General features: G+C 41.7%; 1 protein-coding gene across 5 annotated transcripts; it reads left to right on the top strand.

The window, feature by feature from the left end:
• The first annotated feature begins 10163 nt into the window (after nt 1-10163).
• LOC124288018 (tRNA (cytosine(72)-C(5))-methyltransferase NSUN6-like) lies at nt 10164-26693 on the top strand. Of its 5 annotated transcripts, XM_046724541.1 has the most exons (11): nt 10165-10376; nt 12077-12229; nt 12797-12901; nt 14434-14527; nt 14657-14813; nt 22711-22871; nt 23172-23212; nt 23916-24045; nt 24403-24560; nt 25460-25585; nt 26197-26691. In XM_046724541.1, exons 1-11 carry the CDS (start codon nt 10302-10304, stop codon nt 26356-26358), a joined length of 1362 nt encoding a protein of 453 aa, XP_046580497.1. In that variant the 5' UTR covers nt 10165-10301; the 3' UTR covers nt 26359-26691. The 5 variants fall into 5 exon arrangements, with proteins under 5 accessions (XP_046580500.1, XP_046580498.1, XP_046580497.1 ...); XM_046724544.1 differs by lacking the exon at nt 12077-12229 and having other exon boundaries at nt 10164-10376; nt 14434-14531; nt 26197-26693; XM_046724542.1 differs by lacking the exon at nt 12077-12229 and having other exon boundaries at nt 10164-10376; nt 26197-26692.
• The last annotated feature ends 34255 nt before the right edge of the window (nt 26694-60948 follow it).

Here is a 60948-nt window from a genome sequence, read left to right as displayed (position 1 = left end):
ACTCAAGGAAAAGGTTGACAAAATAGAAAAATTGAACAGAAAACTTGAACTTGAAGAGTTTGTAAATTCATGTATGATGATGAAAATTGATTGAGCATTTTACAGTATTCCATCATTTCAAACATTGGCACTGATTAGCTGGGACATTTTCATTTGTTGAATATCTTCCCAGGTTTTGTGAAGTACCTTGCCCAAACAGCACAAGAATTGACAGACATGAATGTAAATGAAATTGTTTCATGCTTTTGTGTTGTGTAAATGATGGATGAAAAAAGAGACAGCTGTAATACATACACATTGATGGATTTAACTGAATAATAGAAAGGTCTTTCATAATGGCATAGTTGTAGATGTAACTCATTTGCTGCTGTTTAATTAATAATTGATGAAAAAGAATGTATTTCATCCTGTTTGAAAAGAGTTAGTTGGGAACCAGAAAAACCAGGTAAGAGATTATGATAATGTGTAAGGGGAGAAAACTATGATAAATTATTAATTGATCCAGCTGTAATTGTTGCCATTCATGTCAGACTAATCTAAAAAGATATTTCTATCAACAAAAATGTTGCACCCAATATATTTTCAATTTGCATCCTCTGAAAATTTTATTGTTATTCATCAGTGTTACAGTTGGAAGCTATTGTGAATGTGTCTATTGTTATTGGACTTTTAAGACACCATTTCAGAATAAATTTGTATTAACTGCACTCCAGGAGTTCGTTATTTATTTAGGTTAATTGTTTGCTGTAGTGTGAATCCTGTTATGTTAACCTGATAATATGTTCTCCTTAAAATGGTCTTCAGTTACAGTGGTACAGAATAAATTCCACTAACCGATCTTAGCCCTACGCCAATCGTAAACCCCTAAAATCCCAATCTTAGCGTGACGTTACGATCGGCATACCGTTCCACTAACCAATCTTACCCAAGTCAATCGTAAAGTTAAGATTCAAAGTCTAAGTTGCTCATGACCAACTTAGGATAGCTAAAATCAATCGTAGAGAAACCAAAATGGTGGCTTTCCTATTCTATGTGAAAAATAAGAGCGAGCATTTCACCGTGAGCGTCCTCTAAAATCCCCCATATTTCTGTGATGTAAACAAACACTGCACTGAAGCCTTACAAATGTCAGTCTGACCACTGTCGTCATGGGAACACAACCGAGCGAGTCGGTGTAACACACTTGTACAACAATATTGCAACGTCATGCTTAACAATTAGGGACAGCCGTGAAGTGAATAATGTTCTGAAGCAAAAAAGATACAAATACGTTTGATTTAACTGCGCATATTTGGTGGGGGATTCTAAAGGCAGGCCGCGTGTTTTTCAAGACCACTGACAGATTCTACATACGTTATAGCCTCGTCACGCCTTGTTTATTCTGATTGAAAAGGTTCAGGCACATATTAAAAGCTCTCACACAATTGGCATTTTTAAAGTTCAGACTTAAAACCTGTTCTCAGTATATTACTTATAATCTCCTCGTGTAAATTATCTGTACATAGCGCTTTGAGCATGCCCCAGGATGTGGAATAGGCGCAGAGCGGTGTCGGGTATTACCGAACAGCTAACACCACATCCCGCCTAATTCCTACTGTGTTCTAACACCTACGAATAGTGAATGGAGACACGCATAATTATCGTGTTTTGTGTTTGTTTTGACGGTTCATAAACCACACGGATGAATTATTACCGTTTGTTTTATTATCAGCAAATAAGCGACGCCATAGGCATAGCGAAAATTGCTGAGGCCAATGACGCTTGTTCGGTAAAGGACGACAGGGCTACACAGTGAAGGGTTGGTGTTGATCGGACTGTACAGTCCGTACATGGCTAACAAAGCCGTACTTTATGGTTTGGAACTGCGTAATATACTGAAATAGAATGGGGTATTTTGACCAAGACTTGTTGGCTTAGCCATCTCATCGCCGGAATACGAACCACGTTTAAGAATGTAATTTCTGTTGCTTGTATTTTCGTCAATTTTCTTCTCTGTGTCTTTTGAAGTATATTTAAGGAGCAGACGATCGTTCTTCCGGAAGAGGAAGTTTCCCTTTCATAGCATGCGTATAAAACTTGCTGTCGCGATCGGCAACTTGAGAAAACAATGCGAAAATGGAATTTTGTTTTGTAATAGCCGCTTGTTCGGTAATACCCAACAACGCTCCACTATAAATATGCATTTATTATTATTATATTATGCCTGATACCCAGCGTTCACACGCACTTGCACCTGAAACCAAGGTGCTCACTACCCTAATATTTTGCTCTAGGTTTTTTCTCCACGTTTACACTTGGTTGGAAAAATACCCATGAAGGACCGGGTTAGAATATTGAACTTCAATAACCCATGCTTGTCGTAAGAGGCCACTAACGGGATCGGGTGGTCAGGCTCACTGACTTGGTTGACACATGTCATCTAGTCCAAGAGCCCGGGGGTGATTTTTGTACCGAGAGAGGCCAAAAGGTTTGAACATGTATTCTGATGTAAAATTGCCTCACGAATCCAAAAATTTCAGTCTTACAAATCAAAGCTGTGGTTTAGCCCACTAGGGGGCGTTGAAGCGATGACTCAGCATGTTTTTCAGGTAAACTGCTGCATCCTTATAAAAGCCATTTCCCAACTACAAATACTCAGTATTTCACCCAAACTGGTTGCAATGTAAAGGAGAAAGATAAATGTGTAATTTCACAAAATAAAATGTTTAACAGTGTGGTATGTATACGTTAGCACCCTCCTCAAGGGTGATATGGATTTCAACGCTCGAGCCGTCAGGCGAGAGCGTTGAATCCATGTCACCCGCAGAGGGGGGGTGCTAACCTACTTATACCACGTGGGCGCCGAATGGACTCGTACATTGCTTGTTGCACGTGCGTTTCCTGCACCGCCAAGGTTGTTATCCACATATCAACCTCTGCACGTGCAGATAGAAGGTTGATACACAGAAAATCAACCTGCCAGAACAATGGACATAACATACCCTAGTTGTATAAGTAGAGTAATGACATATTGCTTTTCTTCGTAGATTTACAATTTTTTTGTCATTTTACCACCTGAAGTTCAGTGTAATGAAACTTAAGTATAATATAATACAGTATTTAAGGCTTTTAATTATGTAAAATTGTGTAAGGAATTCAAATATATCAACAAAATGCAGGGTTAGTGTTTTATCTAAGATAAAGAGAGTAAGGGTAATTCTATAAAATCACTCAAGGGGAGATAACTCTGTAAAATGTGGTTTTCAGAAAGAGATATAACTTGCTTTTTAATCTATATACATGTAGTTGGACATATATTTAAAGAGTAATTAATCACCAACATTTCTTCATGTTACAAAACAGGTCATCATGCCAGTAAAACATGCATGCATGCACGCACACACGTGCACACACACACATATAATAGTTTTAAAATTATTAAGCTAATGCTGACAACTCACATTGAGATTTTGGTATTTCTGTCAAAATGCAAGGGCGACCTCATCACGGATCATACTCATCGTCAGTAGCAGAGTCACTGTCATCTTCTCCAGCCTCAACCTCATCTGATTCTTCGGGGTCTGGAAATGTGCTACTCATTTGTTTTGTGACACATGTAGGTACCTGTGGTCCTTCGTACCATACAAGTTGAACAGTTCCATCCTCCAACTTCCATCCATTTCCTTCTGGTTTGAACTTCAATGGATCACAGAGATGAGGTGAGGTGAGGTGAAATTGGATTTATGGTCGTGCTCGAGAATATTTCGCTCATATGACGACACAGGGATGAGCATTCTTCCACATACTTGAAACATAATTGGTTCTTTTGATTTTTTTAACTAACGATACTTGACAAGGAGGAAATACAGCAGCATCTGTTCCTTTGATTTTGTCTAAAGGACCACGGCCTGACGCTGGAGCGTATCTTTGTTTGAACAAACTATAGCGCACATTATCGACACTGGACAGGCTTGGTTTTGTATACAACGCACATACAAATTGTTCACATCCTGAAGCAACATGTGAAGGTACCTCCTGTGTTTCCTAGACATGTAAAGGCAGCCTGAAATGCAACAGAGGATTCCAGAAGTTGAAGTGGGCGCACTTTCCCCTTTCGAACGAAAGCTAAAGTATACAGATTGTCCACAAATCATTTCATACACTCACATGGCTTGAAAAACCTAATGAGCTGAAAATAACCGTCCGTTGTCTTTACATACTTGTCTTACACATAGTATACTGTGCAGTCCATGAAAAGAGGCATCACAAACATGACATTGCCACCACCTCGTCTCCAGCACAGACTACAGCCGTAGTATCCTGAAATTCACCAGGGTTTTAAGTTCCCAAACACTTTCAAGTGCTCAGGACCATGATTTGGGGAGTATTCATCTCATTGAACATGTCTGTCCTGTGTTGTCTGTCCCACTTAAAGGATGTAGTTCTAACCCGGATCTCAGTAAACCCACTGTGGACAAGATGGGAATTCGCATTGAAAGGAAAGACAGAAATATTAAACCAAATCCATTATTAAGATACATATATGAATAAAAAATGACACCTTATCGTTGAGGCCCCAAATGTCATCACTGATATGCGATTAAACAAACACAAAGGAATATGTTCCAGTATACCAAATAATTAACCATGGGCAAATAAAACCGAGCTTGATCCATATTGGTGTCAATTAATAACACATAACGACAGGCAGTGTTACTACAGCTCACAAGTTGTGCTCGTTTATTTGTTGATTTGTTTAACGTCGCACTCAGCAATATCCCAGCTAATTTACAGCGGTCTGTCATGAACCGAGTTTTGATCAACATCGTGACATGGACTGAAATACGATGACATGTGTCAAGCAAGTCAGCGAGCCTGATCACCCGATCCCGTTAGTCGCCTCTTACGACAAGCATTTTTCTCTTGTACCACCAAACGTGGTTATTTGAGAATAAACTGAACTTGAACTCGAACATGGCTTACTGAAGATGACTTCTAGCCGGACCTTCACGGGTAGTCAACTAAGTATGAAGTCGACAGTTGAAAATGCCCCCACAGTCTCTATTCTAAGCTTCCATCAGCAAACAATATTCTGTTTTATTTTATAAAAATATTATTAACAAAACATGGAGCGAGAAGTTAAATTACTCTATCATGCAACATTTGATGTTATCTGTAATATTGCTGTACGCAATAGTCATATAATAATAATAATAATAATAAATGGATATTTCTTATGCGCCATAGTCCATCCAGAGCATGCTCAAAGCGCTACATATAAAAAGAGTCACTAGAGTTCAAGAAGAAGATATGACAATTAGCCAAAAATAACCGTGAGAGTATTTTACAGTTATAGGTTGTAGACTTTTTTGAAGAGGAAGGTTTTGAGTCCCGATTTGAATGCTTCTAGGGATGAAGCATTTTTTATGGGAGTAGGAAGACTGTTCCATAGGGTTGGTGCTGCAAATTTGAATGACCTATGGCCAAAGTGTTTGAGACGAACTTGGGGAACTGAGAGAAGATGTTGATTCTGAGAGCGGAGAGAACGGGCAGGCATATATGTTGACAACATCTCAGAGAGGTATGGAGGAGCTAGGCCGTGTTTGCAGCGGAAAACAAGAGTGCAGATCTTGAAATGAATTCTTGCTTCAACCGGCAGCCAATGCAGACTCTGGAGGATTGGGGTTATGTGAGTCCATTTGTTCTATTTTTTATATCAATGTTTAACTCCAAGACTTATATTCCTATTGAGGAGACCTTTTCTTCTGATTGTGTATACTATTAACTATTGTGAAACACGGTCAGTTTTAATTACTGGATGGACATACATTAAAAACAAAACACAAAATCTTTCACAAAATCATCCAATCACCGCTGTCAGATGATGTAATCTGCACTGAAGACTCCCTACGAAAACTGATTGTTAAACGACTGATTCTGATTTGTTGTAGTATAGTGCCTGTAGAACATTTTGAAAGCGACTGCACTAGGCAAATCTGTAACTTATTTGCTGTGTACATATGAAGTTTCAAAATAGCGAAAGTTGGGTTGAACTTTAATACTTTTGAATTCATACTTAGAAATGTCCGCAAATCCGATCATAGCACACATGAAAGGTGCTTGTGCATATGTTTTAAAAGGTGCAGTTTCATATGATAAAAGCCCTCAAACTCAGAAAATGTCGGGAAATGTACGCAAATCCCGCCATAGCATATATTAGTAGTGTATTTACGCCTATCAAATGGTGTACTATCTGGCTTTTGGTTCCGTGACGGTTGCCCAGTCTTCACAAGCACCACAATTCGCCCTGCAGAGTTGCGTCCCGTAGTCGTTCCAGGATGCGCTGAACGTTGGTTTGAATCCGTGAATGTGATCTTGGGTTTAGCAGCCCCATACATGGGCTCGTTTTCATGAAAGTTGTAAATCTTATGTCTGTCTCACTCCGGGCTTTCCGTTCACAGGTCTGTGGTGTGCCTGGAATAGCGTTCCAAACAGTCAAGCCAACTAACTTATTGTGTTATAGCAACGGGAGGAAGGTCATACGTCGGTCGTACGTGTTTGCGTGCGTCTGTGTGTGCCAAGATAAAGTAACAAGATGGCTTTTTCTTGTAATAATTTATAAACATCAATAATATAAATAATCCGCCGGACTAACCTTTATGTGTGTTTTGCAACTGAGTTTTTTTGTTTCTCGAACCATGTCCACGTACTTTCAGCCAATATGATTGCGTATATGTCTTGAGACACAAATAGATTCAATCTGGAACAGAACCCACCAATGCTTTGTCACCATGGCAACTGTTAACATTATCTAAGGTGTTAACAGGTGTTTCAGTTTTGTCACCATGACAACTATGGTTGTGTAAGAAATGTCACTGTGACATTTGCAAGTTGTGGGATACAGGTTGTGTCGGAACCATAAAACCGTGACGACTATAGAAAGTCTTGGCGTCTCGGCGTTTTCACCATGACTGTGAACGGTTTACTCCCAAAAGTCAGACAAATCAATCAGGCGTGATTGTGATTACAACCTAGTCTTACCCACTCATATAATGAACCTGCCCCATACACTAACGAGATGGTTTTCACGTTTGTACAGAAATACTTTGATCAGAATATTAATGTTGACTGGGTTCTGCAAATGTGTTTTCACAATGTTCAGTTTTATCATAACAGGATTATATATTTTGCATACTTGTTTTCACAACCTTCCCTTTGATCAAAACAAGATTATATATTTTGCATGTTTGTTTTTACAATGTTCACTTTGATCAAAACATGATTATACATTTTTTTATGTTGTTGAGTTTCCATCAACCTAAAGGAGTTACTAGTACTTCCTTCCTAGCATTGTTGTTCCAGCATAAACAATATAAAATATAGAAAGAAGTACAGGGTGTAGGGTTAACATTCAATTATAACTGGCAAATAATAGGAAAACATTATCCACTCTACCAAATTCAACACTATCTACACAAAATCAACCTTCATCCAAACGGCAAATGTATCACTTGCCAAATTCCTGAAACAATAGCCCACACTATCTTTAACTGCTCAAAACATAATAAACAAAGAACCCCATTTACCAATGCTTTAAATCAGTACCTCAATAATGCCAACTCTTCTGATCTCAACATTCTAACAAACCCCAAATTAATTAAAACAATCATTAAATATCTTATTCATACAAAATTATATCAAACAATCTAGAAACAAAAACAATAATACAATAATGCCACTTGTTACCATTTTAAAATTGTTATAAATATGTATATATGTTCTTTTAACTTTAACTCATTTTTTAACCTTTTATTATGTTCATCATTATTCACTTAATAATTATGTTTTTAAACATAGGTTGGTTGTAAAGTAACATTGTCATTATCCAGCTTCTCTTTGTGTTTGGATTAGTATATTTGGAGTAGTCCATTAATAACAAAGGTAACAGTGTAGTGAACCTCGGTGCAATCAACCATAACCTTTGTTGTTTTAACGCGTCTAACTTTTGGGACGTCTAACTTTTGGGAGGTCACCCTGTGAACAGTCTGGCAGTCAGTTGTTCTGTGTTTCCCATCTCGCGCTCGCCTTGAATATTCATTCCGCCGAGAATGTATTAAAACGTTTTCTTCCCCAATTTTCCCCTGCCGCTGTAGATTTTACCATTCTGTTTTCTCATTTTGGCTTGGTTATATTTCTGTCTATTGAAACGTCCGTGAGATACGTATCACGACCAGTTCAGCCTGAGTGACGCGATTCCGCGCAGTGAACTGTACTGTGTGTTATGTACGTCTACATCGGAAGAGCAACAAGCACAGTTGTGAAGACGTATTGACTTCATTTCTTAATTAAATTAAGCCCATTTCTGGTGTCCCCCGCCGTGATATTGGTGGAATAATGCTAAATGCGGCGTAAAACTAAACTCAGTCAGTCAGTTTTAATTAAATTAAGTCAGTTAGCGATGAGAACAGGAGACATTGTTTCCTTTTAAGATATTTTACGGCCGCTTCAGTGACTATGGAGAGGGTGAGTATCGCTTTATGCCACTCGCAGCGCTATTCCGTCAGTATCACAACAAAATGAATTGCCATATGATTCTTCCACTAGATCCCAGCTAAGGGACCGTTCATAGGTTATGGCTAGGGGGTGATGATGATTTTTATGGAGAAGCTTGTACAATGTGAATGACCCCCCCTAAAATTTATCTACAAAACAAGTGACACCCCCCTGCATGTCATGTACAAAATCAATGACCCCCTTCCCCTACCATAATTTATGTACAAAATTGATGACCCCCTAGTACGTGTGTACAAAATTGATGACCCCCTAGCTCGCCAGAACAAAATGGGTGACACACACCCCCCCACCCCCAGCCCAGCTCGCCAGAACAAAATGGGACACACACCCACCCACCCCACCCCCAACCCACCAAAATCATCACCACCACCCCAGCCATAAATTATGAACGGTCCCTAATGGAGGAAGGATTCGGGGCCGCGTCTATTTAGCTGTCCAGTACAAGGCAGATGATCAGGTGTAGCTGGATACGAAGAGTAGGCAGATCGACTTCCCATTCTTCCTCTTCCTCAGGTGCAAGAATTCCGGCTGCAGGTATTTTATACGACACCTGAGGTGGCAAAGATACCAACGATTTGGACCGTTTATAATTTATGGCTTGGGGTGGGGTGTGTGTGTGGGTGGATGATGATGTTGCTTTTAAAAATGGTGTGTGGAGGGGAGGGGTGGTGGAGGGAGGGGCCTCATCAATTTTATACACATGTACTAGGGGGTGATTTTGTACATGACATGCGGGGTTGGGGGTGGGGAGGCATCTACTTTGTACATATTCTTTTCTTCTTCTCTTTTTTTTTTGGGGGCGGTTATTCAAACTGTACATGCTTCCCCATACAAATCATCATCATCCCCCCTAGCCATTAGTTATGAACGGTCCCTTACGTGATGAAGACATAGGCTGTGGGGTCAGTTTCCGACTGCCCCTTTGGAATCATCACCGCACAGTAGGACCTGGGTCAACAACGCTTTCTTACTAAAGTACAGATTCTAGTACTTTTGTTAGGTTGAGTCCCATCTGGGATTCGAACCGACACCCTGAGTCAGGCACCTTATCGCCAGCACCCAAAGCTGGACAACAGGTAGTCTACACTGCGGACTTTGTGTCCCCCTCTGATAAGTGTAAATTGGCTCCCCTGGCCGAAAGCTATGAATACACAATGCCATTTAGAAAGTGGTCAAATGTAACATGTTATATTTAGGTTTACACTTTCTTAGTCCCGCATGGGACTTAACCCAACAAAACTACTAGAATCTGTACTTTACTAAGAAAGTGTAATCCCAAATATAACATGTTACATTTGACCATTTTCTAAATGGCATTGTGTATTCATACAGATAATGGGTATCATTTATCAGTTCGGTGTTGGAACACAAATACCATCTGTCTATTGGGCAGACAAGTTTCCCCATCCAACTGTTTGGCTTATATAGTGAGAACAGTGATGAGAACTACCATCACTCACTCTGTTGGGATTCGTAAAGTTTGTGGTTGCATTGCCACGACAAATCTGGCGAACCTGATAAGTTGGACCCCGTCTCTATTATTGTTATATTTGCGCAAGTTGACAACGCGCAAAAGTGTCCGGCAACCAGTTTACAAGCCAGGCTCCTCGCAACGTTCTAAGAGTGACGTGTACAAGTCAGTTGAGCTTGAGGCGCTGTTGAGGAGCTTGCGTTTGTTGGAGCCGGAAGCACGTTGGTTGTTACGTGTATTTATTTACAAATAGTTGTTCTCGGCGAATGAAGTTGTGATGGAATTGCTGCCACTCAGACTCAACACGGACGTTGAAAATGTGGTCAAAGCAACGTTTGAAGTTTCCCTTAAGGTAAACTGTCAATTACAATGACGCATCACGTATTGCATCTTCCTTCGTTCTATTTTCGATCACTCAGATTTTGAGTGTGAAGGACTTGCATCGCTTCAGGAAAGGAATCATTGCCTTACCACTATCAGAAGTATGTGTTGAAACAGCGGAGGGGCCCAGCGGAGATACGATGGTATCGCTTTGTGGAGTAACTCTTTGAGACTGTTCTAAATAATGCTTTGAATGTAGGAAGGCGAGAATAGGAGACGGACCTATACCAGTTTATCAATATAAAAACGGGGATGATGATATCTTCATACTCACCCTAATGATAAATGTTACACTCATTTATCAGTGTATGAAATAGGACAAAAGCCCAGCCAGACATCAGGGCTGGTAACTTCAAAATGTTACCAGCCCAAAATGCATTTAAGCAGACCAGACACCAAGATATTGTGAATTTACTCAGATGTATGGAACATATTTTTTTTTACCAGACCATGGGACTGGCTAGCTGTAAATTTAGACCGTCCGTCAGAAATCTAGCCCATCTCGGTCGGTCTGACGGGCCTTATTTCATACACTGCATTTATGTAGATTGATGTTCTTGATGTCAATCACTCAATTTTCTGTGATCTCATCAAGTAGTAGTAGAGGGGGTGATTGCCGCAGATGGGGCTTAGAGGCTTATTTGTGGGAATTAAGCCTCCCAGCCCCCTTAAAAAATATCGAGAGGCATCCTTCGATGTGCCTCCAGCCTAGACTTGTTACCTTTATTTTAAAAGTATACTTGATGTATGTTTGCATGTAGGTAGGGAATTGGTTTTGACTGTGACTTGAATGTGTTGCCAAGTTAAACAAGATGGTGGCTTTAACCAAGCGACAGCAGCCCTGTGTGGCTTTTTTTTCTCGTCTTCGCTGATGCCAGCGGGTTTCCGAGTCTTGGTTCAAATCTCTTTTTTCATTCGGTGGTATTTTGCGATTTCCGACATCAGCAAACGAAACTCTTCCTCGGAGATTTTGCTATCGGTGATCGTGGTGGAAATATGATCGTCGTTAGTGTTAACTTGGCTTCGGCCAGAACCCTGATCTCGTCATGCTTCAGCGCTTTCCGTTGCAGACGACGTGAAATGAATTTAAGGGCTACTCCCGCCAGCCCCGATACCCTGACGGTTATTTCTAACCCGAGGACGACGGGTGCGGCCATGATGGTGGATAATAAGCCGACGCCTGCCACGCCTAATCCCATGCTAGCTGCTACGAGAGATGCGTCTACGCCATCGATGGCAGTGATGGCTCGATGGTATTTTTTGTATTGGCGTTTGATTTCGCCGATCTGTCGCAAGCGAAATCCATCCACGGTTTCAAGCGTTTGAGCAACTTCGTCCATGGCCGGATACAATCCAATCTCGAGTATCCAAACTCGTCACTGAATTATGAGTCCTACACTCTACCATCACAGCACGTGGATTCCCGATCAGTCAATATTCGAAACTTTGGGTCTAGGCTGGCGGCACATCGAAGGATGCCTCTCGCTAGACCATCGCCGTTTTTAAGGGGGGCTAGGGAACTTATTTCATAAAAATAAGCCTCTAAGCCACATCTGCGGCAAAATCCCCCCTCTACTACTACTCATCACTCTCATTCATTCACTCACTCACATACTCACACACTCACATGTTCACGCACTCACATGTTCACGCACTCACTCACTGTTTCAGGAGGGGAATGCCCCAGAAGGAAGTACAGACAGTCGACTCTCCAACCTGCTGAAGTGGCTGGGTCTCCCACCTGGATACACAACACTGAGGATAAACACATGCAGTCAACCCACAGAGAGTGTTCTGGAGGCCCTTCGGGACACTCTAGCAGAGGCACGGTTTCAGATTGGTTCATTTTCCTGGACTGATTGATTGTCATCCAAAATCTGCTGCAGATAGTTTTTGAATTTGCAATATATTATAGTTGTCAATTTATTCATCACAAGGTACAGTTTCTGAAGTGAGGGCCAGAAGATTTTAGCCATTAGCGTTGAAAGTATGTGGGTCCTAATGACAACCTATCTTTTCCAAAGTTTTCTTAGGCAGAATATAACCTTGTATAACAAATGAAAGCAAATATTTTCTGAGTTAACAAGTCAAGAATCAACACTTTAGCAGTAAAACCTTGTGTAGATTCCAACTAGGAATATTTCTCCAGCAGCCAGTGCTTGTTGAAACAGTTGACCTGATTGACAAGGTTGTCAGACTCACTAACATGATTGATTGTGGATCATTGTACCTTAAAGTCAAGGACACTTGCTGATAAAGTCATTCACCAGATGGTTTGGTCCAAACGTAGTTACATGCTGCTGTCATATGCTGGATTATTGCTGAGTGTGGGGTAAAGCAAAACATAACAGTGAAACGCAGTTCATTTCATATTTAAATTGTGTTTTTCAGCAATGCATCGTGAGAGATGTGGAACCTTTTGAAATGTCCCCTCATCCTGCAGTCAAGGACTGTATGGTCATCACAAACAGAGGACCCAAGTTGGATATCAAACTGGTGAGATTTGATCGTTAATAAATAAGGAAACAACATATGTTTCCCCCCACCCCACCTCACCCTACCCACCCAAATATGCTTAATGTTGACCACATAATACACATCTGAACTGTGGTAGCCTAGTGGTTAAAGCTTTGGCTCGTCATGCCGAAGACCCGGGTTCGATTCCTCACATGGGTACAATGTGTGAAGCCCATTTCTGATGTCCCCTGCCGTGATATTGCTGGAATATTGCTAATAGCGGCGTAAAATTAAACTCACTCACTCACTCAGAACTCAGAACACTGAAGACTAGCATCACTTGAGGCTTTCTTCTCTCCACGTCAATGTAACTGAAATACATGGTAGAGTCACCTGCTGTAATGAATGCTGGACTCATGCAGAATGGTTCAATCTGCTGGTCAAGTAATACCAAATGATGGTGCTAATTGTTACCTTGCCTGGCACTCAGATTTCATGAAACAAGTTGTCTGTAGGTCAGTACCACACGTAAGCATGTTCAACTGTGCCATGGTAACCAAGTCACACAGTATTATGTTCATCCCGCTGTTTTATAGTTTGACTATTGCTGAGTATTGACTTCCATGCATCCTCGATAATCTCCAGGCTATATGTTATGGTAACTCTCCACTATACCCTGGATGCATCCACGGCTTAGGGCGATGATTTTATTACCTCCCTTGGCTAGCTTTTTATCCAATCAGGTGCCTACGCTGGGAAGTTGACTGTACCAATCACTACTCACTTTCGCTTCTTAAATTATCTAACCGTTTAAACTGGGCAACACAATTGATGCAGAGGTACTCTGAAAGAAATAGAAGGAGTTCTTTCATATATTTTTTTAAAGTTTCAGATCTGTGAATTTGTCTTTATTATTTCCTCAAAAATCTGAGTGGCACTGCGAACAAACCTTCGCGACTGCGACCGCTATCTTTGTTGACACTGGCAAGCTCGGTTGTAACGGCGGCTTAGCTGATTGGCTACTGTGAGAATGCGGAGCCGGCCAAGGGAGGTAATAAAATCATCGCCCCAAGCCGTGGATGCATCCAGGGTATAGTTGAGAGTTATTGTAATAGGGGTGTCGCGATACGCAAATGTATGGATGCATCGATACATTTTTAGTGACGATACGATACGCGATACATGCTTGCATGTATCGATTCCTATTTTAAAACTTTATCGATTCAAATTTTTATGCTATATCCATCTCCTTCAAAGTCTTGATAGTAAAATTATACGAGACCGCTCCGATAAATAGATGTAGCTAGCTTAACTTAAAAAATAGGTTGGAAACTAACAGCTTTTGTGATTGGCTAGACTATTTTGATGGACCAATCAGCGAGCGCGTACGTTGCCGGTAAGGTAATGCTATGAAAAGGCGCGAAAATTATGTATCGCGATACGTATCGTATCGTGACCTTAAAATCGTGATATGTATCGTCATCGTGAGATTGGTGTATCGTGACACCCCTATATTGTAACATATACCCTGGAGATTATCGAGGATGACTTCCATGTGATTGATGTTTCAGTGTGACAAGGAAGTGGTTGTGGACCTGGCATGTGGCATGGCGGTGTTGCGTGGAGCCAACGTCTTCGTCCAGGGCATCATGGCGGCTCCCACAAGTAGGTCAGCACCTGCATGGATGACAGAGGCACTTTCCCATACACACTTTAGGGACAGAATTACATGGTATGATAACTGTCACTCAAATACTGTTCAAGCTATGATAAGTATGTTATAATTATCTCCAGGTGTGCACACCGGTGACCAGGTGTCGGTATACGCTGACCTGAACGGAGAGTGTCGTAAAGGTCTCACGCAGAAGTTCACAGGTCACAAGATGTTCGTGGGTAATGGAGTCGCCCATGTAGGAAGGGATGAAATCTTCTGCAGCTCAGAGGGACTAAGGTAATGATGATGAGGAGGAGGAGAAGAAGCATGTGAACATTCATTGTATACCAAATTCACATCCTAAAGTGTAGTGACTAGGAGACTCCTGAGGGGAAAACAACTATTGCGATAACGATATTCTGTTGCAATACTACTAATGTGATAACGATATTCTGTTGTAATACTACTAATGTGATAACGATATTCTGTTGCAATACTACTAATGTGATAACGATATTCTGTTGTAATACTACTAATGTGATAACGATATTCTGTTGCAATACTACTAATGTGATAACGATATTCTGTTGTAATACTACTAATGTGATAACGATATTCTGTTGCAATACTACTAATGTGATAACGATATTCTGTTGTAATACTACTAATGTGATAACGATATTCTGTTGCAATACTACTAATGTGATAACGATATTCTGTTGCAATACTACTAATGTGATAACGATATTCTGTTGCAATACTACTAATGTGATAACGATATTCTGTTGCACTACTACTAATGTGATAACGATATTCTGTTGTAATACTACTAATGTGATAACGATATTCTGTTGCAATACTACTAATGTGATAACGATATTCTGTTGTAATACTACTAATGTGATAACGATATTCTGTTGCAATACTACTAATGTGATAACGATATTCTGTTGCAATACGACTAATGTGATAACGATATTCTGTTGTAATACTACTAATGTGATAACGATATTCTGTTGCAATACTACTAATGTGATAACGATATTCTGTTGCAATACTACTAATGTGATAACGATATTCTGTTGCAATACTACTAATGTGATAACGATATTCTGTTGCAATACTACTAATGTGATAACGATATTCTGTTGTAATACTACTAATGTGATAACGATATTCTGTTGCAATACTACTAATGTGATAACGATATTCTGTTGCAATACTACTAATGTGATAACGATATTCTGTTGCAATACTACTAATGTGATAACGATATTCTGTTGTAATACTACTAATGTGATAATGATAATTTTTCCTTATCCTGACTCATGTATTATTGCTTGTCTCCTTCCTTTCCTGAACGTTAGTGGAACACTTGTATCTCCTTTTTGAAGCTCCCTTCAAAAAAGCAGACGTAAAATCACTACTCACCACAAGTTGTCTCCCTCTCGGTTTTGGTGGGAAAACGGCGCCACCCGTCTTCCCACTCTTCACTCTTTCCTTCTTCGCCCTAGTGGATGGTTGGGAGAGCACCTGTGTCTCCAACACGGCACTATATCCTTTGATAACTTAGTTATTTCCCTATAAGTTACCTTTATAAGGTTTCAGGGAGTATCCTTCTACAATATGGTTTGAAACTTATTAGTAATTTGACTGTTAATTCACGGTTTTACGTGATTGTTCAGTTTGTTTACATTTCATGAAAACCTGTTTTCATTGTAGGTTTAGGTTATCTGCTGCAGACCCGCATTTATTGTGCTCCAGTTGCACAACAATATGTACTTCCAGCTCTCGCTGTAAATTATGTCAGCAATTAACAAAAATTGAATTTAATAATTATTATTTCTCTGTACTTAGGCGTGCTAAGGATAAATCCAGACGACTTTTGCAAGTCATGGCTAAACCGGCTGAGTCCCTTAAGAGCTGTCTATCGTTGTCAGACGACATACTTCCATCCAGTGACCTGCCGGAGGCGTCCTCAGAAGATGGGCGTGGGATGAGGTCCGCCATTACGTCGAAGAAAAGGTCTTTTACGTCGGACAACTCCTCAACCCATGTGAAGAAAAAGAGGCCATCTTCGTCGCAGAAGAAGCCTTACACCCCTAAGGCTTCAACCAGCTCTACGGGGAGTTCTTCACAGACTACGAGGACTTTTTCGGCTTATATGATGAGCCGTTGTTGATCATCCCAGGAAGCAGGCCTCAGCAACGGTAACGTCAGCAGCCCTTTCTACGCAGTCCGAGTTACCTTCTACACTGACAGCAGAGATCCATGAGGCACAGCGATCCCTGGACCATATCGCTATCATCTCAGATACGACATCACTACAATCGTCGCAGACATTCAACCCCGGGGCCTTTATGCAGCAATTCTCTCAACAAATGATGGAAATGATGGAGAAGCGCTTCGCGCAGGAAAGAACCTCACATGATGGACAGCCAGGCGGCTCTCATGCTCAAGTCATCAACCTCAGAGAGGATCCAGTGCTGCACGAAGGACCCCACACTGATGATACATCTGAGAGGCCTACCAGAGGATCTAGCTCTAGGACTAAGAGCAGATCTACACTACATGACGTCAGCAAACCTGCGCGAAGGACGGCACGCTCTTCAGAACCAAATAGATCGTCATCAGATGATGAGGCTAATGAAGAACCTTCACGCAGGCTACCCACTTCACAGAGGAAGAAACCTACACCTCCTAGAAGGTTTAGAGAGACGTCTCGGGACTCAGACCCTCAACAAAACCTCTCACCTGCGCGAAGGTCATCTGAATTATCTTCAAGGTCGCAAGTCGTCACGGGATTCACCACTTAGGAATACGTTGCCAGGAAGGCAATCCCGGCCTAGAAGACGCTCACCTCCACGCAGGTTGCCATACAGATCGCCTCTTAGAACTACACGTAGTTCAACATACTCATCCCGACACAGATCGCCACGTAGATCGCCACGCAGATCCCCAACAAGGATATTCAACGATCTTATACCAGTGGACATGATACAGAGGACGATGGCGGTATCATATTTTCGGACTCAGAGATAAAATATTGGATGGCTAATGGACTGGACGTAGCGTCACCCTCTAAGGAAGAGAATGAAGCTTTTACGTACCAAATGAAGGACGATGATGTGGACTATCCCACAGTACCCGGACAATTCTTACAAGATTGATGACAAAAGGCTGGCACAGATAGACACTATGACCAGAAGGATATTCTTCGGACTTAACAGATCCAGAGCAATTAATGAAACGGTCATCTCCAGGAACTCTACTGCAGAGGAAGACCGGATGATTTATTCTGCCCTACTAACGCAGAAAAAGGACCACCAATTGATGTCAGAGCATTTATCATCCATATCAGCAAGACTCTGTACAGAGCTCCATGGTCTACAACATCCATCTTTGCAGGGGAGATTGACGAGGTTGCCAAGGAAGTTACAAAGGAATCCAGGGAAGTCATGATGATTAAGTCCATTGATACACTAGCCAGTGTCATCAGGCAGATGTCCCAACGCTACTCTGGAGAGCGTACAGATCTTCAGATATTTACATTGGCGGGGTTCAGCACAGCCTTGCTAAGGCTATGAAGTTACAAAGTCAACATATTCCCAACGTCCAAGTTTGGACGACTATAAGGACGACTGCATTATCTATAGGTCTGAAGTAACAGTCACAGCAGCCAGGAAAACAGCCTACCTACATTGGTATTACGCGGCGAAATCTTTCGCGCGTTTACCATGCAACCCACTATACACGTGGTCACTCGTATAACTCCGGAAGGCTACGGACAAGACCGAGTGTTGATAAGATATCAACGACTGCACAAGATTCTACAAGGACCTTTTTTCAGCTACACCGGTGACGTCACATCACGGGAAGCTAAAGGAATCAAAATGCTGCATTTTGATTGGTCCATGAGAGTTCAGATGTCAGGGAATTGTTTACAAGTGACAACAACCTTTCAACGTGGGAGGAAGGCCTCAATTACAGTCCAGTTAGACGGGAACTACGTGATTCGGCTGTCTTCACAGGGTTAGAGACCTTCCCTGTCAGCATTAAAGACAGTTCATCAGGCGAATTGCAGCAACATACGTTTGACGGACTTTTGGTTACGGCAGCCAGTCTACTTTATATAGACTTCACAACGATGGCAGTCACAGAGTCGGACATTGCTTCGTTTCCCTTACGGACATGGCAAGGGTTTCACGATCGTTGGATCTAGATACAAGCCATTGTATCTCAAGTACTACTCTCTCCGTTATTACTACGAAGTTGGCAGAGCCTACACAGGACCTGCAGTTCCTAGCAATTCGGCTCATCACAACAGAAAACCGCATAACAGTACCAGAGGACCGTTGGCTAAAGATACAACAGATGGTATTGCAAGCTCTACTCTCTCCATGGCCACTCCGACAGTGGCAGAGTCTGTTGGGTCTCCTCACGTCAGCACAAGATATGACGCGCAGAGGGAGATTACAACTACACCCACTACAGGTCTTCGTAATTGCACATCTGGATGATCCGGACCCCTTCGGACTCCCGGACAGACTAAAACCATATCTACTATGGTGGACTCAGAGATCGAATGTTTGCGGAGGCACCTACTTAGCAGAGCCGGAGTGCAAAACGCATCTCTATGTGGACGCATCTCTCCAAGGATGGGGAGCACACCTCGACAACGAAGTGTCAGCTGGGAAATGGACGTTACAAGAGAAAGATCTGCATATCAACATGCTAGAAATGAAAGCAGTGATAAACGCCATACTCCACTGGACCAGCATTCTATAAAATGCTCATCTAACGGTTCACACGGACAACTCATCAGTGGCGTTCTACATAAACAAACAAGGGTCAACAAGGTCGGCGAACCTTCTGAACCTGTGCTTTCATCGGTTCAGCATAACAGACAATCTGAACATCCACATAAAGCATGCCACGTTCCAGGAGCCAAGAATGTGATAGCAGACGCACTATCTCGTCCAACTCAGCCATCCCCAACAGAATGGATGCTACATCCAGAAATCTTCAAACAGATCATACAAGAGATAGGAGCGCCACCAAAAGACTTGTTTGCAGCAAGATTCAACAATCAACTGGTAACATTCGTCTCTCCAATACCAGATCCACGAGCATGGGCAACAGATGCTCTAAGCATCTCTTGGGAAGGACTAAACGCTTACGCGTTCCCGCCACCAGCTCTAATACCGAAAGTGTTGCAGAAAATCATGCAGACGGGGAACCTGCAACTGATTTTGATCGCGCCTTATTGGCCAGCGAGAATATGGTTCCCCATTCTCATACAACAACTAGGACCGCCTCAACTGCAACTACCAGAGTGGACGAACTTGCTAGTACATCCACACACAAAGCAAGCACACGGCAGCCCCAAGGTGTTCCGCCTACACACATGGACCGTATCAAGGCTGGCTTGAATAAGAGAGGATATTCCGCCAGGGCAGCTAAAGCGGTCACGCTTAGCTTTACGCAAGTGAACACGCAACTTGTACGACGACAAGTGGCGAAGCTTTGAGACCTACGCTTTGAAAACAGGCTTCACAGCCATGAAAGCGACACACCCTCAAGTGGCGGACTATCTTTGTCACCTAGACAAACGAAGCGGTTAAAAGGGTCAACACTCTCAACATACCTAGCGGCATTGAGCTCAGTTAGCACTATGAGGACGAGTGTAAAACTGACTAAGGTACCAGAGTTACTGGCCTTACTACTCTCTTTTAAACTGGAGGACCAACAACAGAGATTTAAAGCTCCGGCTTGGGACCTCAACATAGTTCTACGGCATCTCACCAGTGACGCTTATGAACCATTAGATAGGACATCTTTTGAGTTCTTGACACAGAAAACTCTGTTCCTGATTGCCTTAGCAACAGCAGCAAGGAGGTCGGAAATACATGCTCTAGACTTTGAAAAAGACACGATTTGATGAAAATCGAAACATCGTGCATATGGGACTGAGATGGGACTTTATAGCAAAGAATCAACTGCCAGGTCAACCGGACAGACAATTCCACATCCCAGCACTATCATCAGTCCTTGGGCCACAGGATACACATATCCTTGTGCCCAGTAAGAGCATTAAAAGTCTACCTACAAAGGTCTAGGACCAGGAGACAGAAATTCAAGCGTCTTTTCATCCTTATATCGGCAGAGACACAGACAGAGATCTCTCGCACTACGATATCAATATGGATGAGAACTGTCATTCTACGGGCCTACAAAGCAGCAGGACTTGATCCTCCAAGAGCCTCCAATCCACATGAAATTAGAGCTCTGACGTCAACACTCGCTCTACATGGAAACTGCTCTATCACGAGGATAATGGAGGGCTGCTTTTGGAAATCGGACATGGTGTTTGCCAACCACTACCTGAGAGACATCGCCACTGAAGACGTCTCTGGCATTCACCATTTCGGCCCACTTGTTGTAGCACAACAATTGACAGTTCCACAGAGGCGCTGAGACAGAGTCTCGCCCTTTTATCACATGACTTGCAAAAGCCAACACTCAGGAGAGTTACAGCTTTAGAGTCCATATGCACGTCTAAGACAGACAAGCATAAGTGATAAGACCCAGTACTTGTAAGGACGTACTCGTACATAAGATGGGTCGCTTCTCCACTTGATGCTTGCATCAAGAGATGGAGTTGCTAAAATCCACATAAAAATGTTAACAGAAGCAAGGACCAAAAGTTAACAATTGTGGTCCCCCCATCAGAGAAAGCTGGAAGTAAAGGGTTACAGCAGCAGCAGAGCCTAGCAGTAAATTGAAGTGCTACCAGGAAGTTCCCATAGGGGGGTATGCAAGACGTAAATCACCAAATTGGAATCCAGAAGTGGCTTGACCCACCACCAAATCCGTCGGATTCCAAAAGCAATAATACATGAGTCAGGATAAGGAAAAATATGTAATTTTCTGAGTAAAATTGATATTTTATACTTATCCTGACTCATGAGGTAAGCCCTCCCAACCTCCCCGCTAGGCACTTTGGATTTCCCAGCAAATCTAAGTGTCGGGCTTGCAATTCGGAGAGAGTGAAGAGTGGGAAGACGGTGGCGCCGTTTTCCCGCCAAAACTGAGAGGGAGACAACTCGTGGTGAGTAGTGATTTTACGTCTGCTTTTTTGAAGGGAGCTTCAAAAAGGAGATACAAGTGTTCCACTAACGTTCAGGAAAGGAAGGAGACAAGCAATAATAAATGAGTCAGGATAAGTATAAAATATCAAGTTTGTTAAAGAGGTAACAGGGGTGGATAACTCTAAAGCAAAGTGAATACATCTGGTACTTCCTGTATTTTGTGCTGCGCATTTATCAATGGAAGTCAATTACTAAACTATCGACAGTCACACATAATATCGATGCATCAATAGTTTTTTTGTTTCTACCATTGATTAATTGCTATCAGACACTCAGCAATTGCAATCCATCGATAGTTTTATGCATCGTTACAGTGCTAGTGGTGACAGTCAAAATGAATGTTTATGTTGGTGCCATGAGTGATAGAATAAGAGTTTAGTTAGGATCCCCTGAACCTGACAAAGTCTACACTTGCTCTGTTTAGGGCTTTAGCACTGCAGGAAGGGCTGGTGGGAAAGGAAAATAGTGAGATGCAGGGACTGTGAGACAGACTAGAAATTCTGTAAAACATCAAGATTTGTAATTTAGCCTACTTCACATCATGTTTACCTGCCCACAGTGTCTGGTCTTCCTGTCAGTTGAACACTGTTGATGGCATGTATTTCAGAGATAATCATTGCCGAGATCACGCCCTGTTGGCTGAGTCATATGTTTGTCTGCTCCATTCCTGAAGTGCGATGGCTGAGGGGGTTAGGCGGCTGACTTTGTGTACTGGTGATTAGGTGCATGACTCTGAGGGTGTGGGTTCGAATCCCGGATGGGACTGAACCCAACAAAAGTACTGTCTGTACTTTAACGAGAAAGTGTAATCCCAAATATAACATGTTACACCATTCATGTCATCTGCCATGCGTGTTCACATTGTCCCTCATTGAAGACTTGGCGATTCATGTCTTGTTTGTTGTTTATGCTTCCAATCAAAGGTCTGTGTACCACGAGATAATGTAAAATATTGTAGCCATTGTATATGATAGCATTCACTCGTTCATGTGTAAGAAATGCAGGTGTATATTTATTCCTTTATATGTTGTTGATGTTTTCAGTGGTGTTGGTATAAGGATGACACAACCAGTTTTCGAGGCGCCATCTCTGGACCAAGTTCTACCTGCTCAGGTGTTCCCACAGAATCTTCCATCCATTGTGTGTGGCCGTGTCCTTGACCCCCAGCCAGGGGAGACAATTCTGGATATGTGTGCAGCACCTGGTAGGTTTATGATGTTTTTGCAGAGAATTGTTTGGCCTGTTGCAGAATTGATCTTCAGCAGCCCATTATTGTCGGGAGAGGCGACTTACAGGATTGGGTGTCTATTCATGTGATTATTTTTGAGTTGTGTTGACTCGTGCTCGTCAGTCACTGGCTGGCCAAGTCTAGACTTGATTGTTTACAACAGGAAATAAACAAATATATTCTTCAACTTAGGATGAAATGAGTCTCATTTTACTTGTTACTGCAGTTTCACGTAATGACAATATTCTGGTCAGCTCCATGTATTTCTGTCAACAGGTGGGAAGACCGTCCATATCGCCACACTAATGCAGAATAAGGTGGGTGCAGAACAGTCTTACAAATTTGGGAAATTTTACTATTTGCTGCAGACAAAGTCAAAAGTCATGGAATGAAAAATAAAATCATAGTGCCTTGAAGTTTTCAAATTAATATTTCCTGTGGCAGTGTTTCCTTAGGAATTGAATGACTGACTGACTGAGTTTAGTTTTACGCCCTTTTAGCAATATTCCAGCAATATCACGGCGGGGGACACCAGAAATGGGCTTCACACATTGTGAGGAATTGAATGAGGACAATATCTTTCTCCCTCAGTAGCAAAGTGAATACCTGCTTTTTAAAGGCTGTCAAAAGGAGATGATATGCATGTTGAGCAACCTCATAAAAATTATACTTCTTACTTCGATATGACTCGTGAAGTCGGTGAAGTTGTGTGGTAGCCTCTTCAGAAGGTCATGCAAGGGAACTTTCTAATTAGCATGGAGGCTTCTGACATCTTTGCTTGAAAAAGTGAATAAATTAAGTGTTCAGACAACCATGTCCATTTTTTTATGTCTCAGGAACAAGCATAATCTGGATATATGCCTTGTTGATATTTCATGTGTCCTATTTTTCCACATGGGTACAATGTGTGAAGCCCATTCCTGGTGTCCCTCCGGGATGATGTGTCTAGAATATTGCTAAAAGTACACTTCTTTCATCATTTCTGATGTTGTAAATGAAGGATACAATGACTATTTTCAGGGGAGAGTTGTAGCTCTGGACAAAACCCCACAGAAACTTGCTCGTGTTGAGAAAAATGCAGCTAATTGGGGTATAACTATCATAGAGACCTACAGCGGCGACTCTCGTAAGGCTCTCGATGACCAGGCAGGTATGTGCTCGATGACTCACACACGAATAGGCCTTCTTCTCACTGATGACATACAGGTTAGAATTGGTCTTCAGCAATGCATTCTTGTCGCAAGAGGCGACAAATGTGATGAGGTTGTCAGGCTTGCTGACTTGGTTGACACATGTCATTGTATCCTAATTCAGTTGGTCGATGCTCATGATGTCAATCACTGGATTGTGTGGTCCAGACTCATTGATTTACAAAGCACAATTATGTAGCTTGAATATTGGTGAGAGCGCCATTAAAAACAAACAAACCAGATCCACAAGAGGATGTTGCGGTGCTATGAAGGAAAAGGGGGTTAAATTTAGTTTTTATTCCTCGTCTTTGTTCCAGCAATAAGTGGCGGCCCACCCTACCCGTCATGTAGTTTTGACCGTATACTACTGGATGCTCCATGCAGTGCCCTGGGCCAGCGTCCGGCCAGTCGGAACAGAATGAAACTCTCTGAACTCATGTCTTACTCAGTCTACCAGAGAAAACTATTTTCCAAGGTAGCCTTTTATACATATTACTTACCATTATGTTTTGTTTTAGAACGAAAATAAATATAATAAACCCAATAAAACTGAGTGCTATTTGTATTTGTTAGAGAATGACTGTGATGTACATGATGCAAACGTCTTGGTAGAGTGGTCCCCCTTAGACCAATTTGTTCAACCTAAGAATATGAAGCACACATAAAATTATTGCTATTTGAAAATGCACAATCTACAAAACGTCGAAAGGACAATGCATTTGGGCAATCTCTTCCCTCCACCCCACTCCACCCCTGCCTATATTAAAAGAGACAGACATCAGAAATTGACATTGCTTTCATTGTTAATGTCAGATGCGGTCAAAATAGAGACTTTGTTCTTTTCACCACTCGTATGTTAAGCCATGAAGTTCTGGGTTAGAATATTGATCTTCATCAACCCATGCTTGTCATGAGAGGCGACTAGCGGGATCGGGGGGTCAGGCTCGCTGACTTGGTTGACACATGTCATCGTATCCCAGTTGCATAGATCGATGTTCATGCTGTTGAGCACTGGATTGTCAGGTCCAGACTCGATTATTTACAGACCGCCACCATATAGCTTGAATATTGTTGAGTGCGGCATAAAACTAAACTCACTCACTCATATGTTACTGATGTCATTTGTACAGATAAAATGTGCCATATATGCTGAGGAAATTCTTGGGGAAAAATGTCACACTTATAAAGGGTAACTGGAGGCACAGGACAAAGTCGTTTTGAACAAAATTTGAACAAAATATAATTACTAAACCTAGATGCTGATTGTTCCAGATACTCAAAAACGCATTTATTGGTGCCATTAAATATCTCAGCTCAAAATACATAAAGGAAAGTTTGTGTGATTTAATGAAACACTTGTTCTGTGTGTAACAGGCGGTGGAGCTGCTGAAACCTGGAGGGGTGCTGGTGTTCAGTACCTGTACAGTGACGAGGGAGGAGAACGAGGGACAGGTGGGGTGGGCACTACAAACCTTCCCCAACCTTTGCCTCCTCACACAGGTAAGTACTGTTCATATTCATACATTGTTTAGCAGCCAGGAGGTTGCAGTGACCTACCCCCAGCCAGACTAAGTGTTGGACGATGTTAATCATGTCAATCACTGATGTGACTGGCCCAGACTATGTTTATTTATTTCTTATTTACAAGATACCATGTGTTACCCATAGAGATCCTGGTTAGAATTGGTCTTCAGTAACCCATGCTTGTTATAAGAGGCGACTAACGGGATCAGGTGGTCACACTCGCTGATTTGGTTGACACACATCATCGTATCGAAATTGAGTAGATCGATGCTCATGCTGTTGATCACTGGATTGTCTGGTCCAGACTTCATTATTTACAGACCGCCACCATAAAGCTGGAATATTGCTGAGTGCGGTGTAAAACTAAACTCACTCACTCACTCACCAGCATATGTTTTGAATATTGCGGAGTCCGCATTAACAAACAAACCAATTAGTTGTCAACACATCTTCTGTCAGATGCCCAAGGTAAACAATTGTACTTTGTGTCAGAACAAACAATGTCTGAAATTTTCAGTTGGAGTTGAGTGATAGCAGTCAACAAGATGATGTTTTCCCTACTAGGTAATCATCATGCTTTGTTCCAGGACCCTCACATTGGAGGTATAGGACTCCCAGGTGAAGGCTTGTCAGAGGGGGATCGGTGTAAAGTCCAGAGATTCGACCCCAGTGTCCTGACACCAGACACACAGACCCCGGACACAGACACCATAGGGTTCTTTATTGCCAAGTTCCAGAAAACAAGCTGACCTTGCCTGACTGACCAGGAGGGTGTCCTGTTCAAGTTCTGAAGGACAATCTAGTCTTGCCTTACTGACCAGGAAGTTGTCAATATGGCCAAGTTCTAGAGGACAAGAAAGTTGTCAACACGGTCATGTGCTGGAGGACAAGCTAGTTGTCAACATGGTTGTGTCCCAGAGGACCAGCTAGTTGTCAACATGGTCATGTACTGGAGGACAAGCTAGTTGTCAACATGGTTGTGTCCCAGAGGACCAGCTAGTTGTCAACATGGTTATGTACTGGAGGACAAGCTAGTTGTCAACATGGTTGTGTCCCAGAGGACCAGCTAGTTGTCAACATGGTTGTGTCCCAGAGGACCAGCTAGTTGTCAACACGGTCATGTGCTGGAGGACCAGCTAGTTGTCAACATGGTTGTGTCCCAGAGGACCAGCTAGTTGTCAACATGGTTGTGTCCCAGAGGACCAGTTAGTTGTAAACATGGTTGTGTCCCAGAGGACCAGCTGTCAGTGTCATTCTCCTAGGAGACCTCCAGGAGTCAGTATGGCTTAGTTCTAGTGACCATGCCTAACTAACCCACTGTCAGCCAGAGACGGATCGGCAACCTTACTGGATCAATCCTCCCCAAGGGAAGACAAAGCTGACACACACCAAGAGACTGAAACAACCAGTTGTAGGTGCAGTATTACGTGACATTACCTCACAATACAGGCTGTTCCAGGGTCAGATCTGTATGCTGGTGTTGATCTAAGATTACTGACCATGATAAAATAACACTGGGGCTGTCTGGCATGGTCTTCAGAGTAGCTGCCGATGTGAATGTGTATATGTCTGGTTCTGTATATCGTCAAATAAATTATCCCAATTCACTGACCTCTATCTTTTGGTCTGTTCAACATACAATGACAGTGTTTTATGTGATAAAAATAATTGTGCCATACCATCAGATTTTGTGGAGGCAGTGGACAGTGGAGGCTGTCATTATAAACTGTTGTTGTCTTGGCCGCCAAGGAACCCAGCCAGATCGGACAGGCTGTTTCCATAAACGACACCCATATGTTACCTCACAGTTGTTATTGCTGTCAGATTATATTCAGTGGTTGATGATGTTAGACACCTGCAACACACAGATCAACGACTACATACATATTTCCTAGCGTCGTTTAGACACATTACATTGCAATAATCAGGACACAAGTGTTTTCAACATCAGTATGTGTAGGAATAGCACAGATGGCTTGTGTGTTGTTTGGTTCATACAACACGGAGGGGAAAAAATGTCCGTGTCAACACTGATGTCCCTCCTGTTTATAGTCCGCAGGATTATTGCCACCCGTCCACCCATACAATATTCACTAACATTCATGTTTTCGGTTGTTTGTTCAGTTTTAAAGCGATGTAAACGTCAAATTTCGCTTTTGCACAAGTTGCCAATTTTTTACACACTCCAGCCGTGTGTGTGTGTTTCGGGCCCGTCTCTGCAGCATCGGGTTCGATTCCCAGACGTTCGTCAGGCTGGTGCTAATACAAGGTCAATTGTGGCGGTGGTCAGTACACTGTGTCACATAGAAAGAGCAGTTTAACGGGGGTTGTGACATGGCAGATAGTGTGACATGAACAGTATATGTTACAACCTCTTAACAACCAGTTATATCCTTGATATATCTGCGTTGATTTCAATTCGTTGTTTCAATCTATGATGGTCCAGCCTCGAGTTTTAATACCACTCAGAAGTTAAAGAACGCCAGATGTTCATGTGATTATAATTCCTCTGTCATGACATGCCATGAACGTTCTTAATCTGACTGACGTGAACCTAGTTAATCTGACACAGCCTGACATGATCGTACTTAATCTGACTGACGTGAACCTAGGTAAGCTGACACAGCCTGACATGATCGTACTTAATCTGACTGACGTGAACCTAGATAATCTGACACAGCCTGACGTGAACCTAGTTAATCTGACTGACGTGAACCTAGTTAATCTGACACAGCCTGACGTGAACCTAGTTAATCTGACACAGCCTGACGTGAACCTAGTTAATCTGACACAGCCTGACATGAACGTACTTAATCTGACTGACGTGAACCTAGGTAATCTGACACAGCCTGACGTGAACCTACTTAATCTGACTGACGTGAACCTAGTTAATCTGACACAGCCTGACATGAACCTAGTTAATCTGACACAGCCTCACATGAACCTAGTTAATCTGACACAGCCTGACATGAACGTACTTAATCTGACTGACGTGAACCTAGGTAATCTGACTGACATGAACCTAGGTAATCTGACTGACATGAACCTAAGTAATCTGACTGACGTGAACCTAGGTAAGCTGACTGACGTGAACCTAGGTAATCTGACACAGCTTCACATGAACTTAGGTAATCTTACCTAGTTAATCTGACACAGCCTGACGTGAAGCTAGTTAATCTGACTGACATGAACCTAGTTAATCTGACACAGTCTGACGTGAACCTAGTTAATCTGACACAGCCTGACGTGAACCTAGTTAATCTGACACAGTCTGACATGAACCTAGTTAATATGACATAGCCTGACATGAACCTAGGTAATCTGACTGACATGAACCTAGGTAATCTGACTGACGTGAACCTTGTTAATCTGACACAGTCTGACATGAACCTAGTTAATCTGACACAGCCTGACGTGAACCTAGGTAATCTGACACAGTCTGACATGAACCTAGTTAATATGACATAGCCTGACATGAACCTAGGTAATCTGACTGACATGAACCTAGGTAATCTGACTGACGTGAACCTTGTTAATCTGACACAGTCTGACATGAACCTAGTTAATCTGACACAGTCTGACATGAACCTTGTTAATCTGACACAGTCTGACATGAACCTAGTTAATCTGACACGGCCTGACATGAACCTAGTTAATCTGACACAGTCTGACATGAACCTAGGTAATCTGACACGGCCTGACATGAACCTTGTTAATCTGACACAGTCTGACATGAACCTAGTTAATCTGACACAGTCTGACATGAACCTAGGTAATCTGACACAGCCTGACATGAACCTAGTTAATCTGACACGGCCTGACATGAACCTTGTTAATCTGACACAGTCTGACATGAACCTAGTTAATCTGACACAGCCTGACGTGAACCTAGTTAATCTGACACAGTCTGACATGAACCTAGTTAATATGACATAGCCTGACATGAACCTAGGTAATCTGACTGACATGAACCTAGGTAATCTGACTGACATGAACCTAGGTAATCTGACTGACATGAACCTAGTTAATCTGACACAGTCTGACGTGAACCTTGTTAATCTGACACAGTCTGACATGAACCTAGTTAATCTGACACAGTCTGACATGAACCTAGTTAATCTGACACAGTCTGACATGAACCTTGTTAATCTGACACAGTCTGACATGAACCTAGGTAATCTGACTGACGTGAACCTAGTTAGTCTTACACAGCCTGACATGAACCTAGGTAATCTGACACAGCCTGACATGAACCTAGGTAATCTGACTGACATGAACCTAGGTAATCTGAAATTTTCAGTTGGAGTTGAGTGATAGCAGTCAACAAGATGATGTTTTCCCTACCAGGTAATCATCATGCTTTGTTCCAGGACCCTCACATTGGAGGTATTGGACTCCCAGGTGCAGGCTTGTCTCGGGGAGAGGGGAGGAAATCGGTGTAAAGTCCAGAGATTCGACCCCAGTGTCCTGACACCAGACACACACAGCCCGGACACAGACACCATAGGGTTCTTTATTGCCAAGTTCCAGAAAACAAGCTGACCTTCCCTGACTGACCAGGAGGGTGTCGTGTTCAAGTTCTTAAGGACAATCTAGTCTTGCCTTACTGACCAGGAAGTTGTCAATATGGCCAAGTTCTAGAGGACAAGAAAGTTGTCAACACGGTCATGTGCTGGAGGACAAGCTAGTTGTCAACATGGTTGTGTCCCAGAGGACCAGCTAGTTGTCAACATGGTTGTGTCCCAGAGGACCAGCTGTCAGTGTCATTCTCCTAGGAGACCTCCAGGAGTCAGTATGGCTTAGTTCTAGTGAACATGCCCAACTAACCCACTGTCATCCAGAGACGGATGAGTAACCTTACTGGATCAATTCTCCCCAAGGGAAGACAAAGCTGACACACACCAAGAGACTGAAACAACCAGTTGTAGGTGCAGTATTACGTGACATTACCTCACAATACAGGCTGTTCCAGGGTCAGATCTGTATGCTGGTGTTGATCTAAGATTACTGACCATGATAAAATAACACTGGGGCTGTCTGGCATGGTCTTCAGAGTAGCTGCCGATGTGAATGTGTATATATCTGGTTCTGTATATCGTCAAATAAATTATCCTCAATTCACTGACCTCTATCTTTTGGTCTGATCAACATACAATGACAGTGTTTTATGTGATAAAAATAATTGTGCCATACCATCAGATTTTAACGACTGTTGTTCTCAAAGTGGAGGCAGTGGACAGTGGAGGCTGTCATCTGAAACTGTTGTTGTCTTGGCCACCAACTAACCCAGCCAGATCGGACAGGCTGTTTCTATAAACGACACCCATATGTTACCTCACAGTTGTTATTGCTGTCAAATTATAATCAGTGGTTGATGTTGTTAGACACCTGCAACACACAGATCAACGACTACATACATATTTCCTAGCGTCGTTTAGACACATTACATTGCAATAATCAGGACACAAGTGTTGTGAACAGCAGCATGTGTAGGAATAGCACAGTGTGTTCATACAACACGGAGGGGAAAAAATGTCCGTGTCAACACTGATGTCCCTCCTGTTTATAGTCCGCAGGATTATTGCCACCCGTCCACCCATACAATATTCACTAACATTCATGTTTTCGGTTGTTATTTGTTCAGTTTTAAAGCGATGTAAACAAACTTTTAGTTGAAGTCAAATTTCGCTTTTACACAAGTTGCCAATTTTTTACACACCCCAGCCGTGTGTGTGTGTGTGTTTTGGGCCCGTCTCTGCAGCATCGGGTTCGATTCCCAGACGTTCGTCAGGCTGGTGCTAATACAAGGTCAATTGTGGCGGTGGTCAGTACACTGTGTCACATAGAAAGAGCAGTTTAACGGGGGTTGTGACATGGCAGATAGTGTGACATGAACAGTATATGTTACAACCTCTTAACAACCAGTTATATCCTTGATATATCTGCGTTGATTTCAATTCGTTGTTTCAATCTATGATGGTCCAGCCTCGAGTTTTAATACCACTCAGAAGTTAAAGAACGCCAGATGTTCATGTGATTATAATTCCTCTGTCATGACATGCCATGAACGTTCTTAATCTGACTGACGTGAACCTAGTTAATCTGACACAGCCTGACATGAACTTACTTAATCTGACTGACGTGAACCTAGGTAAGCTGACATGACATGAAACTAGTTAATCTGACACAGCCTCACATGAACTTAGGTAATCTTACCTAGTTAATCTGACACAGCCTGACGTGAAGCTAGTTAATCTGACTGACATGAACCTAATTAATCTGACACAGCCTGACATGAACCTAGTTAATCTGACACAGCCTCACATGAACTTAGGTAATCTTACCTAGTTAATCTGACACAGCCTGACATGAACCTAGTTAATCTGACACAGTCTGACATGAACCTAGTTAATATGACACAGCCTGACATGAACCTAGATAATCTGACTGACATGAACCTAGGTAATCTGACTGACATGAACCTAGGTAATCTGACACGGCCTGACATGAACCTAGGTAATCTGACTGACGTGAACCTAGGTAATATGACACAGCCTGCCATGAACCTAGGTAATCTGACTGACGTGAACCTAGTTAATCTGACTGACGTGAACCTAGTTTATCTGACCGACGTGAACCTAGGTAATCTGACTGACGTGAACCTAGGTAATCTGACTGACGTGAACCTAGGTAAGCTGACTGACGTGAACCTAGTTTATCTGACTGACGTGAAGCTAGTTAATCTGACTGACGTGAACCTAGGTAATCTGACTGACGTGAACCTAGGTAATCTGACTGACGTGAACCTAGGTAAGCTGACATGACATGAACCTAGTTAATCTGACACAGCCTCACATGAACTTAGGTAATCTTACCTAGTTAATCTGACACAGCCTGACGTGAACCTAGGTAATCTGACTGACCCGTGAACCCAGTAAGTTAATCTGACTGACGTGAACCTAGTTAATCTGACTGACGTGAACCTAGGTAATCTGGACGTGAACCTAGGTAATCTGACGCAACCTGACATGAACCTAGTTAATCTGACTGACGTGAACCTGAACCTAGTTAATCTGACTGATATGAACCTAGGTAATCTGACTGACGAACCTAGGTAATCTGACTGACACAGCCCCTAGGTAATCTGACTGACGTGAACCTAGTTTATCTGACTGACGTTAACCTGACTGACGTGAACCTAGTTAATCTGACGTGAACCTAGGTACGTGAACCTGAACTGACTCGACGGTTATCTGACTGATATGAACCTAGGTAATCTGACTGACGTGAACCTAGGTAATCTGACTGACGTGAACCTAGGTAATCTGACTGAACCTAGTTAATCTGACTGACGTGAACCTAGTTTATCTGACTGACGTGAACCTAGTTACTCTGACTGACATGAACCTAGGTAATCTGACTGACGTGAACCTAGTTAATCTGACTGACGTGAACCTAGTTTATCTGACTGACGTGAACCTAGGTAATCTGACTGACGTGAACCTAGGTAATCTGACTGACGTGAACCTAGTTTATCTGACTGACGTGAAGCTAGTTAATCTGACTGACGTGAACCTAGGTAATCTGACTGACGTGAACCTAGGTAATCTGACTGACGTGAACCTAGGTAAGCTGACATGACATGAACCTAGTTAATCTGACACAGCCTCACATGAACTTAGGTAATCTTACCTAGTTAATCTGACACAGCCTGACGTGAACCTAGGTAATATGACGCAGCCTGACATGAACCTAGTTAATCTTACACAGCCTGACATGCACCTAGGTAATATGACACAGCCTCACTTGAACCTAGGTAATGTGACTGACGTGAACCTAGTTCATGTGACACAGCCTTACATGCACCTAGGTAATCTGACACAGCCTAACATGAACCTAGTTTATCTGACTGACGTGAACCTAGTTAATCTGACACAGCCTAACATGAACCTAGTTTATCTGACTGACGTGAACCTAGGTAATCTGACTGAAGTGAACCTAGTTAATCTGACTGACGTGAACCTAGTTAATCTGACACCGCCTGACATGAACCTGGGTAATCTGACACAGCCTGACATGAACCTAGGTAATCTGACTGACGTGAACCTAGATAATCTGACACAGCCTCACATGCACCTAGGTAAGCTTACATGACATGAACCTAGGTAATCAGACATGACATGAACCTAGTTAATCTGACTGACGTGAACCTAGGTAATCTGACACAGCCTGACATGAACCTAGGTGATCTGACACAGCCTCACATGAACCTAGGTAATATGACACAGCCTGACATGAACCTAGTTAATCTGACACAGCCTGACATGAACCTAGGTAATCTGACACAGCCTGACATGAACCTAGGTAATATGACACAGCCTGACATGAACCTAGGTAATCTGACACAGCCTGACATGAACCTAGGTAATATGACACAGCCTGACATGAAGCTAGTTAATCTGACTGACATGAACCTAGGTAATCTGACATGAACCTAGGTAATCTGACACAGCCTGACATAAATCTAGGTAATCTGACACAGCCTGACATGAACCTAGGTAATCTGACACAGCCTCACATGAACCTAGGTAATCTGACACAGCCTGACATGAACCTAGTTAATGTGACTGACGTGAACCTAGATAATCTGACTGACGTGAACCTAGGTAATCTACCATGACATGTGACCGAGTTAATCTGACACAGCCTGACATGAACCTAGGTAATCTGACATGACATGAACCTAGCTAATCTGACACAGCCTGACATGAACCTAGGTAATCTGACATGACATGAACCTAGCTAATCTGACACAGCCTGACATGAACCTAGTTAATCTGACATGACATGGACTTAGCTAATCTGACACAGCCTGACATGAACCTAGGTAATCTGACTGACGTGAACCTAGTTAATCTGACACAGCCTGACATGAACCTAGGTGATCTGACACAGCCTCACATGAACCTAGGTAATCTGACATGACATGGACCTAGCTAATCTGACACAGCCTGACATGAACCTAGGTAATCTGACATGACATGAACCGAGTTAATCTGACACAGCCTCACATGAACCTAGGTAATCTGATATGACATGAACCTAGTTAATCTGACACAGCCTGACATGAACCTAGGTAATCTGACATGACATGAACCTAGCTAATCTGACACAGCCTGACATGAACCTAGGTAATCTGACATGACATGGACCTAGCTTATCTGACACAGCCTGACATGAACCTAGGTAATCTGACTGACGTGAACCTAGTTAATCTAACACAGCCTGACATGAAGCTAGTTAATCTGACATGACATGGACCTACCTAATCTGTCCTGTACTGTAGGCATAACAAAAAGGCGAGATCGTGTTTTATTTAATATCTTTGACGTGACATTAACTATATAGTCATGAAGATGCTGTGTGTTCTTTAACTTCTTGGGGTGTACATATGACATGTCACGGATTGCTTATTACTTTTACTCGCTGACTGACGGTATTCAAAGTCGTCGTCGCAATTCAAATAGGAATGATAAATGTGTACATTATTCTCTATCTAAAGGCTCGCCACCGGGGTCAAGTGGATAGAGCGTTTCCCCTGAAGGCTTATTGTGGATGGTTCGACCCCCTGGTCTTATCATTGATAAAAACGTTAAAAGATGTACTTTTTGTTACCCTGCCTCCCAGCTAACACACAACGTTGTGGAAAGGTTGTAGATTGGTACCAGCATGACACACCGTTGTGGGAGGGTTGTAGATTGGTACCGGCATGACACACCGTTGTGGGAGGGTTGTAGATTGGTACCCGCATGACACACCGTTGTGGGAGGGTTGCAGGTTGGTAACGTCATGACACAACGTTGTCACAACGTTAGTATTACGTCTTTTTTTAACGTTATGTCACAGCGTAATAACAACGTTGCAAAGTTACGTTGAGGAAACGTTATGCTCTGGGCTCCTCACAACGTTTGTTATAAATTGGTGTCACTATAGTTTCCTGTAAAACTTTTCAGAGATTCTTTCTTCACCATTCAGCTACAGCTTCAGAAAACACACGACCAAAACAACATGCAAATCGACGAATAAACATTGAGGTGAATTTCTGCTTTGTTTCTTATGTACTGTTCAATACTTGGGAAACTATTCAACTGTTAACGTTAAATAGAACGTGAGAAAACGTGGAATGCGTTAGCGTCAAATAACTTTAACTTTGTGGCGACGTAAAAACGACGTATCACAACGTCAGACCACAACGTTGTGACAACGTGAATGAGAGTCCACAGAATAACGTTGTAACAACGAAAGTATAACGTTGTGGCGACGTTGTGACAACCTGAAATTGTAAGCTGGGATGGCGCTCGGCATAACTGGGATGGCACCACGCCAAGTCGACTGGAAGTCAGTATACAGTGTATGAGCGGGATACCTTGTTTTATTACCCACGTGGTCAACGTATGGGTAGTTGCATACTAATCTCGTACGTCACACGAGTGTCGTATCGCGTTGACCTGTGTCGTAACGACTTGACCTGAGATTCTAACGATTTGATTGGATAACCGATGACCTCTCAATTAGGTCACATTCTGACGTAACTATGTTTTCATTCATAACAAATACGTTCATTCATTCTACAACTTAAATGCATTGTGGGAATGCGAACGTTGCCGTGTCGCTGTTTAATTGTGAGTCGAACTGAGAGTGAGTGAGTGAGTTTAGTTTTACGCCGCACTCAGCAATATTACAGCTATATGGCGGCGGTCTGTAAATAATCGAGTCTGGACCAGACAATCCAGTGATCAACAGCATGAGCATCGATCTGCGCAATTGGGAACCGATGACATGTGTCAACCAAGTCTGCGAGCCTGACTACCCGATCCCGTTAGTCGCCTCTTACGACAAGCATAGTCGCCTTGTACGGCAAGCATGGGTTGCTGAAGACCTATTCTACCCCGGATCTTCACGGGCCGTGTCGAACTGAGACATTATATCCGTCGAACAACATAAACGCAATGTTTCCACCAGTGATGTTAGCCGAATGAAGCAACTGGAAACCAAGAAACGAGGTGCTACGGAGGAGTTTACTGTAGGAGGCTGTACGAGGCGATGACAACTGACATGCATCGTGACGTCGGTTACCAAGGCAGTGACGTCATTACAGTGTGACGTCATGCAAATATTGCACTACAGTACAAAACTCTTCCGCAACCTCTTTATGAAACCGGTTTCGGTTTGAAACCAAAAACATAACAAAACTACGCTATTTTGTCAATTTAATGCATGTAAGACGTGGGTAATAAATAAAATACCACACTCGGTGTCATTACATACGAATTATGTGACCTTCCTATGTATAATTCGTATGTAATGATACCTCGTGTAGTATTCTCTATATACTACAGCATGGTATCCCAGTGGTCTGGCACAACAAAACCGGTCTCAGCCCGAACTTGAAGAAGCATCCCCGCTTCTTGTTGTTGTTTTTCAGTCCGTATGTTCTTTTTTTGTAAGATCAAAGTTACAGCACTATGTAAAAAAAACTCCGCAAGTCATCTACTCGTACATAAACAATTTCTATGATGCTTAATGCCGATGTAGGTTATGCAGAGGCATATTTATTGACACGTGGTATCTAATTTAAATAGTTTGATTATTCTCATATCGTTTATTGCTTTAGGCTTGTTTCCTTTATTTGTGTATGTGACTGAGATAAATACACACAATAGTTATTATTCTCCCAGAAAATTGTGTTTCATAATCCACATGAGAATATTTCAAGCCTGGGTCGAAGACCAAGCTTATTACCAATATATAGCTAAAATAATAATCATACAGCCATTATCTCCCTCGCAAAAAATAAACTGATTAATCTTTGACATTAACAGTTATCAGGCTGCTCATCTATGGCGGTATTGGCAGCAAGGGAGATACACTTTCGCTGACTGTTGGCGTCTGAAGAGGTCAATCTGGACTTTGTTTAATGTCAGATTTGGCATTTGTGAAACAAAGGAGGAACAGGTATAGATGTGGTGGTGTTATTAAGCTATATGTTTATCGTTAGCCCCATATAGATGGGTGCAGACAGGAACATTGGATAGATGATATGTGACACGTATATATGTGTATGTGCGCGCGCTATTGGGGCCATGTAAACACAGGGGAATATGTGCTGTTATTTTCCCGTATCTGATTTCATATTTTGTGGGTGGGCGCGTCCAGTTTTGATGACTTTTGAATGAATGTCATTTTAGATATTAATTCCAACTTTCATCCCAGCAGGTGCTTCCTGCCAGTCGTCGGATCAAAGCATTCGTGGACTGAGAATCACGTGCAATCTGTGTAGATATTCGAGAACAAATGTTGCTTTTGGGCCGGAAGTTCACTGTAAAATCACGTTTTGCGCATGCATGAAAGTGTGTCTGGCAAACAGACGTGTGAGGATATGAGGCTATGCGCATGCGTGCCACTGTTGATCAGTTAAGGAACGGTTAACAATGTCTCTTTTGACAGCCTCCTTGGTCTTGTGGATAGCGCGTCTGCCAGGAGTGTGGAAGGTCGTGGTTCGGTGCCTTGGCTGCGTCATATATATATAGAGATGGTTGGAGATAGATTGATTGCTCGGTGCTTGTCGTATGAAAGTTAGTCGTGATAGTTGCTTTATTGTTGACTGGGGTGAAAACTTATCTTCATTAACTCACTTAATTTTATAATTCTATATATTGGAATCTGTATCGGTGTACAAAAATTGCCGATTGATCATCAGCTGAACACATTAACAGGTGCCCTTTCTCTTTCAGGCTCCGTTGCTATGTCAAAAGGTCCTTAAAAGGGTCGTAAACCGAGTCGTAGCGGCTAGGAGGTCGTAGCGCCAAGCGTCTTTCGTGAAAAGGCATCCAGAGCGAGTGAAAACGCAGAGATGATTTTAACTCCCATACTGACCCCATACTAACCCCCTGAACCCCATGACATCATCTCAGTAGAAGACACACGTTTTGGACACCCGAAAACAATTCTAATGACATCATCTCAGTAGAAGACACATCGAGTCAGCGTGACATTCTGACAACCCTTCAGATGGTAATGAGCTCATAACGAAATACGGAACAGACTGAGCGATTATCATCTGAAATATCAACATTTTGCAAACTTGATCTCATTTCTTTTTCCATTATCACTAGAGAGAAATGGATTGCGGTTAATGAGACCTTAAGTCGGAGTACCAATCACGATGACTTGATACCCTCCAAAGAGCCTCGAGATCAAAGTGTGTTTATACATGCCTTTTCACACAATTATGAAATATTATTTCGGAAAGTGGTCATCATGTCAGTATTTTACTGTTCCCTTTGATGTGGTTATTACAAAAAGTGGGATTTTTATTAACATCACTCACTTCGTTTAAATGCACGAAATTACCATGCTATTTCATTCCCCTTTTTTTGTTCACCCGTCCGCCAGACATGATCACTCGTGGCTCTTTCATAAGTGAATCACATCGACGCAGGCGTTTATGGCCCGGTTCCATGTATACCGTAAAATTAAAAGAATATTAAATTAAGAAAATGAATACTTGCCGCTACTATTTATATAAATGATGCTTAAATACATTAAAAAAACGTAGTATTGAAAGCTGTTGTGTGTGGTCCCGTTGTCGTTCGTGTAATTCTAACAATCATGTAATATTCTAACAATCATGTAATATTCAAAAGGACCTCGTATCTTCCTTCCTAATCGTCTCTATAGAATAAACAGGGCTCTACTGAATACGAGTAGTCGACACGGGTGTCCGTTACATGAAATAGGAAGAACACCCTGGTCCCCTCCGTCTGTCATTGTTGTGTGATGCAACACTATAGTCCGTGTGGCTCAAAATCGGACCGATGAATTGCAATCTAACTCGAAAATTACTAAACACATAATACTTAATGAAACACTGATCATGATCAAAACATCAGACCAACTCTGTGATTTGTTTTGCAGAATTTATGTCCTAATTTAAGTCCTCCTCCGTCCCAACAAATAGTGAACTGGGTCCAAATTTTAATGACAGTTTGTTAAACAACTTTTTTATTTTAGGGCATAAATTCTGCAAAGAAATCAGAGCGGGTCTGATGTTTTCATTATGATCAGTGTTTCATTGAGTATTATATGTTCGTATTTTCGAGTGAGACTGCAATTCATCGGTCCGATTTGGAGCCAAACGGACTATAGGAAAACGCATCATGGTGTTTCCCCGCGATCAGACGGAATGGTGCTCAGGTTGATAAATACATAAATACAATTAACAATTAAATGGTGGCCATTTTAACAAATGTTTAAAAACTTGGAATCTCAGTTTACAAAGCTTTATGTGTATAATTCTATGATTATGTATAATTCTATGATTATGTATAATTCTATGATTATGTATAATTCTATTATAATGCTATGATTATGTATAATTCTATGATTATGTATAATTCTATGATTATGTATAATTCTATGATTATGTATAATTTTGAAGTGCACGAGCCAAATATACCGTGACTACATAAAGCAGATGTCCCATAACGCCACTCTCACATTCTTGAATTGTGTGGGACTGTATGACGTGTACATGTTAAATGTATACCACGGAATTCGTACATAAGCAGGCATTGAATATATTTCTACAACTTGAATATACACCACATGGCATCTACCTAAACCAGACTTCACATGTATTATATGGACAACTTAGATATACACCACAAGACTTCTAACTAAACCAGACATCACGTGTATGACATGGACAACTTTAATATACACCACAGGACCTCTAACTAAACCAATCATCACGTGTATGACATAGACAACTTGAATATACACCACAGGACCTCTAACTAAACTAGACACCAGGTGTATGACATGGACAACTTAAATATACACCACAGGACCTCTAACTAAACCAGACATCACGTGTATGACATGGACAGCTTAAATATACACCATACGACCTCTAACTAAACCAAACACCACGTGTATGACATGGACAACTTAAATATACACCACAGGGCCCCTAACTAAACCAGGCATCACGTGTATGACATGGACAAAATAAATATACACCACAGGACCTCTAACTAAACCAGACATCACGTGTATGACATGGACAACTTAAATATACACCATACGACCTCTAACTAAACCAATCATCACGTGTATGACATGGACAACTTAAATATACACCACAGGACCTCTAACTAAACCAGACATCACGTGTATGACATGGACAACTTAAATATACACCATACGACCTCTAACTAAACCAGACACCACGTGTATGACATGGACAACTTAAATATACACCACAGGACCCCTAACTAAACCAGGCATCACGTGTATGACATGGACAAAATGTATGACATAGACAACTTGAATATACACCACAGGACCTCTTGAATATAACTAAACCAGACATCACGTGTATGACGTGGACAACTTGAATATACACCACATGACCTCTAACTAAACCAGACATCACGTGTATGACATAGACAACTTTAATATACACCACAGGACCTCTAACTAAACCAGACATCACGTGTATGACATGGACAGCTTAAATATACACCACAGGACCTCTAACTAAACCAGACACCACGTGTATGACATGGACAACTTAAATATACACCACAGGACCCCTAACTAAACCAGGCATCACGTGTATGACATGGACAACTTTAATATACACCACAGGAACTCTAACTAAACCAGACATTACGTGTATGTCATAGACATCTTAAATATACACCACAGGACCTCTAACTAAACCAGCATCACGTGTATGACATGGACAACTTAAATATACACCATACGACCTCTAACTAAACCAGACATCACGTGTATGACATGGACAACTTAAATATACACCACAGGACCTCTAACTAAACCAGACATCACGTGTATGACATGGACAAATTAAATATACACCACAGGACCTCTAACTAAACCAGACATCACGTGTATGACATAGACAACTTGAATATACACCACAGGAACTCTAACTAAACTAGACACCAGGTGTATGACATGGACAACATAAATATACACCACAGGACCTCTAACTAAACCAGACATCACGTGTATGACATGGACAAAATTAATATACACCATACGACCTCTAACTAAACCAGACACCACGTGTATGACATGGACAACTTAAATATACACCACAGGACCTCTAACTAAACCAGACATCACGTGTATGACATGGACAACTTAAATATACACCACAGGAACTCTAACTAAACCAGACATCACGTGTATGACATGGACACCTTAAATATACACCACAGGACTTCTAACTAAACCAATCATCACGTGTATGACATAGACAACTTTAATATACACCACAGGACCTCTAACTAAACCAGACATCTCGTGTATGACATGGACAACTTAAATATACACCATACGACCTCTAACTAAACCAGCATCACTTGTATGACATGGACAACTTAAATATACACCACAGGACCTCTAACTAAACCAGACATCACGTGTATGACATGGACAACTTGAATATACACCACAGGACCTCTAACTAAACCAGACATCACGTGTATGACATGGACAAATTTAATATACAACACAGGACCTCTAACTAAACCAGAGATCAAGTGTATGAAATAGACAACTTAGATATACACCACATGGTCCATACATGAACGAAGCATCGAAAAAGCATATCACGTTGTCGAAAGGGGGCATGGCGTCGGGGATTTGGGAAGTGGGTGTGTTTGTGTGTGAGGGTGTGTGTGTCTTACTTCATTCCCATGTTCGTGGGTGGTAAAGGTCTAGGATGCTAGGCATCCCTCCCACGTGAAGCTGACACGCTGTGATGTAACTGAAACATGTTCAAAGCAGCGTCAAACCCAACTCACTCACTCACTAAATCAAAATATGACATATTTTCTTTATTCTACGGAGATTTTATGGGCGATTTGACGAATTTGTCTCCATTTCACAAAAAAGGGTTTGAACTTCCACCTATGTCAGTTTGCACGTGCAAAATACACACTCATCATTTAATCCAATAATCAACATCGCTTTGATCCGCGTCGTGATCGTAACTTTATCAGTAACGAATTGACCCCACGTGCTTTCTCGCGGTAGAACGTTATCAAACAGAGGCAGTAATTAAACTCCTGCAGGTGCCCAGCCAGGAACACCTCCGCTGAAAGATTTAAAGAGACAGGGCCCAATTTGTAGAGATAGCGCGTGCAGAGGAACAGATAGGTGGACACCATTGCACGCGCATCTCTGGTCAAGCTGGCCATGGGGCAGATAAGCTCCTGGAGACGAATGGAAGGGCAGTGAAGACTGGACAGGGTGATGGTCAAGCAACGATGAAAGAAAGACGAACAGTAGCAATTTGTTAGCTTTGATGGATGTATGTTGTCGCGAGAGGACATTTTGAAATGCGAATGAAATTTTGTTTCTTGTGATTATTCTTAAATGGAAATTGTGAACATTCTTTTTGACTAACTACCTGTTTCTGGCTGATAGATTAACTACCTGTTTCTGGCTAAGAAACAAGTCCCTTTACATCAGGGTTTTTCGATGTAATAGCTGTATAAAAAATAACCACATCGATATAAATCAGGCTTGTTTATATATGTTCTCTACATCTCCTGAACCTTTCAAGCTGTGCAGATTTGGGGGCGGTGTGGTAGCCGAGTGGTAAGCGTTCACTCGACACGTTGAAAACCCGGGTTCGATTCCCCACACGGGTACAATGTGTGAAGCCCATTTCTGGTGTCCCCTGTCGTGATATTGCTGGAATATTGTTATAAGCTGCGTAAAACTAACCTCACTCACTCACTCATTCACTGTGCTGATTTGATATGGCACCTCGATCAGCTGTTTCAATGTGAACATTGAAATACATATAATTTGTAAGGAACAAAGTATGAGACTAGCAAACCTACGATTATAATCATGGCAGATGTAGACTGCGATCCCTGATCATAGTATCCTGGCTCGCCCAAAGGACCTAACTCTGCATTGCGACGACTGGGCGATGATGATGAGGTTGTTGATGTATATGATGACAGTATAGTCCAAGCTTTGAGGGTTCTCCAGAATTAGACGTAAACATGTCAGCTCGTTAGAGAGTTGTGAAGATCCAGGTTAGAATTGGATTACAACAACATGTTCTTTGTTAGAGGCAGCTTGGGTATACTGCTGGTCAGGTTTGCTGATTTGAATGATACATGTCATCGTACCCCAGTTGTCATCATCAATGTAGATCGGTGCTCATGTTGTCAACCACTGTCTGGTCCAGTCTGGATTATTGTCAGATCACCGTCATATTGCCGAGTGTGGCGTTAAACAACAAACAAACAAGCGAAATACCTCTTAAATCCGGAAATAGTTTCTTTTCAGGACCCAGAACAAATAATTTATTAACCATTAACCACCATTCCACTCTCATCTTCTGAGCTCGTGCAGCATGTAGCCAACAATGAAGACACTTGGTGGCTCCTTAGTAATCAAGTGTTCTCTAAAGGAATATTTTAACGATACATAACATTATTTCAGGGACAACCGGGGTGGTAGGGTAGCCTAGTGGTTAAGGCGTTCGCTCGTCAGGCGGTTCCCACATGGGCACAATGTGTGAAGCCCGTTTCTGGTTTCCCCCGACGTGATATTGCTGGCATATTGCTACAAGCGGCGTAAAACCCAACTTACTCACTCACTCACTCAGGGACAACCGAAAGTTGATCAACAGTGCGGATTTACAGGGTTCCGTGTTAGGCAGTGTAAGTATTAATACAGAAAAATGAAAACAAGGAACATATTTGTCTCTTTATTGTCGGTGAAGGGACATCGACTTCATGGTCAAGACCGATGATGTTTGTAACAAAATGAAGTTTTTGAGTTGATGATATAACATAAATAAGAATCGGAATAGCAAAGACATCGTACTTATCAATATTCTGAATCAGATGTAATTAATTACATATAATTGAGATATAAAAATTCATTCACTCTATACTCTCTCCCTCAATGCCCAATTGAAACATTGGCCTCTAATAGGAAATAAACACCACCACATGAAATTAATTACTGGCACCGTGGTGAATCTGCCTCATACCACACACCACCTGCCGTGATATTTTCTATTATTACCTTTTCGGGGTGCGTGGGTGATGACTGGTCAGTATCAGTGTCCGTTCATCAGTGTCCAAGCCTATCTGTGATTGGCCATTGGTCAGCTATGTTGTGTTGTTATCGTGCCCCTCATTACCGTATCTGTACAAACGAGGCACATGTTACCATGCTAGAGCCCTCAGCACCTGTACACCCACAAACCAGGGTTCCGGAAACTTACAAAACTCCGAGATCTATGTAATTGTAATGGTGTGTTGCGATTGTGTGAAATTCTGTGGAAACACATGTATTCCATTACTATTCAAACATAATGTTTCAATTTCAGGTTTTGTAACAGTTTCAACGTTCGCCCTCTTGCCAACAACAAGAGTTATGGGTGTAGAAGTGCTGTGCAGCAGGAATGGACAATTCATAACAATATATCCACACTGATGATGTGTCGGTACCAGAACAGACGTTTTTTACAAACATTTTTTACGATCCTAATCGCACCACACTTCTTTCAGGGACCATTATTTCTTCATGAAGCTACGCATAATTAATTTCGCATCATTCGTTAACATTTGTGACATTCCAAATCATTGATAAAACTCAAGTATTATGCGAAATCTTTCATTATGAATCATTCATAAATCATGTATCATGCATTATCATCAATAAACTCCCGTGACCTCGTGAATCATTCATAAATTCATGTGTCAAACCGAAACATTCGTAATATCCCTCGTGAATCATTCATAAATTCCCGTGTCATTCTGAATCATTCATAAAAACTTACGTCATACAAAAACGTTGTTTGTCAGCTTGATCTGTACGGTTTTTCATTCCAAGAGAAAACCTTTCATACTCTCTAGTTTCAGAAAGGACATACGTCAGACTATATAACTGTACTACAAACTTTCTGGAATCAACTTTTACTCATTCTCTTTGGAACAATTCTGAACATAACTCGAATAATTCTTCAAAGGTTCCTTGGAGCTCCAGGATGCTGTTGTACAAAACAACCTTCGCGCTAAGACTACCTTAAGTCTATGTTAAGATATTGGAGATACGGTCATATTAGCACTAAGACTACCTTAAGTCTATGTTAAGATATGGGAGATACGGTCACATTAGCATTAAGACTACCTTAAGTCTATGTTAAGATATGGGAGATACGGTCACCTTAGCACTAAGACTACCTTAAGTCTATGTTAAGATATGGGAGATACGGTCACCTTAGCACTAAGACTACCTTAAGTCTATGTTAAGATATGGGAGTTACAGTCACCATAGCGCTAAGACTACCTTAAGTCTATGTTAAGATATGGGAGATACGGTCACCTTAGCACTAAGATTACCTTAAGTCTATGTTAAGATATGGGAGTTACAGTCACCATAGCGCTAAGACTACCTTAAGTCTATGTTATGATATGGGAGTTACAGTCACCATAGCGCTAAGACTACCTTAAGTCTACGTTAAGATATGGGAGAAACGGTCACATTAGCACTAAAATCACCTTGTACAACAGCACCCTGGACAATAGTGTTACTTATCATCTACTGAAGGAAGATCAACATCTCACGGAGGTAACCTGGTCTCAAGTGCCATACTTAAACCGATTGAGACTTTAGTTTAATAACGTAGGTAGTTTCAATCTCCTAACGTTCGACTGGTATTTGCATTTGTTGCAAATTCTTGCCGTAGTTTCATGTCAGGGCTATTAAGTCGGATGCCAAACAGAAAGACGACCCCAACCGTTTTATTTTCTTCTCTACAGCATAAGCCAGTGTTTTCATCAACAATGGCAGACGACTGTTCTCGTGCAGCACGTGTTGGCACGAGGCCCAGCAGACGACAGGAACAGACGACCACGTGCCGAGTGAAAGCAATTTCTGGATGAATTGGGCAGCGATGCTTTACTTTTTCAAAATTCTTAAGGCAACACATAGCCGATAATAGCAAACAGACTTGGTCATTTCACTCGAAATCTGAATCTAGCCTACTAGACCGGGGAGGCTAAAGCGGATATTAGTGATTTTCGAAATAATGCGGTGTTGAAAAATGAATATTTGATGCATTTCAACATCTTGACAGTATTATGTATCATAAGACATTTTGAACTCACAGACCGAAAAGCTCGTTTCTTTTCACACAATTAAAGTTTCATACCGTGGCTAACGTGTAAAGGAACTGTTCAGCCTCGATCTGACTGTCACTGATTTGCTCATGGTAATGAGGACCAAACGGAACCTTTAGCGCCAGATGCTTGAAGGCCCCCTAATGCCCCCAAATAGAATCATTCATTCAGTGGAACTCTCGATTATATCTCGAGGAATTACACATCATCTATTTTTATGTTACATGTTCTTATGTAGGCCTACGCCGACACATATCACAATATATCGCAATACGAAAATTTTGGCAATAACCAGCCCTAACTGCTATGTAAACCCAAATGGTACCTGCATATCGAAGGCGTTGATCACTGCTTATCATTATTTACTGGTTTGTCTGTTCCAGTCCTGAAAATATTGCAGCCCCTAGTGATTTGACCACTGGACACTACCTGTGACCTAATCCCCCTAAGTTACTGAATATATTTTTGGTATTTTTCCCAGCAATATCACGGCTGGGAACACCTTGTGCTGCTTAGTATTCCTTCGTTGGAATCGACCCCTGAAAGACTTTGACCAAGCAGCTCCACACATGACGAGCGAACACACTAACCCTAAGGCTACCCACGTGACAGCCGATCGCTTCAACCTCTAGGCTAGCTACCAAGGTCCCACATTAACACAGGTGGAACGTAAGACGATACATTTTCCAAAACAAAGTCATTTAATTGTTTCTAAAACTGTACCCCATTCTCTGAGTAATGTCTCCCTCATAACTGTAGAACACTCTCAAACACCGGTGTGTTAACGAAGCAACATGGCCCAATGGGCGTCTTGCTAACATCATCAGCTAAACAGCGACTTAACGGCGTGGTAATAGTCCTGGAAGATAAGTTCACTTGACTCTCTGACTCCCCAGATAACACCACGTCTTACGAGGATTCTCTCGTTACTAGTGCCAACAGAACTGGCAAATTGTCCAAGACCATTTAATGGACGAGAGGGACGTAGAGAGCCTTATGGTTGGTGCCCTCTTTGGTTCGATTCCTGGCAACGCGTGTGTCGACTTTCGGGATATTACTTTTATATTTATTGTTTATGCATGGATGTGTGTGCATGGACAGTGATACAAGACGGGAGAAAACAGGTATCTGTTGTTATTCCCTTTGTGGTGTTGATTCCCGAGAACCATACCCTGGTCTTTAACGTAACAGGCACATTATGTCAGCCACCAATAACCCTAGCCACCTCACATCACCACCATTCAACTCAGCCTTATCACACTACCCGCCACCATCCCACCCGCCATATTACACCTACCCTACCCACCTAATCATCCACCTGGCACCCCCCCCACACCCGCCATATTACGCCTACCCTACCCACCTAATCATCCACCCGGCACCTACCTCACCATCATCTCACCCGCCATATTACACCTACCCTACCCACCTAATCAACCACCCGGCACCCCACCCCACCACCACCATCCCACCCACCCGCACACCATCCCACCACCATCCCATCCGCCATATCACCTCACCCACCGCCTTGTCCACTCACTTTATTAATAAACATGATTCAATGGGCAACTTAAAGTGAAACAAAAATATTCAAAAGCCTCTAGACACAGCATAACAGTCTGTTGGTTTCAATCAAATACTATTAATGCTATTTACCTGAACGTCTTCAACAAGTCATAATAGTTAACTTAATTCTCTCAGTTCACGATTCAGATGCTGCAACTCAGCGACCGAGCATAACGGAATAAAAATCATTACAACCATGCAAATATGTTAATTATCTATGACAGACAGGAAATGACGTATAATTACATCTGATAAACGCCTCAAAGAACGCTACTACCGCGAGAAACACTAAATTTGGTCACAACAAATCCGTAAAAGTTCTATCGAACGGAATTCATCGGTTTGGCAAGGGCCTTCCAGCGATTTCTCTAAGGCCGATTTTAACCATGCCTTGGCTAAACTCTGATAAAGATGCTGCTGTCTCTGTCACATACAACGATGGCGATCAAGTACGAACAAGGTGGACCAGTAATTCTGAAACATTTCCGTCGGAGAAGCCTTTCCCAGTCCAAAGTACCCTTGTCGTCTGCCTTTTTTCATAACTCTGTCGTCTGCACCGGCATTGCCAGACGACAGTTTGTGTACTCTGGAAGTCAAATCGTTTTAATGTGAAATCTAACAAGAGTCCGCTGGGGGCTTTTAAAGAGGTATTCACTTCAAGGGATAGATAATTGAGAAACTGTATGACGTCACGTTGAAAGTGATAAAAGCTGAAAGCGGGTGTAATTATCTCACACTCCTGCAAAGCGTTCACTCGTTCAGCTTCAGCATAAACACTAGAACCATCACAGCTTAAGATCGGGAATAAAAACGTTTCAACATGTGATAAATGTAAGCATGTCAACATGTAAGCATGTCTGCTATTTGTTTCTGTCCTTGACTGGAGGCCTCGTCCTGCAGTGAACCCCAGAGTCCTACACCTCCGCCATGACGACCCCTGACCCTGAACCATGTCATTTGTTCATCAATAACAGCCTCCATGTTTGCAATCTGGAAATGAAGATTGTCCGTTCTGTGATCCATGTTTTGTCACTTCGCAATACACTTGTTTTTAATCGTTCGCTATACAGTTCGTTTCAATCTTTCTCAACAACATTCGTTTTATCTGTTCGACATAACATTCATTTTATCTGTTAAGATAAGATAAGATAAGATAAGATAAGATAAGATATTTATTGCATAGCATTCCGTTATGTATTTGTTGTATAACCTGGCCGTACCGATATCTTCTGCCTTCCTAGAAAATAAATCAAAATGAATTCAATGACCATAGTTACAGTTTTAGCCGTTATTGTATTTTGAAAATAGCTATTTTTTTATAATGTAACTATATTTGTTCAGAGACCATATACTGGTATATGCTGTCTGATTTATTGGATTAGTGTGTTCTCTTTGTGTTTAACTTGAGTTACACCTCATCCTAGGACGTGCTTGATTCAGACGACACAATGTAACTACAACTGTACTTTGAGAGGGAGAAATGTAAATCAAAATTAAGGCAATAACCGTTTCCTGATACCAATCCCCCTTTTTGACGTTTACATGATACATATGCGCATTTGTCTCTTATTTCAAATCTACAACTTTCAGCAAATGTTTCGGTGACGCAAGATAAACACTGGCAGACGACAGTTCGGTGACCTTGAGCCTAGGGGGTCCTGACCGCAGATTCAAAATGGCGACTTACAAAGATAAGAACTCCACAGCACTCCAAAGTGAGCCGAGTCCCAAGACAGAGTCAAATGGAGAAAGTGTAAATGATACGATAACTCCATTAGAAGCTTCCCGGGCAAATTAACACTACTTCCCGCCATGTCTGATACTAAATGAATAATATACAAGGTAATAAACCCGACGAGATAGGACAGCAGCGTGTTGCCCGGATGTACGGACATGCGAGTATCACTGTGCTGAGAAGAGAGTTGTATAAAATATATACTGTAACAGATCAGATAGATCTCGTCCATCTTGAATATATACTTTAACACTATAGACTAAGCAGTGTATGAAATAAGCCAGAAACCCAGCCAGACATCAGGACTGGTAACTTCAAATTGTTACCAGCCCAAAATGGATTTAACCAGTCCGAACACCAAGATATGGTGAATTTACTCAAATTTACTAAAAATTTACCAGACCATCGGGCTGGCAAGCTGTAAAGTTAGACCGTCCTTCAGGAAAATCTAGCCCGTCTCGGGCGGTCGGACGGGCCTTATTTCATACACTGCCTATAGATCTGTTCAAAGATGCATGGACACTGTGGACACTGTAACACACTACGGATCTGTTCAGTGTTGTATAGATACTGCAGACCCGTGAAGATCCGGGTTAGAATTGATCTTCAGTAACCCATGCTTGTCGTAAAAGACGACTAACGGGATCGGGTGATCAGGCTCGCTGACTTGGTTGACACATGTCATCGGTTCCCAATTGAGTTGATCCATGCTCATGCTGTTCATCACTGGATTGTCTGGTCCAGGCTCGATTATTTACAGACCGCCTCCATATAGCTGGAATATTGCTGAATGCGGTGTAAAACTAAACTCACTCACTCGCTGTATGAATACTGTAACACCCTATAGATCTGTTCAGAGTGGTATTGGTACTATACCACCTTATACATCTGTGCCGATTTGTATAGATCCTATACCACCCTATATCATGTTAACTAGTTGTATTAATGCTATTAATATTACAGCTAGAGAATCTCTACCGTGCTGTAACGCCAAGTAGAGTCTTTAAAGTTATTTTCGTCCTTTAACCCCCTATAGAATCTCAGCCAAGTTGTATAAATATCATAACACCATATCCTTAATCTGTACCATGATGTAGGAACATTATAACACCCTAATAGAACCGATCCATGTCGTATCAATACCATGCCGACCAAAGAAATCCGTATCATGTTGAATAAATACGTTAATATCATAAAGAATCTCTACCACGTTGTATTGATACAAAAACAACCTTACCGTGTTGGGTAAAATACTACTTCACGCGATGGAACCTTTATTAAGAATTTGTTTATTTCTGAAACATCCAGCAGGAGCATGTGCAAGTTGTAAAAATCACATTTCTCCCAACATAAAAAATGTGCCCAGTCAACTAATGTGCCCAGTTGTGTAATGGCTGAAACATTCAAAAGAATATTGTGCCCGACTGGATAATGGCTGAAATACCCAACAGAATAATATGCCCAATGACCGTACGTTATTAAACCGGACGTTATTAAACCGGATGTGTGTCCCTTAGAAAATCAAACAAAATTAAACGTACGTATGAGTGTAGGAAATTTATAAAAATTAACGACCGTTAACCTCCACCAGCCACCCGTCTACCCCCACTTCCACCCTGAAGAACCCGGGCATCCAGAACCAGAATGATGCGCTGTTTACAGCCGTTGCCAGAGTTAAATCGCAGAAAGGAAAAAAAGAGACACAAATTTCTCATATTTGTGTTTATATCATATAAATAAACATATTACCTACTGTAAATCCGATGAGCTAAGTTGGTGCGACTTGTTCGAGTTGTTTCCAGACGCCTCAATCCAAATTAATTATCTTGTTATTGAAATTGGCTGTTGAAGACGGCGGTTCAGGGGGTGCACAACGTTAACAGAGCTGCGTCTCACACTCCCCGAGTTTTCCCCGACATATCGGCATCCTCGGGTCCCAATTGAGCGGGAAGATCTGATATGATAAGCCGAAATGTATACCTGTATGTTACACAAACATTTGAAAATTGACGGAGAATCCATGACTGGCTTCTTCCTTGGAGTGCAGAGTCGCCCAGGGTTATCTAGTAACGTGATATGGTGAGATGTATCCCAGTTCCATGTGAGTGAGTGAGTGAATTTCCAAGCCGCTTTCAGGAACATTTAAGGAATGACTCAAAAGGGGTCATCATAAATGGGTTTCACACATTGTAAGAGGCCATTGCTTGATAGTTGTAGACTAAAGAGGTTAGTCTTCCATGCCGCAGGTTTACCATTCGTACATTAAACTGACTCTAATATTGATCAGTACCGTATTTAATTGTAGTTTATGGAATATTGTCACTGTTCCTTCATGGAATGCTATGCAATCTTATCTCATAGTGAAACAGTAACAACCAACATAGATATAAAACGTGTATCCATCTAACTAGACTCGGATATAACGAAGTGTATACACCCCACACCATATAACAAAGTGTATGTACCCAACTCCAGACTGTAGCCTACGACCCAAACATTCGAATGCCCTCTACATACACACTGTTAGTGTGTCTCACAGTCCCTGAACCACATTATTTTCCCTACTGCCAAGCCCTCTCTGCCGTGCTAATGCCCTAAATAAAGCAACTCTAGATTTCTTCAGGTTCTGAATCTCTGGTCTCCCTAGGGCTCCTTTTCAATTTAAATGGGCTTGTTTGTTACCCTCAAAATTATATATATTCAGAGACTAAGCCTTAGTCTAACACACTGTGTATGCCTACAGTACTGAGGATCAGCTGTTTTCAGTATATAACCTAGCTGGTTGACTGGCTGTTATCGACCAGTCGTTACTCATGATATCAACCGCTAGTCTGGAGTGAGTGAGTGAGTTTTATAGTTTAGAACCCTCTATAACCAACGGCAGCTGTCACAAATATCCTCAATGCACTTCTTTGTCTGCCATCTTGCTGGAAGGTAAAGCACCTCGTTGTGGTCGCAACTGAAACCTGCGACAGGTCACGCATGAGGTCGAACATATCCATTATCGCCGTGTGATTAAAATCATTTAATGTTTGATAATTTGATTTGGTGCCGTACATTACGGCCGAGGGCTTGCCATTCCGCGGCTCATCTAAGCACAGGGTCTCTTAGAAACCACGACTTCAGGACGCCATGGTGAACTTTACACGACTAGGACGTGCTTGTTTCTGATCACGCTCTGTTGGTCGTGAGGCGACACTTCACGTCTTGAAAGTTTCTCTCTGTGCTTTTCTCATCTTAGAACCTTAATGTCAGCGTAGACTAATGCTTAGTCTCTGAATATATACAATTTTGATAGTAACAAACAAGCCCATTTAAATTGAAAAGGAGCCCCAGGGAGACCAGAGATTCAGAACCTGAACCTGAGGAAATCTAGACTTGCTTTATTTAGGGCTTTAGCACTGCAGAGAGGGCTTGGCAGTAGGGAAAATAATGTGGTTCAGGGACTGTGAGACAGACTAATGTCAGCGTTGAAGGCCCTTGTGGGGTTTCCGGGTTAGAATTGGTCCCTAGCATCATATGAAAGACTGATGGGTGACGTGGCTGTTGGCAGGTCATTGAACACAACAGCGTGGATCAGTCACTGAGTTGTCTGGTCCAGACCCTGTCAAATACACACTGCTGTAATACAACTGGAATATGGAGGAGAGTTAAACGTCACACACGCACGCACGCACAACTACTAACCAACTAGCACCACTACACCACACATACGCTCACAATCACACTCACACACATGTGCACTTACGCGGGTATTCACGACAACATTGTTTCTTGTGGATTCTCTGTACTGTGGCCACTTTGATGACATCACCAAGCCAAGCCTTACGATGGTTCATGATCAACGCAAATCTCACTGATCTCCTTGATGAGTCGCGATACATCTACCATAATGCTAGGAAAATACGGATTTTACTCATTTCTTTGCATTTATGGAAATAAATGCATAATCAACGTTTCATGTAGTACTTACCGCGGTTCAAGCTAGTGGCGATATATTATCCACACAGGTGTGCATCGGATGCCGAATATGTCACTACCATTTGTTCCCGAGACATGAGGATTGTGGTACCTTAGACTAACATAGAGTCTCCGAAATGAACATATTTTACAGAAAACATCGATTCATAAATTCTAAAAATAAAACCGTCGTGATATTGTTGGAATATTGCTAAAAGCGGCGTAAAACTAAACTCAGTCAGTCTAAAAATAAAATATAATGAAAATGAGCCCACAGACGTTCTCCATTTTCTGAAACAAATTTAGACCTGACACATATTCTATTCTTGCATGGTCTTTCTTGGATATACGTTGTGTTTGTTTCTGGGTCTGTATGACAGACTAGTGGTACCTCTTCTGGTATGAATATCAGGAGCTGGTGACCACGTGACACAGGTGTTACGCAACGTTTCTATAGTATCCTTTAAAATTTGTTAACCACGTGCCCAGCATGTTTGGTTCAATGATTACTCGTCATATTTAAGAACAAGTCAGTTCAAATTCCATACCTTACCTTTGAACCATCTTACTGAGATTGGGTATTTCTGGCTATTGAAGTGTCAGAAAAGTATGGAAACGCTTTACTTGTCTTCATTATATGTTTACAAAAGTTGTTTATTACTGAACCTTGTTATGAGGATGTGCTTTTGTTATTTATGTCACATTAATTAACTTTTAGTTATTATATAGCGCTGAGTATGGATTTGAACTCTCATCTTGAACTTGGGCTGTGTAATTTCACCTGTAAAGAGGGCTTGGGAGTTACCTCCTCTTTGTTGTTGATTTACTTCCGGCTGATGTTGTGGAATCTGTGAGAAATTTCTAAATGTTTGTGTTGTGTTGTGTTGTGTTGTGGACTTCTACTAGAATTCTCCAGAACTCTATAATAGGTATATAAGGAATCGTTGTTGAGATAAGGGACTACTACTACTTTGGCTGCTCTTTGGTCATCTGCCTGCTAACATCAGCGTTTCAAAACCAACAGTTCATCTGGCCTCGTCTATATTGAACTTTCAACAGATATCAACAACCTTCAATCAGTACATTTGTTTATACTGGGAATATGTTAGATATGTGACCCAATATTTTAGATTTGTATTGTATTGGAAAACTGTACTCTCATTCATTATAACCTTGTTTATTGTTTATTCAATATATTATTGAATATTATAAACTTGTCTGTGTTTTATTTTGCTGGTTTAAAGGGGACTCACAAGCCTTATATTTCAGTAATTTCTACATCTTAAGAACACATTACAGAGGTACAGAGAAGCTGCGTATCTGCGTAAATTACGCAAATAATTATTTCAAAACTCAATTCCTATTAAGTCATTGCGTACAAGTACGCTTGAAGTTTTGTAAATACTCAATAAATTTGTGATCTTAAATGCGTACACATTAAAATAGATAAATAACTGAGGTTTTTTGAGAGGTTATATTTCAGCACATGAACTTGGCAACTTGCAGTCTTTCTTCTCGTTTCTCACGTTAAGAGATCAAGCATTAAAAACAAACATGTAAACCAACATTTAAACTTTATTATATTTTAACAAAATACCCAATTGAGTTTGAGTGAGGTGGGTACAATTTATTTGGTTACTCAAAGAAAAATTGGGATACCAAACTGAGATGAACACAAGCGAGTACATATCTCAATGACCCAAAAAGTTATCTGTAGCTCTGCATTAAAGATATTTGTTTTCTAATTTCAAACTATCAAGACGGTAACAACTTTGTAAAGTTAGATAAGGATAGTGACTGAAGAAGGTATTGGAGGATACGATATCGTCTCGTTACAAGCCTTATTCTACAAACATTCTCCATTTTTACACTGAACGCACGCGTTCTAAATTTTCGACACTTAGTATGAATGTAGTCATGTTTATGACGGACATGCGCAGTAGGAAAACGTCATTCCACATGATTATTGCTCAGAAACAAACACGCCACCCACGTTCCGCCTTTCGTTCAGTTCTCAAAATGCTAGAATTACAAAAGCGAACAAGGCAGATAAGTGATGCTCGGAAGAATGTATAAGATCTTGTCTCCTCGTCACTCTCGCCAAGTTCAAACAACACTCGCTAATAAGAAATGATGTTTATGTTGCTTTCCCATGAAGAATCGCTCTCTGCCCCTCCACCAACAACACAGGAACGTTGTGGTCTGCTGACGTAGTGGTTGTTTCGAGTGGCGTCTTATTGCAGAAAAATAACGCCGAGGCCATGAGCTTTTAAAGTTTTAACCGGGAGGGACCTTTGACTTTGCTTGCAAAATATATATGGTTTTGTTCTCATAAAATACACTCTGGAAATGGTCGTGGCAGTGAATACACTGGAAATAATTAATTCAATCTGATAAACACGGGGGTTATCATTGCATTTTATTTATTATTGTTATTTTCATTCAATAACTATAAATTAGTTCTGAAGATATCATTTGAACGAGAGTCGTCTTTGTGAAAAAATTAACATCTGAAATTTTTGTTTCGTTGATGTAATGGTGGCTGAAAAGGTGCGCCAAATACCTTATTTCGTCTGGAATTACACTTAACACGACAGTCTAGAACATCACCTTCTGTGTACATCGGCTATTTATCCTACATATATTCTCATCATCTTCATTGCCGTCGTCGTAGAAGTAGTTGTAGTAGTTGTCGGTTAATCCGCATACCTGTATCTCCTCACGATCCACATCACATGGATGCCCTCAGTCGTCTAAGACCTACGTCACTTGAACGTGGACAACGTCTGAGACCTACGTCACTTGAACGTGGTCAAGGGGCAGCCTAGTGGTTAAAGCGTTTGCACGTCACGCCGAAGACCCGGGTTCGATTCCCCACATGGGTACAATGTGTGAAGCCCATTTCTGGTGTCCCCCGCCGTGATATAGCTGGAATATTGCTAAAAGCGGCGTAAAACTGAACTCACTCACTCACTGAACGTGGTCAACGTCGAAAACCTACGTCACATGAATTTGGACAACGTCTGAGACCACATTACATGTGGCTTTACACATAAGGCTGAGACTCCATGACATAACTGCACAAAACGTACTGTTGTAACCGGTGTTATATTGTATATCACTCGCTGTTCTTTTCCCCGATTTTACATCTTTGTGTTTATCACCAACGTTGTTGCTGTCATTATTACCGCCGTACAATACACATGTCTCTGTTCCTCAATGCCCCACATTGGTACAAAGTTAGACTGTCATACAGACACACAAAAAACCCCATACAAGTCTAGATTATGTGATAAGTCTAGATTTCCACAGTTTCTGAAAATGAAGAAATTCTCTGGGCTTCTTATATTTTATGATTATATTTTAGGTACTGTTATTTATGTAAAATATGTTCATTTCAGAGACTAGATGTTAGTCCGGTACAATGTGTGAAGCCCATTTCTGGTGTCCCATGCCTTGATATTGTTGAAATATTGCTAAAAGCGGCTTAAAGCTAAACTCACTCACTCACTGTTCCTCAGCGTTGTAAGCAGCCTGGAATGACGTCACTTAAAGATGATCTCATCTACAAACATCTGCGGCATTTTTTCAAATGACATCACAATGGGAGGCGACGTGTTGCAAACAAGACGACAACTGACCAGCTGAGTGGACTGGCCGATCAATGGATGTGAGGTGAGGTTTAGGACCTTTTTACCTAAAGAACGACGTGCATGCACGTGCATGTGTGCGCGTGTGGATGCTTGCACCAGTCCGGTTTATGTTGGTTTTATAGTGTCTGCCCACTGAGATACCATGCCGCTAAACCTGCACCATGACTGTGGAATATATTTCGGTTAGAAAAAAGACAGCTCGATTCCACACCACCAGGGGAAATAATCAGAGAAAAGAAATGTATTGTATTTTAAAAACTTTTATTGACTTTATGTCAGTGTACCATGGCGCTGTTTTAACGTGGATACCCCACACAGACACATGTAACTCCGAGACAGAGAGTCATTGTTGGATGCCTTCCAGGCTGAGCCTCAAGCACGGTAACAACAAGTACCATCTTTTAACGTCTTTTTGTATGACGCAGCCAGGAATCGAAGCACAGACCTTCAGCTCTCTGATGAATATGAAACGATAGTTTAATGATATTTAAAAAATAATAATAATAATTAAAATCAGTGAAAATAATGCATCGATATCCGCGCCTCCATTGTCATACCAAAGGTAGAACTATACCAAATTACCACTAAGGGTAGAACGATATATAATGTGATAGCTACTGGTATTTGCATGCGTGTATTTCAGTGATTCTCAATGCTGATTGGTCATTTGAAGCTGTATGACGTCACGTTGCTAAGATCACAACGTCATCCATTGTTTATACAGTCACGTGGAGACGTCAGTAGTTCAATAGTTCTACTTTAGAATAGCGTTTCTCTGTAGATTTGACATATAGTATAATAATCCGTGGGTGGGTTTGAGTTATTATATTTGAGTCACCACAAGACATATTCTTCCAAGGTATTACCGTGCGAAAATACACGCAATAATATTTCCTTTGTCATATCATTATACAATATGTCGAGTCGTCTGTGGCACCGAAATTCACGGTGCAGAGTTACGCCCCTTGTGTGCACCAGACACCTATGACTGTGGGTTTGAAACCCGGTTCGCCCAGATAATGGTTCCCGTTTTGTCAGGAGCGGTGGGTAGTCTGAGACCTCCATTACAACGGGATTTTATCCTATATCAACATTAACACGCCGTGATCTTGCTGGAATGCTGTTAGGGGCGTTAAACCCGATTCACTCTGTAATAATTGATGTGTTTTCATTTACTTAAAGGGACGGTGGGGTAGCCTAGTGGTTAAAGCGTTGGCTCGTCACGCCGAAGACCCGGGTTCGATTCCCCACATGGATACAATGTGTGAAGCCCATTTCTAGTGTACCCCGCCGTGATGTTGCTGGAATATTGCTAAAAGCGGCGTAAAACCAAACTCACTCACTCATTTACTCAAAGACTTTCGAAGCTGTTTTGTCATAATGTGTGAGTGAGTGAACTGCACCGTTAATTTGTAGTGCCACATAATGTGCAGTCATGATTGTGTACTTAAACTCCCATTGGGCGCACACACACACGTACGCCCACTCATCCACACACACACGTGCACACACATTCATGGAATTGCATTTTTTAGCAAGAAGTCTTGGCTCATTGTTTGGAACTACCAAGAGGTATAAATGTTTCACGCGACCCCTTCGTATTTTTATTGGATCGAGATAAAGAACTTACGCATCTGGTTTATAGAGTCGATAATACTACCCATTATAGAATAAAAAAACTCTACTCGAAGCTCGTAATTATCAGGCCCTCCTGAATGTATGTTATTGTGGGATAATTAATCTGTAATTCTTCCAAGCTCGTTGTTTATTCCTTGAGTAGTTCAGCGTTAATCAGGATGTGTTGAAATGTAACGATGTCGATGCTCCGACGCCGCTTACAACCACGTGGTGAATGACTTACGCTGTAACAGACGGTTTTATGACGTGGAGAGTCTCACATATCACAACTCATGCGTCTGTCCCCGGAGAATAATCACATTTCCCTTATCCATGAAAAAACATTGTTGTAACCATACTTGAGAAGAACGCTTTGTTTCAAATAGCCAGTCTCTATTGTCTGATATTATCGTCAGCGACGTCTTGCAAGGGAAACATCACATTATCTCGTAAAATCGCCTTTGACAACGAGTATAAAATTAACCCTAAATGAACTGTATCTCTGTCGCCATGTTATCGGATGATCTTTGACCTTTCGTACAGTTTTTGCGTTTCGTCACATGGGTTGAGAGATTTGCCGACCAATGTATTTCTCATCTCCCGGCTGTGTTCAACGGAGATGTGTGTTCTAACAGTTAAACACTCTTAAAAAACTGAAAACATAGTACAGATTGTGTTTCCATAATATAACATACAAAATGCTGAAATGTTTATGTCTGTCTTTATCTGACCTGATCTGGTGTCTTTTGTGAAGAACTATTCACAAACCCCACGAAAATTGACGGTTAAGCTGATTTTAAATTTACAGCCTTTCATCGTGAGGATTTTTAAATTTGACACCCGAAAGGCATTCAATCATCCTGAGTGTGAACTAAGCGCAAGAAGTGAGTGGTGATTATTTCGCCATTGCGTCAATCTGGTAATGAGAAGGGCATGTACGTGTTGTGTGATAGATAACATTATCCCGGCATTGTTTGTGTGTTTAGTGGAGACCATGACGTCACAGTTTCTTGCATCAGTAAATCCATCTGTACTCTCACATACTCACTGACGTTCGCTGACTGACACACGCTCATGCACTCCCTCACTCACACACTTACACTCGTATTCACTCGCACACACTGACGCACTCACACTTGCACGCACTCTCATACTCAATCACACTAGCTGACTGACACTCACACTCGCTAACACACACACACACGTACTTTCACACTCACTGATACACTCACACTCACTCACAATTGTTCACACATCCACGCGCTGATACTCGCTGACTCTCTCTCTCTCTCTCTCTCTCTCACACACACACACGCATTTTCACGCTCACTGATACACTCATACTCACTCACAATCGTTCACACATCCACGCGCTGATACTCGCTGACTCTCTCTCTCTCTCACACACACACACGTACTTTCACACTCACTGATACACTCACACTCACTCACAATTGTTCACACATCCACGCACTGATACTCGCTGACTCTCTCTCTCTCACACACACACGCGCGCGTACTTTCACACTCACTGATACACTCACACTCACTCAC

The sequence above is a fragment of the Haliotis rubra genome, unplaced genomic scaffold (genome assembly GCF_003918875.1).
Source record: "Haliotis rubra isolate DU_JTF1 unplaced genomic scaffold, ASM391887v1 Scf41, whole genome shotgun sequence".
NCBI lineage: Eukaryota > Metazoa > Mollusca > Gastropoda > Lepetellida > Haliotidae > Haliotis > Haliotis rubra.
Note: the sequence above shows the minus strand (reverse complement) of the source record. Positions and strands in the feature narration are given on the sequence as shown.

Bases quoted from the DNA above. Each gene is read 5' to 3' on its own strand.
- LOC124288018 (XM_046724541.1), top strand. From the start codon at position 10,302: ATGGAATTGCTGCCACTCAGACTCAACACGGACGTTGAAAATGTGGTC. The intron at 12,230-12,796 runs GCACGGTTTCAG...TGTGTTTTTCAG, and splicing joins TTCGGGACACTCTAGCAGAG to CAATGCATCGTGAGAGATGT. The intron at 22,872-23,171 runs GTAGGTTTATGA...TTCTGTCAACAG, and splicing joins GGATATGTGTGCAGCACCTG to GTGGGAAGACCGTCCATATC.